Source organism: Patella vulgata, chromosome 6, assembly GCF_932274485.2.
Source record: "Patella vulgata chromosome 6, xgPatVulg1.2, whole genome shotgun sequence".
Taxonomy (NCBI): domain Eukaryota; kingdom Metazoa; phylum Mollusca; class Gastropoda; family Patellidae; genus Patella; species Patella vulgata.
Genome location: NC_065884.2, coordinates 49,400,469 through 49,463,578, shown reverse-complemented (window position 1 = coordinate 49,463,578; position 63,110 = coordinate 49,400,469). Strand labels below are relative to the sequence as shown.

Genomic DNA, 63,110 nt, shown 5'->3' with positions numbered 1-63,110 from the left:
TTCACATACATTTTCAGCATTACACACTTTTTGTTGATTAGAACAATCAGCGTTGGAATTGCATCCTGTAAAATATAATCGCATATCAATATTACACAAATCTATAATAGACGAAGAGATAAATATTACTCTAATCGAGGGTTGATATGTGAAATAACCCAAGGCCGGAGTTAGGGTAGATATCAGATATCACCCTCTGATGACGTCACTACAGGTTGATACGTTTCATAACATGTATGGGAGATCAAAGGAAATAACATCCCAAGGTGTGTAAAATAGTTTATCAACGAACCTCGGGTCGTACTACCATTGAGAGCAACCTGGCACAGTCATCATTCACTAATGACAGGTGTCTGGGTTTTTATCTAAGGTCAGATGGAATTTTAATTACCATCAACTGCCAGTGACTACCGACAACTGTTATCTGAGAATCTTAATCTCTGGATTACAAAAAATATTTGAAATGGATTTTTTTAACGGGTCATGAACTTTTAATGTATTTTACAATGCGGTAAAATATCTATAACTAATTTGTGACCAATTTCGAGTTTATCAGTCAATTTAGTAAATCTTGAAAGGCTACAGATTCAAACAGTAATAATAATTTAATTATGAATAATCTAAAATAGAGATTAATTGGGAATATGATCTTATAATCAGCAAGGAGTGGGAGAATTTATTTATTTATCTAAACTTGTAGTTGATAAAGCGATAATACAAGATAGTTCTGTTGCAAATCAACGTTTGGGAGAAACAGAACAATACTTTATGCAAACCCAACGGAATAAACGGCAGGTATATACTGTAGTGTATACCCTACCCATAAGCAGAAATATCGGCACAGAAATTATTAAATATAAGTTAGGGCCATCTGATTTCTATTGTTTCCGCTATAATGGGATATAGACGAAGAGAGTTTCAATTGAATTTGAATTCAATGTTTACATTAGATTTATTTCAAATTTGGAATATAGCATTGGGGTCACAGCAGGGTGAACTCTATCGATGCTGAATGAACGAATCCTATATTCCATGACCTATCATCCCCTCCTTTCCCGAGGTTACAGTTCTTAACAGATTGGTGGTGATTTAAAGACCTGGGTATTAGTGTAACACTTACCTACACATACATTAAGATCGCCAGTACGGCATACTGGTTTATCAGTAATACCAGAACAATCATTATCGGTAGTGCACGCTGAAAAATATAATTCAAAAACATTATATTTAAATAGCAGGCCAGTCCTGTCTTCATAAAATGGAGTAATTTCTTAGGAACATTATTAACCCAATGTATAAGATCGTTGTATATCTGTCGACTGCATCCACGGTTGACCTAATCTGTAATAAACCTGTGCATATAAAGAAAGTTTCTCCCTCAAACCTATAACGCATCCAAATATATTTTAAGATAGATAAATAGAATCGATAGAGGGGTATTCAGCAGTGGGAGTAAACCGGGAGTCCAGGAGAAAACCATGGAAGTTGGGCAGACGACTTTACTCCTTGTCACGTACAAACTTGGGATCGACTTGGCGCAATGACATACCTTATATTTATACATGTCGTATGAAGCCACATACAGTAAACAAAATTCAACTATGAACTCTCTTTGAAAAGAGTTGTCGGGTAACGATCGGCCATTTTGATTACTCCCCTTTGTTTTAATCACGCAACATCAAATAATCACCGCTAATCTATTTGTTAGGGTTAATTAATATGACGAATAAAGACAAGATAAAGGCTTTATTATCGGCAATTAACAATCAGTTGAAACCGTTAATCCCAGACAATTGTTTAGTATTACTCATGACACGTTCGGGATTATCAGCAAGTTGATTGATATATAGTATACCGCTATGGTTAATCAAGGATAAATACGATTAGAATTTTAAGGATTTTTTTTCGCCAATTCTAAAAAAGAATCGCCAGTACCCCAATTACATTAGTTGAATAGGGAGTTCGGTTTTTAGCTTTCATTAAGTTTTATCATTATCTATACACTTACCTATTGCACACGATGCCCTAGCTGGGTCATATACTTCAGTGCTTTGACATGCTGAAAAATGAACGTGGATATCATTATTTTACAATATTTTACAACAAAAGAACAACAATTAACTATCATATATCTACGATCACGATTTTAAGAAAAGATAATAATTATAGAAAAGGGCATCATTTCAAATGGAGTCTATTATGTTAGTAGGTACAGGGGTTATACGAAAGCAAACATATTTCAATGACCAGGAAAATCTCTCGATCAGGAATGTATTGGTTCTTACAAACATTTCTCAAATACAACTTTTAAATTGTAATCCTTACATTAGTCAGTAACCAAAATAATGTTTCTTTGTAGATTAATCGTGGGTATTATTCTGGAGTTCAAGGTTGTAGACAATTTTCAAAACTGATAACGTTCACTTGACAAAAGAAACTTACCAATTGGCATCCATTAACTGTGTGTATAGTAAAATGTCGTTTTTGAGATATTTTATAGAAAACAATCAAAACGATTCGTATTGAAATTTAGCATGCCTTATTGATATTTGTTTATATTTCAAAATACAAATTAAAGAAGATTGACATCCTTACAATCATACAGTAATAGGGTAATAAACTGTTTTATTACTGTTGACGGTTGAATGGAACTCCAAATCCACATTTAATATGGTATTAGGCTTGAAGAGTTATAGTAGACATACACAACATAAACGACAGACAAAGGCAAATAGGCTTAAAACAAAAAAATAAACGCCTTCTTTGCTATTATGATTCAGACTGAATTCCTTGACCAGTCCTAATTAACAAAAAGTATAAAATGCTCATAACTCTAAACGGCAATATAACTTAAGACTTTAGGTTCTATTAGTAAAATCCCCATTTTAAAATTTCACAATTAATGTGAACGTATATTGATGTCAACTCTGCACACGTATTCAAGGAACTGCATTAATCTCAAGTAACTCAACTTTAAGGAAATGTCTCTAAAACATGAAATGTCTTGCACACTGAGGGCTTCTGTCTAAATGAAACTTTGTACATATAATTTTGGGGAGTATGAAGAACGCGTGTCAATATTTGTTGCATCCACAGAGGTGAATTCACAGAGCAAAGTTAACAACCAAAACTGAAGTTCATTTATACAGCCATTTCCGAAACCCCATAGTGGACGTATCCGCCCAGGGGGGGGGGGGGGCTCTAATGCGCGATTAAAGAATATTTCTATCATAGCACAAAACCTGACCTAGGGTAACCTGGATATTTATTTTTAATGAATTACGGCTTAAGTCTCACCTTCACATACATTTTCAGCATTACACACCCCTGCACACGTATTCAAGAAACTGCATTAATCTCAAGTAACTCAACTTTAAGGAAATGTCTCTAAAACGGGAAATGCTGGGATAGAAACGGGATCTTTCTGGTTTGTAAGTCGGTGACTTGCACACTGAGCAACCAGGGCTTTTGTCTAAATGAAACTTTGTACATATGGTTTTGGGGAGTATGAAGAACGCGTGTCAATAATTGTTGCATCCACAGAGGTGAATTCACAGAGCAAAGTTAACATCCAAAACTGTAGTTCATTTATAGAGCCATTTCCGAAACGCCATAGCAAACGTATCCGCCCAAGCGGCCGCTAAAGCATGATTAAATAATATTCTATCATAGCACAAAACCTGACTTGAATTACGGCTAATCAGTAAGTGGTAAATAAATTCTAAACCCTAGCCCTTTACATGACTAGCTTAAGTCTCACCTTCACATACATTTTCAGCATTACACACTTTTTGTTGATTAGAACAATCAGCGTTGGAATTGCATCCTGTAAAATATAATCGCATATCAATATTACACAAATCTATAATAGACGAAGAGATAAATATTACTCTAATCGAGGGTTGATATGTGAAATAACCCAAGGCCGGAGTTAGGGTAGATATCAGATATCACCCTCTGATGACGTCACTACAGGTTGATACGTTTCATAACATGTATGGGAGATCAAAGGAAATAACATCCCAAGGTGTGTAAAATAGTTTATCAACGAACCTCGGGTCGTACTACCATTGAGAGCAACCTGGCACAGTCATCATTCACTAATGACAGGTGTCTGGGTTTTTATCTAAGGTCAGATGGAATTTTAATTACCATCAACTGCCAGTGACTACCGACAACTGTTATCTGAGAATCTTAATCTCTGGATTACAAAAAATATTTGAAATGGATTTTTTTAACGGGTCATGAACTTTTAATGTATTTTACAATGCGGTAAAATATCTATAACTAATTTGTGACCAATTTCGAGTTTATCAGTCAATTTAGTAAATCTTGAAAGGCTACAGATTCAAACAGTAATAATAATTTAATTATGAATAATCTAAAATAGAGATTAATTGGGAATATGATCTTATAATCAGCAAGGAGTGGGAGAATTTATTTATTTATCTAAACTTGTAGTTGATAAAGCGATAATACAAGATAGTTCTGTTGCAAATCAACGTTTGGGAGAAACAGAACAATACTTTATGCAAACCCAACGGAATAAACGGCAGGTATATACTGTAGTGTATACCCTACCCATAAGCAGAAATATCGGCACAGAAATTATTAAATATAAGTTAGGGCCATCTGATTTCTATTGTTTCCGCTATAATGGGATATAGACGAAGAGAGTTTCAATTGAATTTGAATTCAATGTTTACATTAGATTTATTTCAAATTTGGAATATAGCATTGGGGTCACAGCAGGGTGAACTCTATCGATGCTGAATGAACGAATCCTATATTCCATGACCTATCATCCCCTCCTTTCCCTAGGTTACAGTTCTTAACAGATTGGTGGTGATTTAAAGACCTGGGTATTAGTGTAACACTTACCTACACATACATTAAGATCGCCAGTACGGCATACTGGTTTATCAGTAATACCAGAACAATCATTATCGGTAGTGCACGCTGAAAAATATAATTCAAAAACATTATATTTAAATAGCAGGCCAGTCCTGTCTTCATAAAATGGAGTAATTTCTTAGGAACATTATTAACCCAATGTATAAGATCGTTGTATATCTGTCGACTGCATCCACGGTTGACCTAATCTGTAATAAACCTGTGCATATAAAGAAAGTTTCTCCCTCAAACCTATAACGCATCCAAATATATTTTAAGATAGATAAATAGAATCGATAGAGGGGTATTCAGCAGTGGGAGTAAACCGGGAGTCCAGGAGAAAACCATGGAAGTTGGGCAGACGACTTTACTCCTTGTCACGTACAAACTTGGGATCGACTTGGCGCAATGACATACCTTATATTTATACATGTCGTATGAAGCCACATACAGTAAACAAAATTCAACTATGAACTCTCTTTGAAAAGAGTTGTCGGGTAACGATCGGCCATTTTGATTACTCCCCTTTGTTTTAATCACGCAACATCAAATAATCACCGCTAATCTATTTGTTAGGGTTAATTAATATGACGAATAAAGACAAGATAAAGGCTTTATTATCGGCAATTAACAATCAGTTGAAACCGTTAATCCCAGACAATTGTTTAGTATTACTCATGACACGTTCGGGATTATCAGCAAGTTGATTGATATATAGTATACCGCTATGGTTAATCAAGGATAAATACGATTAGAATTTTAAGGATTTTTTTTCGCCAATTCTAAAAAAGAATCGCCAGTACCCCAATTACATTAGTTGAATAGGGAGTTCGGTTTTTAGCTTTCATTAAGTTTTATCATTATCTATACACTTACCTATTGCACACGATGCCCTAGCTGGGTCATATACTTCAGTGCTTTGACATGCTGAAAAATGAACGTGGATATCATTATTTTACAATATTTTACAACAAAAGAACAACAATTAACTATCATATATCTACGATCACGATTTTAAGAAAAGATAATAATTATAGAAAAGGGCATCATTTCAAATGGAGTCTATTATGTTAGTTGGTACAGGGGTTATACGAAAGCAAACATATTTCAATGACCAGGAAAATCTCTCGATCAGGAATGTATTGGTTCTTACAAACATTTCTCAAATACAACTTTTAAATTGTAATCCTTACATTAGTCAGTAACCAAAATAATGTTTCTTTGTAGATTAATCGTGGGTATTATTCTGGAGTTCAAGGTTGTAGACAATTTTCAAAACTGATAACGTTCACTTGACAAAAGAAACTTACCAATTGGCATCCATTAACTGTGTGTATAGTAAAATGTCGTTTTTGAGATATTTTATAGAAAACAATCAAAACGATTCGTATTGAAATTTAGCATGCCTTATTGATATTTGTTTATATTTCAAAATACAAATTAAAGAAGATTGACATCCTTACAATCATACAGTAATAGGGTAATAAACTGTTTTATTACTGTTGACGGTTGAATGGAACTCCAAATCCACATTTAATATGGTATTAGGCTTGAAGAGTTATAGTAGACATACACAACATAAACGACAGACAAAGGCAAATAGGCTTAAAACAAAAAAATAAACGCCTTCTTTGCTATTATGATTCAGACTGAATTCCTTGACCAGTCCTAATTAACAAAAAGTATAAAATGCTCATAACTCTAAACGGCAATATAACTTAAGACTTTAGGTTCTATTAGTAAAATCCCCATTTTAAAATTTCACAATTAATGTGAACGTATATTGATGTCAACTCTGCACACGTATTCAAGGAACTGCATTAATCTCAAGTAACTCAACTTTAAGGAAATGTCTCTAAAACATGAAATGTCTTGCACACTGAGGGCTTCTGTCTAAATGAAACTTTGTACATATAATTTTGGGGAGTATGAAGAACGCGTGTCAATATTTGTTGCATCCACAGAGGTGAATTCACAGAGCAAAGTTAACAACCAAAACTGAAGTTCATTTATACAGCCATTTCCGAAACCCCATAGTGGACGTATCCGCCCAGGGGGGGGGGGGGGCTCTAATGCGCGATTAAAGAATATTTCTATCATAGCACAAAACCTGACCTAGGGTAACCTGGATATTTATTTTTAATGAATTACGGCTTAAGTCTCACCTTCACATACATTTTCAGCATTACACACCCCTGCACACGTATTCAAGAAACTGCATTAATCTCAAGTAACTCAACTTTAAGGAAATGTCTCTAAAACGGGAAATGCTGGGATAGAAACGGGATCTTTCTGGTTTGTAAGTCGGTGACTTGCACACTGAGCAACCAGGGCTTTTGTCTAAATGAAACTTTGTACATATGGTTTTGGGGAGTATGAAGAACGCGTGTCAATAATTGTTGCATCCACAGAGGTGAATTCACAGAGCAAAGTTAACATCCAAAACTGTAGTTCATTTATAGAGCCATTTCCGAAACGCCATAGCAAACGTATCCGCCCAAGCGGCCGCTAAAGCATGATTAAATAATATTCTATCATAGCACAAAACCTGACTTGAATTACGGCTAATCAGTAAGTGGTAAATAAATTCTAAACCCTAGCCCTTTACATGACTAGCTTAAGTCTCACCTTCACATACATTTTCAGCATTACACACTTTTTGTTGATTAGAACAATCAGCGTTGGAATTGCATCCTGTAAAATATAATCGCATATCAATATTACACAAATCTATAATAGACGAAGAGATAAATATTACTCTAATCGAGGGTTGATATGTGAAATAACCCAAGGCCGGAGTTAGGGTAGATATCAGATATCACCCTCTGATGACGTCACTACAGGTTGATACGTTTCATAACATGTATGGGAGATCAAAGGAAATAACATCCCAAGGTGTGTAAAATAGTTTATCAACGAACCTCGGGTCGTACTACCATTGAGAGCAACCTGGCACAGTCATCATTCACTAATGACAGGTGTCTGGGTTTTTATCTAAGGTCAGATGGAATTTTAATTACCATCAACTGCCAGTGACTACCGACAACTGTTATCTGAGAATCTTAATCTCTGGATTACAAAAAATATTTGAAATGGATTTTTTTAACGGGTCATGAACTTTTAATGTATTTTACAATGCGGTAAAATATCTATAACTAATTTGTGACCAATTTCGAGTTTATCAGTCAATTTAGTAAATCTTGAAAGGCTACAGATTCAAACAGTAATAATAATTTAATTATGAATAATCTAAAATAGAGATTAATTGGGAATATGATCTTATAATCAGCAAGGAGTGGGAGAATTTATTTATTTATCTAAACTTGTAGTTGATAAAGCGATAATACAAGATAGTTCTGTTGCAAATCAACGTTTGGGAGAAACAGAACAATACTTTATGCAAACCCAACGGAATAAACGGCAGGTATATACTGTAGTATATACCCTACCCATAAGCAGAAATATTGGCACAGAAATTATTAAATATACCATTTATGGCCATATATGGCCATCTGATTCTATTGTTTTCCGCTATAATGGGATATAGACGAAGAGAGTTTCAATTGAATTTGAATTCAATGTTTACATTAGATTTATTTCAAATTTGGAATATAGCATTGGGGTCACGGCAGGGTGAGCTCTATCGATGCTGAATGAACGAATCCTATAGATATTCAGTATTCCATGACCTATCATCCCCTCCTTTCCCAAGGTGACAGTTTTTAACAGATTGGTGGTGATTTAAAGACCAGGGTATTATTGTAACACTTACCTACACATACTTTAGCTTCGCTAGTACTGCATACTGGTGTAGCAGTATGATCAGTACAGTCACTATCGACAGTGCACTCTGAAAAATATCATTCAAAAACGCAATAGCATGTTTTATATTCTACTAATTTCTCCTTATTAAAGCGCATCCAAATATATTTTAAGATAGATAAATAGAATCGATAGAGGGGTATGCAGCAGTGGGAGGAAATCGGGGATCCAGGAGAAAACCATGGAAATTGGGCAGGTAGGTTTCTGGGGTTTTACGTCCACTTCCACCTAGGGTGATATCGTAGACAAGGAAATTGGGCAGGCGACTTTGCTCCTTGTCACGTACAAACTTGGGATCGACTTGACGCAATGACATACCTTATATGATAAGAAGCGGACAATTCTATTTTACTATGTGCTACGAATGATACCCAGAATAACTTACGGTCTGAAAGTCGGGGCGGCTTTGAATATATACAAGGGAATTTGGAGCAATATCTTCCAGGGTAGGTTTATTTTTCCATAAGAAAATATGAAATGAAATGAAATGAAATGGGGTTTAACGTCCTACTGTTCTGCTCCTAAACTGGGCTAATGAAGACGGGCATACGGCATACAGTGTGCTATGAGGACAATTTTTCCCGGGCAGCGGCACTACGGCCTACTCTTATATCGAATTCCAACTGCCAAGGGATCTTTTACGTGCAATGTGTACACGGGACCTTGTCTCTGATATAAGGTTTTTGTTACTGGAATTCTGGGATATTCTCATTTTACGTACCTGTAAACATAGACGGTTTATAAACAAGATAAAGTCCTCGACTTCGGTTATGCCGGGGAAGAAAGACTTCAGAAAAAACAACGTCGGGTTTTCTTTTCTTCGGGTCATTTTCTTCAGTCTTTCATTCCGCGGCATAACTCCAATCTCGTGCTTTATCGTACACTGTATTGAGATTATCTTAACACACGCTGTAGGTTATATATTATATTTTGTGTAGTGAATATGTATTAGTGATGTTATAGTACTGTTTGACATACATTTAAATCAAGCTGAAATCCACAGTCTTGCTTAAACATTATTACAAACGTTACGTGTTAAAAGAACCAAACCTTTAACTCAGTAAATTATTCAGATTATATGACATAAAAAACATGAATTAGAATTCAATATCGATCCATTTCAATCAAGATTGATGTTATTATCATACCGTAATTAAATCATTAAATGGCCATCGTATTTTAATCCGTTTACATCTACGCAATCCGATAATGTAGAGAGTTTTATTAAGGGCTTGTCATGTTAATAAATCTCTAAATAATAATTTATATAACATTTGAAGCCAAAATAAAATAAAAACTGTAATAGGCAGATTTAGCGCTTACATAATGCATCTTTAAACTACAACATAGCAAACCGCAATACCCCGATGTTTCGATAAACCAGTTTTGTAGTTTAGTGAATCGTTTATTAAAGCCTTATTTAACTTAATACCTCTATTATGTATAGTTTAATGGTCGAGAGCGAGACATAGTAATATATTGTAACAACAAGAGGCCGAGACCATTAAACGACTTAAAATACAGACACTCTGCACGTGCTTTTGCAATGAAATGCGTCACGCGAGTACAGTATTTCACTAGTATAAATAATGTACGATTCGCTATTTGCCCGTACCATTATTTGAAAGAATGGTACGCCAACATCAAAGGATGACGTCAAATCTGTATTTTAATAATTATTAACCATCAGCACCTACAACCAAAACAGAATTATACATAAAAAGAAATGACCTGTTAAATTTTTTTCAGATATACATTCCTTTATGTTATGTTTATTAGCGTATAGATAATCTTTACGTATACTTACCCACTGTGGCCACTGAAATGAAAGAAATTGAAAGGGTATAAGACTCATATATTATAAATCAAACCCGGGTGTCATTTTCTACCTAGTGAGCTGGCTGAAGAGGGACCATGGGGACTTGTGACCGAAATGTAATAACATCATAACATCCACACCATTTATTTATACTTTTAGGAATTACTCTGCCAAATGTTAATAAACTGATGTTTGAGTGATATCAATAGAACAATTTGATGATGATTTCAATATTGTTTTCTATAGCGTTCTGTTTATTGAAGTAAACATTTTATACTTACATGATGTTGGTATATAAACAGCCAAACAGACTGAAAGATAACAACACTTGTATTATTATAGAGTAATATCTTTGAATTAGATTTAGATACAGAACTGGTCACTCTAGCTATAACAGTTTATAACGTGATACTGAAAAATGAATATTTCAGTCGAATTACTTTATTCTGAACGAAGTTATGAATGTTTGAAGTTCTGACACGAATGGAATTAGAGAGTTGATTGTAGGTTTGGCATGTTAAAGACCTGAATATGCGGTTTAAGGTCTTACATTGTGCAATTTAAGTATGCAAATCAAACACAATGGAAACAAAAACAATGTCTGTTTTAGCTCAAAATGTTGAGTCGTGTGGATAAATTGCCAAAATAGAAATGATCGGGGGTTTAACGTCCTACTTTTCTGTGCCTTCAGGGCTAGTGTCTCGCAAGATGTAATGGAGTGGGGTGGGTTGTAGCAACGAATGTATTTTTATCATTGTTTGGATAAATTTCAATCCATATAGTTATCTGAATCGTTCACCTGTCCGAAGATGCCTCTCTGGCCGCTATACGAACGATTTACAACACAACAGAAAGCATATCGATATTTCTATTTTGTTCGCCGACATACAATATTGATAGTCCGTTTCAAGTACACCGTGAGTGTTCGACGGTTTGTATTCATATACGCTACACAAAATAAATGGTTCAAAATATGAATCAAAATCTATAAATATTAAATATGGCATTTCTTTCAGACAAAATAAACATATGTCAGTTTTACCTTTTTCTTTCCAATAATGTTAAGGCTTTGCTTTTCCACAAAAATTGAAAATGAAATTTTTGAAACGAAGGCATAAAATATTCATACAAAAATTTGAAAATTTACGGTCAGTATTTTTAAATTTGATATTTCCGGGAAACTATTGTAAAAATATATATAAACAGGCATTAGTACTTTGAAAATGTTCGTTAGTTGTTAAAACATAAATTTTTGTTTTGACGTAATTTGACTATACAGCTCCATCATTCTTATCAAAATCAGATTGTATTCAGAATCGCGGAAATATAACAGTTTTAAGATTATTTATAATATTATATTATTCAGGATTAAATAAATTTATTTTAATGGTGAGAGTGATAACGCCCCTTAAAAATTGATAGATGTACTTACATAATATAGCAGATGCAAATTTGGAAACCATGGTGGTGCTATTGAAGGTTTCAATGCGACTGTGATCCTGCCGGGCACTTGCGATTAGCATATACCTGTTTGATGACTTATTTCGCACCTGGTGCCCATAGCAACCAGTATCATCGACCAATGGCATCAGTTATTGCGCAAGGCCATCTAAACATTAAGAAATTATTGTTCAATAACTTTTTCACCAACAATGTTTTCCCAGGAACATTGATACCCTAGCGCTATTGATTATCCGTTACATAAACGTCCCGTGTATTAGTCTACTTACTTAAAGGAGCCGTCTCACAAATACATTTTTAATGAATTAAACGGCTTAATTGTAGAAATATTTTGTCGTTGCGACATTGTTTTCAGATTTATAGACAAGTAATAGAGAAATTAATGATGGCATTATATTGTATTAATTAATATCGTTGGTAGGTTATTAGATTCACATATATGTACTTAAATCAAGTTAGCGAATGAATGGCATATTGTTACATAAAAAAAGAGGTATAATTTGGTAAACATTAGTTGGTTCTGTGGGAATAAGAATATCGTGTATTAAATTACGATTGTATCATTTGGCTTGTTTAACCAATCTCTACACTTATTACATCATATTATTTGACCAATTAGATAACTGAAGGTCCAAAACCCAAATCTACAAAACTATCATACTTGTGAGAAATCGCTAAACAACAGCTTGATTCCAGAAGGTAAAAGATGTAGCAATTTCTATCAGCAGACTCGTCACAGCGAGTCTGGCTGGCTAGTGGTTGAGAATGACTTTACTATTGTAATCTATACTATGCTTGTATCCATGTATCGGGCTATGATATATAAAATGTAAAAACGAACTGTTGCATTGTTATTCCTGGAAAGACAAGCGTCTTAAGAAAACAGTAAGAATTAAATACACAACGTGAAGGGGAAGCAAAGACGACAGGTGAAAATACCAGACGATCACAAGGCTACTAAGATATGTATTAAGAAACGATGCATGGGTCATACGTAGGATGTGGCGACCGGAATCGATGGCCCGCTCTCCACGTTTGACAGAAAGACTCATGGTGCTACATTAATTCCTCGTTGAAGACTGCCGGAATAATTTACAGAAATTATTTCCCCTTGCAAAAAAGTCTATAAAGTTCATATTGGAACCAAATGTCGGCATTGACCCAACATAATTCTGTCAACTATACTCACTAATTCGAGATGTAAGATAATCGAGTTTACGGCGTTCATTAAACAAATAGTAGACACGACTGTCTAACAATAGTGAGTAAAGTGATTATTACGACCAGTTAATAGAAAGTAAAGCGCTTTCGACAAAACTACTTACTTCATCGCCACGTCGTTTTTCAGTTGTGGGAGCGGTCTTGCACAATGATCCCAGATGGCAGCATTCAAAATATTGCTAACCCAACGCAGTCGATATTAAAGATAAAGGGAGACGGTATATATCTTTCGTTTCGCATCTTCAATATCTACTGAGAAGCATGTTTCAGACAATTTATTTGCCCCTAAATTTTACTTGTCGTCATTATTTGAATATGAACTTAACAGACTTTTGGCATAATAATTAGCCTCAGTTTAATGTTATTTTTGGAAGAAAACTTCCATTTTACATGTGCCTGGGCATTATCCTACTCCTATCTGAATTTCTGTAGTTCGTTTTCTCAGAAATACAATCTTTCAGTTTCCATACTCCTAATAGTAAAGACCCCTACGAGCAAGCGAATTGGTGCAATAAGATAGTAACATAAGTTGTGTCGAGTTGACGTCTAACCCCTTTTCTCGCTAACGTTTTTGAACAGACATCACACTTCTAAGTTTAAAGGGTCAATCCCGATAATATTTTGGAGAATAAAACTGTTTAATTCTGTGTTAAAATCCTTTAAAATCCTCTACCTTAGGGCCGAGCAATTAACTCAACATATGAGATACGTTTTCAAACAACGTTAACCCGCCAGTCTTCATCTGGAAATGTAGACAGGTGTCCCAAGCTGTATTATGTGGTGTCTGGATAAAACCAGACTTTTATTTTATAAAGATAATGTTTAGGTGAAATTTACCTTTCGTTATCAAGTACAGCACATGGGTCATTCATTGTACAGACCTCAAAAGGACCAGGAATCGATTATCAGGTGACCCGAAATCTTAAAAGGGTTACGTGTCCGGATAAACAGTTTTGACGTTCAAGCCCAAACGACTCAATATTTTGAGCTAGAATTTTGAGACAAGGTAATTACACAATTCCTCGATATTTTGGCGCTTAAATTTCATACGTTTTCAGACTTTTATTTTTGAGACTCTGTTCAACTCTGTATAGTCCCTTTAATTTGGATACCTCAATCCACTTTTATCGACGTGTACCCTGCTCCTTTAAATCTTTACTATCATGTTTACATTTCATCAAAAAAAATACTCTAAAAAAATATATATACCATGGTTACCCATTAACAACTTCTTAAGAGCATAAGATGCTCGAAGAACACCATGGTGACCGCCACCATAGCTGTATACCGCGTGATTAAAAATAAGTCAACGTTCAAATCAAGGCAAATTGATTCCCTTGACGTCTGACTTTAACGGCTAATAACACATACTATGATAAATATATCACAGCTAGACTTAACTATTTACAAGATGACAGGTAATATGTAACTGGGTTGGGGTTATCCAAGGAAAATACATTGCCGCTGGCAGAACCTTTCTGTCTGACGGAAAAACATGAGAAGAAAAAGCTCGTTTCTGGCTTATGGACCCTCTTTTACAAAAAGTGTCTTTTTTAGTCTGTAGCCCCTCTACTGGTCTCTTTTTTTTTATTTGGGTAGAACTTAAAACAGATGTTTATATTCCACATAATTATCTCGGTTCCTTTCGATATTGACGCATGTCGGACTGTAACATCCACGGTTATTACCCCTGATGGTATGAAAAATCGCTCCCCGTATTAGCTTATTCTCTGTCCACCTCTTGCAATATGTGGGTGTATCTTGCTTGGCAACCGCTTGTTAGTATAGCAAGTGGTTGCTCTACGACTTTGTACAAAACACAGAAGCAGTAGGGCTATAAAGAGATGATGTTGTTAAATGAAATTCACACGATTTTGGAAAAATAAGAGGTGGGATAATAATGTTTCTATTCAGAAATATGATTATTGTATAAACTGATAGAACCATAAATAGTACAGAGCAAAATATTTATGCTAGTAGATTTACGGGGTCATCTCCAGTTCAAACTCTAAGGTTTGCCGACATTTTACACCCCCACCTCTCTCTAATGCTCAAATGATTCAGACCCCTTAAAAATGTCTTGGTTGTGACATCTGATTTCTGATAACATCAATTTTATTCTCAAACGCTTATCTGATTAAAAGTCGTAAATATATTAAAGTTCTGTGTTTTACCCGTATTATTGTAAAGCCGATTTTAATCATACAAATTTAGTTTATGTTAGTCAGGAACATTGTTTGATTTCCTTTCCTAAAAATTGCTTAAAATCAACACTGTCTCTTAGCGACAACATGATTCATATACAAGGAAGAAATCAATCTATTCAAGCACATTATAACAGTTCACTGTAACAAAGAGTTGATTGAGTTACCAAAGTAACACATATTTTGTTATTGTGTTATATAACGTCCATATTTTTCAGATCCTTGTGTCCTACAAATCCAAACATTTCTCAGATACATTGTTTGAAAACTTAAATTTTTAATTTAATTGTTACCAAAAAAAACGTTTGTTTACATTGGCATTATCGCTTGATAAACAAGGAATAGTATTCAAGAGTGTTGCGTGTAACGACAAATATGCTGCAGGAATTTATAAATCCACGCTGAAATATATACTGAAATTAAGAAATTAAAACCAGAATATCAACGATATATAATCTCCTAGTTTGAATTCATTCGGATAAAACATAAATTATGTCCATCGAAATATCTTACCAAGCACTCAAGGGTCTTGCCGTCTGCTGAAAACTTTCATTTATTCAAGGACGCTATATTGTAGTAACAGAGATGAACTAGCCAGATTTGAATGAATTGGTTGTCGTGCTTTTTGTTTGGTTGTTTTGATCGTTAATTTACATCGGGCATTTCGTCAAGATCGAATTCGATTTCGGGAGTTTATTCTAGAAATATGCGTTACGGAGATGAGGTCGCTAGTTAATCTGTCTTTAACCTATAACATTTTAATTCTAGATTTGATAATTATAGACTAACTAGGTTTTCATGGTTCATGATTCGGGGTTTATTCTAGAAATCACGAATAACGGGAATGAACTTCACAGATTTGAATGTGTTCATTGGCCGTTTTATTTGTGTTGTACATGCTATCAGTTTATTTAATAGTTCTGAAGCAACAGTTTCATCAAGATTCAGCGTTTTATTCCAGCTGTCTATCCGGGGTAAAGTTTTTAGTTTTGGATGTATTTTTATGTTATATGGTGGGTCTACGGCCACATTTTAATCCCGACTTCTAAGGAACCCACAAACCTTGTTTATTTTATCTGTAGTATTATTCTTACACAACAGTAGGCCTGTGATATTATGCCAGATGTTTAAAATCATAATTGTATGAACAGGTAAAAATGAAATATTGGATTGGGTTGATGATCTGATAGTATGATATATTGATTAGCGATAGGACGATTAATTTTGTTTCCTGAAAGCGTAAGCGCAAATCGTCTTTCAGATTAATTTTTGGTTTTCAGTGTCGTCATTAGAACACTTGCTTTAACAGACGTAACATTTTCAGCAAAAAAACTCACAGATTTTAAGCGAGAATTTAATTATAATCAAAATGACAGATATTTAGCCATTTTAGCTACACCATTTGAGATCAATTTTGACCATTAATTAAACAAATTGAGATCCCCGGGGCTACCAAAGATGACCACCGAATTTAAGATATCATGCTTTTTAAAATCCAAATTAATTGTTTTATTTCTATATTGTTTTGTCATCTGTCGTATTTGTTATAAGATATCTGTGGGCTTTTTTACAAACCATTCCAGTTTTAAGATAGCTATATAGGGATTTTTTTGTTCTGTTAAATAGATTGTAACCTAGGTCTAGATGCTTGCGGATCTTCTTTGAAAACATCTAAACGTTACTTTAACACTTAGAAGCTATTCCAGCATGGCCCTTTTCAATAGTTATTTACTTACACCGGTATTTACAAATTTCAATACAAAAAGGAATCAATTGTTTCTTTATTGCTGTCGACACCGCGTTGGTCGTAAAAGACTTGATGAAACAAAATGGCGCTTATTGTATAACTGCGTTCCACTACAATGTAAACAAATAATTATAGATTTGGTCTGCATATCCATGGCCATTTGCCGAATTCCCGTCCATTGTCTTCGACGCTTCTTCGTTTCTCTCTTGCACTGAAACGATCGACCAAGAGGAAATGGTAAATGTTATTATAGTCGAACTCGATCAAATATTTGCATTTCTACATAGCTCAGGGCGGTGTCCTTTGTTTAACGTTCTATTCGTGTTATTGTTATTTGCCAATAACCTTGTTCACTGAAAATCTTCTCGGAAGGTAGCTAACATCAGAATAGAAACAAACTGTGTCAGTAATAATGAACTTATTAAACTTACCGCAGGCTTATTTTGCAAGTTGAATGTATATAATTAGATTTTTTCCTGGTCATTTGAAACATCCAGATTTCAGATAAAAAATAAATTCTGCTGGTCGAAAATATTATATTTTCATTTAGCTTAATAGAATGTTTATAGATTTTTTTTTAAAAAAATGAAAATGAAATGAAATGGGTTTAATATCCTACGTTTCGGTACCGAAAGTTCATCAAATTTAGGTCATTTCATTTTATTACATATCTGACATCTTGTTTCGCCCGCTTTGACGGTCTTTTTTCGTATTTGCCTTGCTGTTACGCCATCAAGGTTTTGTTTTATTTGTTATTATATTGGGTATTAAACAGGTGTGTTCCACGTTACGTTTGGTCATTTGCATTCGTGTCTATTTCTTCAAATGCCGTCAATGTGACATACGTGTGTAGTCTTTAAAAAAGGAGGAAGGTGTTGCCAACGAATCTTTTAGATGGTCATACCCGTTTCGTTATGAAACTTATATATTTACTTCAATATTAATCTAAAAAACGTATTACAATGGAGTGTCTTATTATTACCGATCTTCAAAATTTTGCTGTTTTGTCAATTATGCTATAAATACGTCCGATGTTACAATAAAGCAAAAACATTTATATTTGCTCAGTTATAGATCCAACCCTAAATCAAAACCCGTAACCTGAAATTGGAATATTGTACATGTACAAAATACCATAGTGTTTGTGGACAATCGATAGGGTTCGGTAACTAGAAAACAATCTCAGTAAGGTAGATAACAATAATCTCCAAGAAGTTCGATCTGAAGAGCATCTTAATCCAAGATTCTGGAAAAAAAAGCAGTTATTCAGACCTCATCAGAGGCACTGAAACAGTCTTAAACACAGTTGCAAATGAACTGGAGCTCAAGATGTGCCGATACGTGTTGTGTGTCACTGCTGGTACTATTAGATTATTTTTCATCTCGCAGTCAGTTTGTAGTGGTCAATTCCGATAAATCTAAAATGTTACTCTAGTATGTGGTTTTCAACAAGATTCTGTACTATGTTCACGCACCATTTTGTCACACCCGATTCTGGGCCAGCACTCCCCCGAATCCCAAATCTTACAATAAGAATGCCAGAGGATCCTAATATTGCTGTATAACCCCAGTTCTCCAAATCCAATTCCTCGGAATGGATTTAAATACTCTGTCTAACATATAAGTGCCCCACTGTTCAAGTCCCGCTTAACAAGATTAACAAAATATTTGAGCCAAACAATTTTCGTAAATTGTTGCACTCTGCTACTGTTAGGGGTCCGCGCGGGTTCATGATGACGCGGTTTGTCGCCGGCTACGCCCTGTCGGACTACGTGCCAGACAACCTTAGGTTGGTCCAATTTTGACAATGTCATCAAGATCTGCAATTTGTAAAGGACCCTACAAGTAGCCATTCAGAGGTGGACACGTTTTATAGTAAAGTTATGGTTTCCGTGGGGTGTTGTCGATATCAATTGCTGGGCTATACAACGCTATAGTTTGCATCACATTTATTGTTAAATATTCCTAAAACATAGGAAAAGCCAAAGTTCAGTACATGTCGCTGCTGCTCTATGTGATGGATTGGAGTTAAGAAGGGGTTGCAATGATGTACAAGCAGATGCAAATTTCGACATGATAAAGGCTACTGAATGGTTGAGTTGCATTCCGGGGAGGACATAGATCTTCTGATACTGCTGCTGCAAAAGGCAAACATCCGTGCAAAAAGACTTTATTTTCGTTCGACAAATAGAGCGCAAAATTTGTTTATGATACAGTTCTGGATCTAGATTATGTCCCAAATCGTGTTTCTTCGCGCGTTCAGCGGCTGTGATAGCACACCCATGGTCTAAGACACTGTCAAAAAAATGTTGTTCCAAAAGCTTATTAAATGCGATCCTGCAATAATAACAGTATGCATTATATACCGTTTATGGCATACTATTACGTCACATCTTTCTGTGGTCGCCATCTTATAGTTGGGAATGATCTTGATGTGTTAGGAGCATCTTCCTCTCGTCCCCAAAGGAACTGTGTTCAAGAACTACCAGGACAACATTTACGGTTGACAGAAAGTCAAGGCGTAATAGTACACCATAAACAGTCTATATTGCGTTATTGTTATTGCGTTGTTCGGGTAGAAAGACGGCTTGTCAGGATCTATTTCCCAAGAAGTTGATATGTTATTAACCAATTAGGCCAAAAAGTGTCTCTATTATATTACTAATACTATATCTGGTGAATAACGAAAAACAAACTCCCAGCTTATTCCCTTTCTGGTGGATAACAAACAAACTAGCTCATTGTTCATTATTTGCGAATACCGAACAACGAAACACACGTCGCGTGTAGCGACACAGCTTTCACAAAATACGAATGGTATCGGTTAAATTAATCAAACTGTGTTTTTCACCGATTTGACAGTTCATTCGTGATTATGATGCATTACACTCATCCCGCCAAGCACAGATACACAAACACTGGTATTCTAGGCACGTTTCCTGTTTCGGACATGAATTAATAATATCATTCTTTCGGACGACATAATTAGTAACAGTTTGGCCGTTTCGGTTAAAAACAGATGATTTGTGCCGGTGACAGGTAGTACTGACGCCGATAAGTAGTATACCACTGGCGCCTTCTTGAATCGCTTTAACTAATATGGGGGATCACGTGGCTAAGTGGGTAAGGCGCTGGCTAGCTACCCTGGAGGTCGGGTGTTCGATCCCTGCATTGGCCGAGAAAATTCATCCAGATTTTCCGGCGTGGTTTCCCCTTGTCAGTGATGCAGATCGGAGGGCCTGACAAGGACAGCTGTCTAGTCGTTCGAATAGGACGAAAAACCGAGGCCCCGTGTACAAATTGGCTTGCACGTAAAAGATCACTTGGCAGTTGGAATTCGATATAAGAGTAGGCAGTAGCGCCGCTGTCCGGGCAAAATTTCCCTCATGACAATTGGCGTATGCCCGTCTTCATTAGGACGTTAAACCCCATTTCATTTCATGTCATATGCTGTCACGAATTTGCTTCCTTGAAGAAAAATGTTAGATCTAACTCAAAATCTCATTCTCTTGTCTAAAGCTTCGAACATGAAATCCGCAACACTATCTTACCCTGTGTGGACCGTTTTTGGCAAAGCACACATTAAATTTCTAATAATTGTACATTTTTATCAGATCAAAAATAACACCGAAACGTCATCACCGGAAGTTATATCATTTGATATCTCTCTGCTTACCGTTGGCAGTAAATGTTAATTATGGAACTTGGTCAAGGTATTGATGTAATGGAACTTTACACCAATTTTCATCACTTGTACTTAATTAAAACCAAAGAGATTATGTCCCGAAGTATCAACCATTCAAATTGCTTATAATCAAGACTCGAGAGCTAAATGATTTTAATAGACCCCATTATTAAACAGACCCACATGTTGAAATACGGCAGCTTTTTCACCAATGGTTTGAGAAATTTTATTCTATTTTTCGATTTGATGAATAAACGAACTCAGTACACCTGTAGGAATCGCCCATGGCTGCCGTAGAGTGAGAACAGAAACCAATTGTCATAGTCTTCGTGGGTATTCTCTACCGGACAAAGGTTTTCAGGGGAACTAATCGCATTTTGAAGGGTAAATTGTCACGTCGATAACTCCCAAAACCCTAAGTTGATTTCGGTGGATTTACAGTAACAAAAACCTTCTATAGGAATTTGGATTAAGACTAATAATTATTTCCCCTTAAAATACAGATGTGACGTCACCCTTTGATGTTGGCGTACCATTATTTTAAATAATCGTACGGGCAACTTGCCAATCGTACTAGTGAAATATTGGACTGATGATATTACAGCAGAGGGATAGGGGGTGCAAAGCAATCATTGTGTCGGAAGTGAAATTTGACCCCAGTCAACATCAAATCCCCGTAGCAAAAAATCTAATCTTCTGATTCCTTTATGAATACCAGATATAAGTATACAGATTAAAAGTGTTTTTATTTGACAAAATGAACATATTATTATACAGAAGCAAACAAAACGATAGCACATGATGATACTTCATCTTTTATACACAATACTGAAATACAACTTGCGTTTTAAATTATAATGGTGTGTGATTAATAAATTTATCATTATAGCTTTCCCATAGACTTGCCACAATTAGCTACCCTTGATAACAGTCGATTTTGTTTTCGTCATATTGGATCAGTGGCCAAACGCGACATTTGATTTGTTTCAGACCGGAAGTACTACAGGAGACTGCCATGAACTCTTGGCATGGGGTTAATCTCCACCATGAAGTAATACTTGGCCAATTACAGGTTAGCGCCTATACCTTTATCTTCCGAGAGGGGACTTACATACACCCACCTGCAGGAAAGTCGTCCGCTCTAGTTATTAAACCAAATTTTAAACAATTACAGGGCTTGAGGAAACCTGTATGAATATAGTGAGTTGTGATTTAAATCGAAAACTGGTTTTTCAAAGGATTATGACCATACATGTATAAAACGGTGTCTATATATTTTCAATAATTAGCTCAGCGTGTAATTAAATGTAGAAAAGTTACCCGGCATTTACTCTCCACTAAATATCCTGGGATCGAGTCCCGATATGGTTCAAGAAAGTGAACCAAACAATCAAGATCGAACACAATTTCCAACAAACAAACCTGTTTAAAAGGACACGGACTGGCACAGACATATATATCCACATTAAATAATCCTTTATTAACAATATTGATCTGGGAGGGAAAATAAAGAGATAGCCTCAGTCAAACAACACACAATGGCTTTGTTCTAATTTTAATAGTGGACAATATCATTTGAAAGAATTGAAAGCTATCACATTACTGTCTATTTTTGATGCTCTTATTTATCCTATAATAAACAGAACCAAATTGGATTGTTATATATCCAAAATAGAAAATATATTTGCTTACATAGAACTGATCAATGACATATTGCCAGGACTACAGTCAAATTGAAGTTTGACTTACTTTCATTTCTAAGTTTTCTATTTACATACACTACAAGTGGGATCTAACAACAACTTTAAGAACTTGGTTTGACCTTTCAATGCCAATGAACCAAACTTTCGTTTGAATAAAACCTATTTTCACCAATCTACAATAACTATAATTAAGATTTCAAAGAATGCATCAGAAGTATTTAGATCTTTAGGTAATGTATGCCAGCCAAAATTAAATTCGGAATCAATAATATTTTAGTAAGACGATCATGTGGAACATTATTTAAAGTTACAATTTCATATTTTCTAAGAAAGTCAAAACATAATTATTTCTATGTCTTTTGCTCAATGGGTTGTCAACTCACTATTAAAACTTATTTACACTGGAAATAACACAATTACCTCCCTTGTTTTCTATTCTCCACCATGGAGTTGCTATTTTCAAACGTTTGAATTTGAAGATGAAAATGATATTTTTGCCATAGTGAATTATAGGATTAATAGCATTATTCTTTAACAAGGTAGCACTGTTTATAGATACTATCTATTTTAGGGCTTTATTTTAATACATTTTAAAAATATAACTTAAAAATATGAAATTGTAACTTTAAATTGCCAGCTTGCCAATTGTGCTGTTCTAACCAAACACACTGATTACACACCAAGGCATATACAGTAAATGTCAAATGATAATGTGAAGAATGAATACATTTCAAATTATTAGTTCTTGACAAGAGTGTTAACATGTTATCTCTAGCTTATCAATGAGATCACAGATAACATTAATAAATGCAAATGAATTTAAAAAGTTAGAATGGAAAAGCAATCCTATACATGTACATCTTTAAATACGAAGTTATAATTATTTCATAATTTACTATAATACTTATTATACTTTACAATGAATAAATGCCAATTTGATGACTTCTAAAAGTGCAGGCAGCAGTTTTTGAACCTTCTGGAACAAAAAGCAAAATCCTTTAACAGATATGGAAATAAATGCATGGAAACAGTTAATTTTTACCACAAATTCACACCTCAACCCAAATATAAAATTGTCCTTAGTAATATTATTATGGCAAAAAATATGGAAATGAATGTAAAAAGTAATGTCCAACACAGGTGGATTATCCCACCTTCTACTTTATTAGATATAAATGATCAACCTAAAGTTAATACTGCTTTAGTCATTTTTAATGCATTATTACAACTTGATAAAAAGAACAAATTAGGATAACCACTTATAATATTTACCACCAGATAGTAAGTATAAAATATAATCATATCAACCAGGTAATTATGAAATGGTATAATGTTAAAAGAATTATACACCAACCCGGTATATGCTATCGATGTGTGCTAGGACAGAAATTTTAGCCACCCGGGCTGTGGCATTTCTGCCTACAATTCATCGGGGTTTTTTACGTGCACGCCAAGTGAAAACAGGTTTTCGTGCCATTAGAAGAACAAGATGTTTTTCTTTGCCAATGCCAGCATCAAACTCATGATTAGTGAGTCAGCATCTTGTCCACCCCCGCCCCCAGTTAAAAAAGTCTATTTTCAAGAGTGACATAAATATTTATTTTCAAGAGTGACTTAGATATTTCTTACTTAGTCTGACAATATTGCACAACCGTATCTAATTATTGTTGCCTCTGATTGTTGGACATATAATTGAGGAAATTGCTTTTCAGTTTAAAATTTCTCAAAATGCAGTAACTTCACCGCATTTTTTTAATATTTTTTTTCTTTACTGATATTTAGTCTGTTGCAGAGGATATAATGTTTATTTTTTGGATTGAGTTTCTAAATCATAGCTAAAAAGACACACTATACAAATTGATTTTTTTTTCACTTTGATATGTACATGTATAAGGAAATTTGGGACTACTAATTTCAAAAACTTAACAACAAAAAAACACTTAAACAGCAAACTAGTAAACAAAGCTTACATACAATTAATTACATTAATATGGAATTACACTAGATATTACACAGTTCTGTTCAAAGCCCCAAATATAAACATGTATATCAAAATATATTAAGGTCACTTTATAAAGTTATAAAATGATAGTATTCAGCTTTCATGTACATTTATCTTTAGGATCACATCACGTCCACCATTGTATTGTTAAATTATAGTGCCTTAAACATTCCTCCTTTAATAATTAGAAAACCACAATAAATACAGAAGCAATTGGGATATGTATATCAATTTACATATATACAAAGACTGTAAAAATTTAACAAAATTAAAACCATTATTAGGGAACCTATTTAACATGTAATCAATGTAACCTATGTATCAAGATGATTTTTAAAACTTTATTGAACTTTTCTTTAATAGACTTCAGAGGTCATAAAAGGCATTTAATTTAAATATGAAGAATTTGCATCTCTATTAAAATATTACTCAACTTAATTTTGGCATCTGATCTTAAGTCTAACATACGAAACAAAATTTAACCATTCCCAACATCTGCTAATACTTGAGTGAATATTTCGTTTAAATTTTAGCACAAGCCTGATAGCCCACAACCCAAATTCATAAGCATACATTTTAACTTCTAACGAACTTACAGGAGATCATAGGATTACACCATTCAAAACAACAAACAAAAACAACAAAAAAATATGTTGTTACAAACAAAATATGGCATAAGTTTAAAGCTAACATTTACACATAAAAATTTCATACACAAATCAAAATAAAGGATATGATATAAATAGTAACAATTTAAAGAGACATTATTGAAGGAATTGACCTTTACAATGAGTTGTTACCATAATATACAGAATAAACATTCGTTACTTTCATTAATTAAAAAATATGGAATTACTTTAATTTATATGAAAAATCAGATGATTAAATCTATAAACAAATGTGGACAAGCTTTATGGCCTTAAATATCAATTACAGTGGACTCTGTCACATCCGATCTCTGATCACTCCGGATTGCTGTGACATCCGGTATGATTTTCATGCCCCGATTTATTTCCTTATTACTTCAGCCAAAAAATCGCTGGTAAATCCGAATTCTGTATGTTCCGGATTCCGAAATCAATCAGCCGTCCCGTCACATAATTTCCATTGATTCGACACCGTATAATCCGTACTTCAAACGGTGGGTGTGAAGCAACCAATTATTGGTGAGATTAAAACTCAATGGGTGTGAAGCCAGAAAAGATTAACAAGTAATCACCAATCAATTATCGGTGAGATTAAAACTGTGTTGATTACTTTGATCAGTAAAGCAGTGAACCTGAGTTGTTTTAAGGGAGTGGTGGACAAGATCAACCTGCCAGTCAATTGGTCGGCCAATCGCAAAGCTTGGATGACAGGTGCCGTTTACTTTGATTGGCTTTAAAAACTGGACATAGAATGACAGATTATAAATGACAATTGACTTGACCTATTCAAAATTCCTATGCATGCTCAACGACATTAAACACTTCGCACAGATTAAGGACGAAAAGATGATCGCAACAATTCATTTGTTAGAAGATGTTGCCCAGGACTCCGCCTTACGATATGCTTCCGGTAATCTTAATTAAGCAAACTACTTTAAACGATTACATGCATTGATATTTATAAATATATTGTACGCATGCATTGATATTACATGTAAACGATTTTATGAATACATTATACGCATGCATTGTTATTGTTTATTATTTAATATAATAAAATTTTTAAAGTACAGAAAAGTTTATCATTTATAAACGGAATAGTATTCTGGTGATTCGAAGCTACAATATAAAAATACTTCCGGTTTTCGAAGTTACAGTATTTCCAGTTTTGGAGAAAATTCGGTATTCCGAAACGCTGTGTGATCCGAATTATTGTAACGACCCCGCACGATGTCGGATGTGACAGAGTCCACTGTAATTAAAAGCATGTGATTAAGCCAACTATGATCAAATTGAATTCAAATATAGATCTAAATTTCATTTTCTTTCCTAGCAAATTATAGATTGTCGTGGCACGTCACATTAGGGACGAGGTAAACCTTGCCAGAATAATACTGATTATAAAACAAATCTATATTTCTTTTCAATCTTTTTCCAGATTGTTGTGGCAGGCCACATTATGTTTCATGGAGATTATAATTAATCAATCAGCATCTCTGTTTCTCATGGCCACTCAAAAGTATAAAACTAACTCACACACACACTTGCTCATCTGAATGGTGAATTCCTAATATAAAACAAAAGACATTATAGCCCAGACATATGAAATTTGAATTACAACCAAACATAAAAAATAGAACAAAAAACGATCTGTATTTACATCAGATTGATCATGTTCAAACCCCTGTATCATCAGTATATACAGGCAATGTGTATTTATTAGACAAAAGGAACAATAAAAAGGTTTTAAATAATAATATCAATCTAGTTGGCAATCTTTAACCTACCTATGGAGAGAGAGAGAGAGAAATGGGGTTTAACGTCCACTCGACACAAACTAGGTCATTTCGGGACTAACACATGGGTCAATTTTATTTCAATCATTCGCTTGCCATAGGGGTCTTTAGCAGTGGGAGGAAACCGGAGGACCCGGAGAAAACCCACGAGGTTGGACAGGCGACCCTACTCCTTGTCACGTACAACCCAGGAATCGAAACCCCGCCAGTTGACTCAATGACAGAACGTATGATACAGCGAGCTGCCTATGGAAATTCAAAATAAAACTATAAGTTACTACTTCACTAATAGGGTAAAGAATTTTTTCATCTTTTTCTATTAAGTACACAACTTATTTACTGTCATGATTTTGAGTTTCTCTAATTACCCATTTGGATTTATTATGTGGTATATTTTCCCACAAAGGTGGGATTTAACACATTTACATAAATAAACTGCCTGAGAATTCAAATTACTGCAACCATAATCGCTATCAGAAGCCTTATGGATTTATGAAGAATTTATACGATAAAAGTATTATTAAAGGAAATCTCTTTTTTTTCATATATTAAAATAAAACATTTTTTTTTACTGATTTGTGGATTCAAATGTAAACATTGATAGAGTGACTGATCTAATGCTCATTATCACATAAAAATCACATTGAAATATATATCAGCAGCATCTAAAATACCCCTATGATATCTACAACATAACACCATTCATTCTTAATGTCAAATTAAGCATAATACCCTAAACATGTTCATATAATAAAAAATATTCATAATAAAACACTGCACATGTACAACCACATTTACATGCCTTATGCTCTGCACTAGGTAAGTCAATCCTCTTGTTCATCTGCAGAGAATCAAATTCCCCCAAAAGAATTTTTTTTTACATACATTTAGGACAAAAAAAAACCAAGACATACATTATGATTAATTTGATTAAACCAAACAGTTATGTTTTACTTTCAAAATTACACCAAGATTACAATTATAATTACAATTCCTAACCGAAAAACATGATTATGTTAAAACATTCTCGTGTCTTACTGTACCTTAAAACATCAAAAGCTACTTTGAACTATTACAATGGATATGTTTGATCTGTTACAAATATATATAATTATATGTTACAGAACCTACACTTACAATATCTGGCCAAGCGTTTAGAAGCTATAAAGCTTATATAACATTTCATCTAATTTGCCAACCTATTCCAGAGCACTGTATTCAACCAAATACCAGATTCATGTAACAATTAAAATATCCTGTCATATAGTAAGGAGTATATATTTCAACTGAAATGGCACTTAACATATTATGTTTCAGCACCATAATATGTTCTATGGGAGAAATTTTGCCCAGACAGTGGCATTCTGCCTACTCTTCATCTAATTACAACTGTCAAAGGTACTTTAACATTACAGGACTTAATGTTTTTGTACCATCTGAACAACTAGATACTTTCTCCTTGCCATACCCTCCATCATGCACCACTGGCAGTGAGGAAACGACACTGAAATATCATGAGGAACTTTCTCTTCCAACACCTGAATAGAACCTGACACATCATGGTTAGCAGTAAGCCAAACACCTTACTCACCCTGTATAAACCATCCTGGCATTTTTCATTACCTTCTCTTATTTTAAAAATAGTGACATTTGGTTAATAACATATATTTATTATTGTAGTATAATCTATTTCATAAGTTCCTCAAAAGTGTAAATTTTGAATAAAATTATTATTTTTAAGTTGTTATATTTTTTTTTATTTCCTTAAAATATAAAGTTTTATTTCATCTCTAAGCAAGAAAATGTTTATATTTTCACTCATGCTATGCATTCGTGAAAATATAAGTTTTCTTGCTTCTCGATGAAATAAATATGTTATTCACTCTAAAACGACAAATATCCTCTATGTACACTCCTGTAAATACTATAACATATTTTCCTATGCTGGATTGATAACGAAGACCTTTATGAGCAACTTACATGTGATTTAGGAGAAAATATTTCAAGATCTTTTAACTGCATTAAGTAAGTACACCACAACATTTGGGGTAAACCAGGCAGTTTTCATTAAAAATGATAAAGTGATTAAATTAAAATTATTAATCATCAAAGATTTTAGAACAATATTACACTTCATAGATTACATAGAGGATATTTGTCGTAGTGAATATATAAACGTTTTCTTGCTTAGAGATGAAATAAAATATGTTATTCACGACAAAACGACAAATGTTCTATTTATTTTACGATTTTACAATCATTTTAGGTAAAAACAACATGGACTACCGCTAGCCAGTGGAATAACACTTTTATTTCACTGATAAAACGCGGTATTCCACTACTGATCATAAAATAAAAATTATTAAATTACATGTAGACTAGATGAGTGTAAGGAATATTAAAATGAGTTTGAAAACCGGGACGTTCATAAATATTCATCTCAAGCATTTGAATTGCATTTCAAATAATCTTTTGATGGTACTTTCAAAATAGATTATAAGATCGAAATTGGGTGATTTATTTATAAGTTACAATACTAATTTGGGTAAAATGAGGTAAAATATGGGTTGATAAATATCAGACTAAAGGTCTTAATCAATTTAATTGTAAATTACAAAAAAAAGGTCTTAGTCAATTTAATTGTAAATTACAAAAAAAACAGACTATCAAATATCACCCAGTGCTGAGTCACCTGTATTTTGTATTAACATTTAGAACATATTTATTGATAATTATATATTATTTCACAGCTTTTAACCATGTAATAAAGATATGGCATTAAATGTCTGCATATGATAACACAAAAATCATGTTGTACAAATAACAGATATATATCAATGCCATAGAACTTGCTTATTTAGACTGATCTGTTTACACATGGAACACACTAGAGCTGTATTTGGTATCTCAAAAACACTGTGATCACAATACAGAACATATTAAAGCATTACATCAAAATATCATAGCAAATGTTTGTTGTGCAGTAATTTCTCCTTCAATTCAAAATATCTTTCCAATCTTGACATGGCATATTCCTAAAACAACAACAAAACAATAAGCTGAATGAGGTATTCATTAATCTACACATAAAACAACTAGTGCCATTTAAATATATAGTTAGATAGGTAATGGGAGCATTACAAAAGAATAACAACTGATCAAGGTCAACAACTAAAGAACTTATTACCAGAAATGATATAAAAAAAATAACAGACTTCTAGTTTTACCAAGCGATAACATGTTATGTTAATCAGGTGGTAAATTACCTGTTTGAGTAATCTGAAAAGGCATCTGTGCCCATGTACACAACAGATAATAACGTTTTGTTAGCCTCCAGATTAGTCGTTTCAACCTTTGTATACTGGGGGTATGATGACTGAAAACAAGAGATATTTTGGGGACCGCCAAGGCAGAAATGAAAATAAAATATTTCTATAGTATTTTATGTATTACTTTTTAAATGCAATACTATAATTTGAAATTTATATAGCTATGTCAAATACTAGAAATGAGCAATATCGTATACTGTCAGAAACAGAAGTCTTCAAATTTTGAGACAGGTTTCGTTTTCCTGGAGCGATAGTTGATGCTCTACAGCATCCACCAGATTTATCAAAAGAACTTAAGATCAATAACTTTGATAGTAACTAGCGGAAAACTATAAAAGTGATCATCGGCGATAATCCTGACAGCAATTATCAGAAGTTGTTGAAAATCTTCATTAAATGTACATAAACATTGCAGGGGTAATGACAATAAATGACTGCATTTCAAGGTGAGCCTATAAAAATGATTTTAATTGCATAAATCCAATACTACTTACCCAGTAACCAAACTCAATGACAGATGTTTTGGCTTGTATTATGGCCCAGATAGCCCAATAGAAATGTGATGCCAAAGCATATGTATTAACTTCTACATATAAGGCCTGTAAATCTTTATCACAAATATCACATTCACCACTAGCTTTTAGATATTCTTTAAAGAATGAATACTGAAATAAATAAAATTACGTAGATATCCCTTTAGAAACAGACCAATAAACATAAAGGCTGAAAGAATTTTTAATACAGTAATTTACACAATAAAACTCCCAAAAAGTAGATTGGATACCATATTGGCCTTGATGTTCATGGATTGAAATGAGTTATCATTCAGATAATGACAGACAATTGCAACGAAATAAAGATTCTAAAGCAAAATCAAGAATTGATTGGTTTAAGACTAAAGTAAGTATTGCGAGAGAGAGAGAGAGAAAAATGGAGTTTAACGTCCACTCGACACAAACTAGGTCATTTCGAGACTAACATATGGTTTATTTTTATTTCAATAATTCGCTTGCACGTAGGGGTCTTTAGCAGTGGGAGGAAACCGGAGGACCCGGAGAAAACCCACGAGGTTGGACAGGCGACCCTACTCCTTGTCAGGTACAACCGGGGATTCAAAACTACTCCAGTTCAGGGCTGTCGGTAATTTTTCACAGATGATTAGCAGCACTGCTAATCAAAAAGTCCAATTTTGCCAAATTTGATTAGCAAATTTAAAAATTGATTAGCAGTTTTTCAGTTTCAAATCAACATAAAACACCTAAATAACAAGATTATTTTAATTTTAATTGATAGCAAATGATTAGATTTCATTCTTAAGATTTTTTTAGAATGTTAGCACTTCTACAGCTAGCTGTGAACATTTCTGAATGAATGTAGACTTTTGTTAGGCCTTATGTCTGAAGCCAATTCTTGGCAGTGGCTTCTTATTTCTTCGTTAGAAAACAATTTCGTCTGCTTTTTATCGTGTGTTATTATTTTTGTTCAATCGGAAGCACGCGGTATTTTACGAATAATCTCGATTAACTAGACGCACGCGATATAAACAATAATAGTTTACGGGAATTCTTACTTTGATTTCTCACTTTACAATACGTTTACACGTATTTATTTTTTATATTTTATTTACAATACGTGGGGGATACACTGAATTTATTTTTTTTCAAATTGAATACTGATATAATTACTCGAAATTGACATGTCTCGCAACGTGAGTGGTACTACTTGATTCCCTATTTCCGGTTTAATAGTCCCGATTCATAGAGTTATGTCCCTGTATTATATAGTATCATGAATTGAGTCTGGGTAGTTCGAGAAGAAAATGTCACACGGAGAATTCCGTTTTGTTTATAAAATTTATTTGATATTTTATACGCGTTGAAAGTGTTGAGAAATGTGGATAAATCTTTGTGTCAATATCCAAAATGACAGGCATATTATTGATTCGCAGTTACTGCGAATCAAAAACGTTAGATTTTAATTTTTGATTAGCAACGGACAAAATATGTATCGCAAATTGCGCTGCAATACTGGTTGTCGGCAGCCCTGCTCCAGTTGACTCAATGACAGGCTTTATGATACAGCGCACACATGCTAACCATTCGGCCATCCAACCCCCCAGTAAGTATTGCATTTCAAAAGATAGGTTGCCAGGCAACAAAACATACGCCCACAGCAGCTAAATCGTCCGAGCGGTCGACAAGGGTTGTCGCATATTTATTCCTTTGTAGCTAATTGTGGGTCTTTACAAGAAAATTCCATACAGATCAGATTATAAATTTTGTCGTTTGAGGGTTTACAAGGTTCTACAAACTGAAACAAGGGTCTCAACTCTGGAAGTAATCTACAGATATTGTTGAAATTTGACAGGCTTTTTCGTTTTACTAATTTAAATAATGCATATAAATTTCATACAGATCACATAATCACTTTTGTCATTCAAACGTTCACAATCGCCATAACTCTAGAAATTATTGACGGAAATTGCCGAAATTCAATAGACCTGTTTCACAAATTTAAATGATGCATATAAATTTCATACATACATGTATCGGATGATAACTTTCATCAATCGAGCATTAACAAGGTTTAACAAAGTGAAACAAGGGCAATAACTCTAGAAGTAATTATTGTAAATTGCTGAAATTCAATAGGCTTCTTCGTTTCACTAATTTAAATCATGCATATAAATTTCACAAAGATCGGGTGATAACTTTGGCCTTAAAGCGTTCACAAGGATCAATAAAGTGAAACAAGGGCCAAAACTTTAGACATAATAAACGGAAATTGCTGAAATTCAATAGGCTTCTTCGTTTCACTAATTTAAATCATGCATATAAATTTCACAAAGATTGGGTGGTAACTTTTGGCGTGAACAGCGTTCACAAGGTGCAGTAAAGTGAAACAAGGGCCATAACTTTAGACATAATAAACAGAAATTGCTGAAATTCAATAGGCTTCTTCATTTCACTAATTTAAATAATGCATATAAATTTCAGAACGATCGGATGATAACTTTTGGAATTAGAGCATTCACAAGGTTCAATAAAGTGAAACAAGGGCCATAACTCTAGATGTTATAAACAGAAATTGTTGAAATTCAATAGGCTTCTTCGTTTCACTAATGTAAACAGCATATATCAATTGTAAAACAATTGGATGATAACTTTTGGTGTTAAGAGCGTTCACAAGAAATTGTGGACGATGGACGGACGGGGGCGACGGCAATATACGTCCACATTTCAATGAGGGCGTATAAAAATCAACCAATGAGATTGCAGCAGGCCAATTAAATATATGAGAATTTAACTGTAGGCAAGTGTCTGTGATAATGAAGCTACATTCAAGGTTTGAAAAAGAGTCTTCGGATATAGCGTTTCAAAGAATCAACCAATAAAATTGTAATAAGTTACAGGAGTTAAATCTCTATTCTTTGGAAAATAAAATGGATGAAAATACAGGTCAAAAAGCATGTATTAATGTAATATGAGTACATAAAAAGATTTACATTCATTTTTTAAAATTTTTATTGAAATTTGTTTGTACTAGTATGTGAGCAGTCCAAATTGAATGGAAGTTGCTCGTTAAACCAGTTTACATTCAAGTACAGTTTGAAATTTCACTTACACAGTGACGTTTTAGTCTCGTTCATCAAGGTGCCTCATTACAAATGACAATCAAGAGCATGTATACATCCTTGTAGACAGATTATAAAATTGTGTTCTGTCTTAAACATTGGATATTAACAACAACATTAATATTATGAGAATGGACCAATAATTTGTGTTTGCATTGTCGAAGATATTGAATCAGAGCTTTACATACTTTAACTAAAGAAGTTTTCAAAGACTGTGATATTGAAGGTATTTTCCAGCTTAATCAAAATCCATTCAACAGAAATAAAATTATTGTGTTTCGAAGAATCAACAAACCGTATTGCAGCTGTCTAACTGAATATACATGGATTGCATTGATTTTCGAACTCCTGCAACTAATGAAGATATATTCTAAGTTTCATCAAAATCCATTCACTAGAGAAATAAAGTTAATGCATTTCAAAGAGTTTGATGGATGGACCAAACTTAATTGTCAACAGAACTATCGACAAAAACATCTACAAAACAAACCCATGAGATCAATAGCAATCGTAGCCCCCTTAATGCAGAGATGACCCGTTGCCTTATATGCATTAACTTCTTCAAAAACATATATAACATTGTGCATCTTTTCATCTACTCGTCATTTTTCAAGATCAATAAAAAAACATTTATTGTTCCAAAATGTATGTGGTGTGTTCCAAAAAAATAAAAATATTAATAGCAAAAATATTGTATTTCCTGGGAAAAATCAACTTTGTGACTAGCTAAAGCATTACAACATAATGTAGCCAGCATTGCATTATGGTTAGTTATCTATCTTGTGAAATTATTGTTGAGCCTCTGAGATATTATATGAAACACGAACCTTTTCTCTCCCAAGATATGTCTTTGCTGTATAAAAATGTTAATTAATAGTTTTCACTCCTTATTTCTGAACTAGATGTTTCAACTGATAGCTACATGATGTTTATAGGTACGTATATAGTTTTTATTTACAGAACACAGACGTGCCTAAATCTGTTTTATATTATGGATAATTCCCTTTTCCATATGGCTATTTTGGATATTGGCAAATATGATAAATCTACATTACCTGTTGCTCCCTACTGGGGTAACCTTCGGCAGTGTAACTGAAAAATGGTGTATTGGGATTCTCATATCCATATGCCCATTCACAAAAATGATTACCTATGTCAAAACCCCTGAAATATATAAAAAAAAAAATAAAGCTAGTGATGTTTACCGTCTCTGTTGATTTTCGAAGAACAATATGTCTACTTTAAGAGCCTGTCCTTACAAGCGAGAAAAAAAATTCTCATTTCCACATAAATACCTTAAAGAGGAAAACCAACCATTTTCAAAAAGGTTTCCATAAATTTTAAATATATTTTTACACATAATCACCCCTGCAATTCGCACAAAAAAATTTGCATGTGAACAATTAATTCATTATTAAAACTGCTTGTATGTTTTTGTGATTGCTGACAGTGTTGTATAGATAATTTGGATGGCTAATGGATAAACAGACAGGAACGGGATTGTAATATAAGACAAAACTAAAATTCTGATGTACACAATTGATCACACTACCACAATTTTATGAACAATCATATAAAGCAATTAAATATACCTGTAGTTGTAGCTACAATATTCCCAATCAATTACAGTTAGCTCCCTTGATGGATTCTCACTACCTTCCATATGTAATACATTACCTATTTTCAAAAAATAAAAAAAAATAAAAACAAAAAATTAAAACACCTAAAGATAATTTTCTTTTTTTAAATTTCAGATTTTTGATTAAAACAAAATACTTGGATACTGTACTGATAGTTTTGAATATAATTAACATTTATAGATCAAATAAAACCAGTAGTTCTATCTAGGAATCAAAACTAAATTTATATATGGTAGGGTTTAGTTTTATCCAAAATTTGAATACATATGCTGATATAGCCAACAAAAAAAAAAGCACACACAAAAAGAAGATATAAATTGAAACTGAAAGTTATTAATGAGGTTATTGGATAGACAAATGATACATTTTTCTATTAAATTAGTAAATTATTTGAATGTTAAACAAAATATGGACAATGTTTAAAGATCTAAAAGATAAAAAATTTACAAGATAAAATACTTGTTCATGTACAAGACACCTCTTCTAATAACAGCGTTTCCTAAAAGAAGAATATGTACATAAACATCTTCATTCAGATGTTAGCACTTCATAGATTTCAATCAACAAAGCAGAGGGTCAAGAACAGGTATTAAGGAAAGAAACCATTACAAAAAAATGATTTCATATTCAGCTGTACAGCTGTTAAGAAATTATGACATTTCCATTGTGAAATTTCAAAAACAGTACCGTAGCCTCATTGCTTAAAGAGATTAATTTCTAATAAAATTTCACCTTCCAGCAACTAATGAAGCTACACTACAAACACATTCTACATGTTCATGTTCAAAGCATGACCTATGAAACCTCTGCAGGGGATGGAAACCCTAAAAACAGTGTGTGATGTGATGTGTCCGTGGGTTTTTCTTCTGTTTTGTTGTTAGGTGTTGTGTAGTTTAAGGAATTAAAGTAATAATAATCACTGTGTATGGTATACAGATCAAACATGAAACATGTTGAATGTGGACGTACAGTAGCTCAGAACCAGCTTCGTTCCTGTTATAATCTTTTCAATGACAACACCGAGACTTAGCATAAAACTACAGTGGCGCTTTAGCACTATTTACTATTTTCAATTTTACTACATCTCCTTGACTTTGCAGTTACATAATGTTTATAATTTTATGGTAAGAGCTAAATTTGTCTCGAGTAATGAAACAATGTAAAGCAAGAAAACTTTGCGGCGTAAAATTATTGTGATAAGCATTATGGTAATATCAATGCATTATGATATTATAGTATAAGTTAGTTATACCAACAATTAAAAAACTGGGACATGAAACATACACCCACAGCAGCTTTAATTTGTTAAAAGATGTCTTTGTCTCATGAGAAAAACACAGTGTATAAATTTTGAGTCAATAGGCTCTCTTGAAATGAAATGAAATGGAGTTTAACGTCCTACTATTCTGCTCCTAACCTGGGCTAATGAAGACGGGCATACGGCATACAGTGTGCTATGAGGGAAATTTTGCCCGGACAGCGGCACTACGTCCTACTCTTATATCGAATTCCAACTGCCAAGTGATCTTTTACGTGCACGCCAATGTGTACACAGGACCTCGGTTTTTCGTCCCATCTGAACGACTAGACAGCTTTCCTTGTCAGGCCCTCCGTCCTGCATCATTGACAAGGGGAAACCACGCCGGAAAATCTGGATGAACTTTTTCGGCCAATGCAGGGATCGAACACCCGACCTCCAGGCTAGCGAGCTAGCCGGTGTCCACCAGATTTTCAAAGTGATCAAGGGCTATCCCTATGACAATTATTGTCGCATATTATCAAAAGGCAAAAAGTGTCTTCTCCTAATGACCATAAACAATGTGTGTAAATTTGAAGTCAGTCGGATGGAAACTTGAGCCTCTTGGTCATCCACAATGAATTGTTGACAATGGACAGACAATATATACAAACACATTTAAAAGGAGGCATTAAAAGCAATCAATTTGTAAGTAAAATCCACGACCACTGTTAGCTTATTTTATTAGCTAATCAAATTAACATTATAAAAAAACTGATTGAAGTAACGCAGTCAGCATATTGACAACGTGCACTTGCATTGTCCACATTCTTTTTAAAGCTCGCAGAGTTCTCTTATTTTACAAAGTGAAATTGTCACTGTATATTTTTAAACCTTATATCAATCATCTAAATTTTTACACTCAAGAATAGATCTTAAACCAAAACATTTGCAGGAATTAAGTTCAGACTTAACTGAATCTAAGAACAGATGTTCATTTGTTGATATCTTTTTATCGGTTGCCCTATGTCTTTTTTTTATTCTTTAAACTTATGTCCTAAATTATTAAACATGCAAATCAATAAACAAAAATCAATTTTGATATGGTAAATGACGAATGAAAAACAAAATATATATGAAACAAGATTGAGAACTTAGGATTTTTGATGAAAGGATGGAGGTAATATAGTAAATTACAAAAATTTCCTAGTCCTGGATGGTATGGGACATTTCGGACATCTTGATATTTAAGAAATTATATCAAAACCGGACTATATATCATGATTTTTAAATAAACAAAGATCAGGGTTTTTCAGATCCCCTAATTAATATGACCTTCGTGGGTTTTTGGTAATGTTCAGCCTACAAGCATGCCAAAAATTACATTTCAACTCCATTATCTCTTGCCAACGCTACCAGTTAAATAAGTTTTCATTGCGTCTCAGTATATGTTTTCTATATCATGGTTTGTGTATCAAAAAATCGAAATATTGTTTGGCTCTAATATTTTCTTATATCCAAACAAAATATCTCTGAAGATGGTCATAAGAACAACCCATGAATTGAAACCACGCTGCAAAATCGTGTGGAACTTTCTCGTCCAACACCAAGATCAAAACAACAGATCACTGAGTCACCATGGCTCCCATACAAACTACAGTGTACAACTTATTATAATCATTAATAACCATTCTTTTTCTGGTTGCCAAAAACCTTATTTTAAAAATGGCACAAAATAAATTGAAAACGTGAAGTGCTGTAATTTAATACTTCTAAAATCGAAAACTTAACAATGCACATTCATTTTGTGCTATCTGTGGCCTACAATTTTCAAACAAGAATTTGCTTAAATAGTTGTATCAAGTTAATCACATTAAGCGCAACTAACATTTTTAGTTTGTTTATCCAGTGCCAGATATATATATATCCCTAAAAAAACAATAGTATGAATTGAACAACTATATCATTATTAATTGTTTAATCACTGTCGAATATTTTTCGCCACAAGGACATCATCAGGACATAACATAACAATATTAACAATAACGATAACGTAACGTAATAGATATTTACAGGCTAAGCAGGCTAAAGCTTTTGTCCTTAATTAGGGGGGTTCCGTCAAAAGGTGTAGAATATTTTTGACGCTGTCGTTAATACTAATTAAATCTTCTTACAAGCACTGTAGCCTTAACCATTCATCATCCCTTTAGCTTTGCTAATTTGTATTTAAAACACATTTTGATCTTCCTCTGGTTGTGGAGGTGGGGGAATGGGAAGGGCCTCATAAGTGGAACAGCCATCTTAATCTGGAAGCGAACACAAGTATTTATTGTCAATCTGTTTCCGTAATAATTTTTACACATTATTTTCCCAGAAATCATTGAATTTATATATTACCTTCTTGCAGGTCATTATGACAGAAAACAACTGGTGACTCTACTTTAGAACAGATGTTTCTGAAGAAATATAAAACAAATGAAATATAAATTCATAATTATAACAATCAAGGAGATTCAAAAATAATTTCAACTCTTTCTGGGGCTTCTTTTATTTAGTTCAGTGGTAAGCAAATGGTAGTTATCTCCCTGTAAATCTTGTCAGATTGACTCTATATGCTTGCCACTATCAAATAATGATGTAATGTGTTTAAGTGTGTCAATTAAAACATTTTGGTATAAATAGACTATGACCCATGGTATACTATTCAAACAAGAAGTGGCGTGACAGTCAAGGACACAGAACAATCATTGATAGAACAATAAACTGTCAAAGGTCATATGTATATATATCTGGCAGATTTTATGAAATTTTCTTTTTTTGAAATTTCCTATTCTCAGAATGAGAAAAGTTATCACATTTCTAAGTCAATGGGCTTCAGTAGATATCATTTCAAAATATTGTATATATGGAGTATTTTAAAAAATATTGTTAATTAGGAGCAGTATAATCATAGATCTTTAGTCTATTATGAGGTCCATCATAAAAAAAGTCAAAGCTGTCACACTCAGTAAATGGTTTTTACACCAGTTAATTGTTATTATTCATTACATATTTGCTGACCTAGCCACATGTATGATCACTCATACATCACAATATCCAATTAGACTTGAATGTGAATCGACATAATATGTAAATGAACAGACCGATCTAGAATAATGTTGAATATATTATATGATTACTTACATCATGGTATTAAATTCCTCCTCTATATTATATGACTCTAGTTTACGAATGTAACTTTTGTGTTCAGGATGACCAGAATTGGTACATGTATTATTTTGGATTTCTTTAATCCACCTGGAAAGCAAAAAAAAAAAAAACAAGTTTTTAGTAAATTTAATAAGCACAGAGATAAATCTGCTACCTGATTATGTTGTTTGATTTGGAATCAGCAGGTAAGGCAATCGAGCTAGGTATATATATATATATATATATATATATATATATATATATATATATATATATATATATATATATATATAAAAAAAGCAAAATCTACTGTATAATATCATTAGTCCGGTGGCTGAAGGGGGGGAATCGCCACCCGAGCTGTGAATTTATGAGACCAAGTTTTTCTAGACCAGTTTTTTGCGTAGATTCCGAATCTTGGTGGTGATCAGGCGTTTGAGGGGGCGTTTTCGAGATATAGGGGGTCAAATGTCTACAATGGGGGGGGGGGGGGGTGATGTCATTATGTTGACGTAATATATTAATAAAACATAAATTTCTAAGACTGCCCATCTATGGGGGGGGGGGGGGGGTGATGTCATTATGTTGACGTAATATATTAATAAAACATAAATTTCTAAGACTGCCCATCTATAAATAAGTGTTTATGATGCTCCTGGACAACTGCTTTGATTTGTGGGGAGGTGGGGTGGGGACAGCAGGTAGGTGTGTGTGTGGAGGGGGAGGGTCATTATGTTGACATAATATATTAATAAAACATAAATTTCTAGGGCTGCCCATTTTTAAATAAGTGTTTATGATGCCCCTGGACAGCTATTTTGATTTGTGGGGAGGTGGGGTGGGGGTAGCAGGTGTGCGTGTATGGATGGGGGGGGTACATTTGGCGGGAAGTGAGTTCACGTTGATAATTTTCTTAGAGCTTGGTAAAAACATTATTTTTAATTCCACTGCACATCATCTCTAAATATGTGTACACGATTACCGTTGTATAGGGGAGGGTAAATGTATTTTGGGGGACAGAAACCACTTGGTTCAAAATTGACCTGAAATGTGTTTTCTCGAGTTTTCGTTCAGTGCCAATATCGTCATTCAAAATATTAAATTATAATGGTACTTTTTGAGAGATCTGGAAATTTACATAAAAAACACATGTTTAGATATTAGTTTATTCTTATAATATGTGCGGGATAGATATCCTCTTGATGGCTGATCAACAGCCTGTGTATATCCTTTGGATATGCTTCAGATACCCATTCATCTTGTTCCATCATTAATTTTGCAACCTGTCTCCATATTGTTGCAACATAATTATTGCGTTCAATGTGCAGCAAAAGACTACTCGGGCAAGATGGCAATAAAGAAAGAAAGTTTTGTTATTTTTCATCACAATTAAAATTTCTCCAGAAGATCTTTCTTCTAGTGTCATCTACAAACAATTTTTTCTAAACCAGCAATTACGTCATCAGAAGCATCATTTGTCTATCCCAGCTCTTTAAAAATTGTTAGAAAGTTAGGATTATCTTGAAAAAGAAAGACAGATAGTCATTACCACTGAAAGCATGTACCGTAGGCCGAGATATTCTCGACACTTTCAATACTAATCTTGATTGGATCAAAAAATATCAAGATTAGTATTGAAAGTGTCGAGAATATCCTAGAACTGACAACCTACCACAAGGACACCAAAATATCTTACCTACTCCTATTCGCAAATTAATGGAGGTGCTGAAACAAATTGTATTTTGCATTCTTGCTCGGGCGAAATAGACATCCCAATCATTCTCTTCGCAAACGATAATCCAAATATACAAATTTTGATCGATAATGAGACGGGCAAAGGTAGAAAATATCGCGAAAGACGACTTACATCACTAGATGACGCTAGAAAAAAGATTTTCTGGGTGAAAAAATAACAGACCTTTCTTTATTACCACCTTGCCGTATACGTGGTCTTTTGCTGCATGACTGGAATGAAGATTTACAATGTGAATTGGTTCCTGCATCATATCCAAAGGATATGCGAGCTGTTGGCCAGCAACCAAGAAAATATTTATCTCGCTCATACATGTATGAACCTTTCATTTTGAATCTTCTGATGAAGACTAATAAGAATAAACTAACAACTAAACATATCTCTGAGTTAATGTGTTTTTGATTTACATTTCCAGATCTCTTGAAAAGTACCATTATAATTTAATATTTTGAACGAAAACGCTAACGAGATACCACTTTAAGCTCATTTATGAACAAAATGAGTTCTGTCTACAAAAACACATGTTGCCACCCGCCATCACCCGCACCGCCCCCCCCCCCCCCCCAAGGCGGGCACTCACCCCGGCGTCTCCCCCATACAATAGGAATCTTATAAACGTATTTAGAGATGTTTCATCAAGCTCTTAGAAAATCATCATTTAAATCAACGTGAATTCATTTCCTCGCCAATTTTATCCCCACCCCACCCCTCCACACGCGCACACCTGCTACCCCCCACCCCACCTCCCCATAAATCAAAACAGTTGTCCAGGGGCATCGTAAACACTTATTTATAGATGGGCAGTCCTAGAAATTTATGTTTTATTAATATATTATGTCAACATAATGACATCACCCCCCCCCCCCCCCATTGTAGACATTTGACCCCCTATATCTCGAAAACGCCTCCTCAAACGCCTGATCACCAGCCAGATTCGGAATCTACGCAATAAACTGGTCTAGAAAAACTTGGTCTCATAAATTCACAGCTCGGGTGGCGATTCCCCCCCTTCAGCCACCGGACTACATTGGTAATTTTACAAGATTCAATGATTTAATCAAGGACAAATTTCTTTGTTTCACTAATCTGAACAATGCATGTTATTTTCAAACTGATCATTGCTCAGAAGATCACAAGATTATACAAAGTGATCAAGGACAATAACTCAGGAAGTTATTATTTATTATAAGAAATTGCTCAAGTCAATAGGCTTCTTTGTTTCACTAGCATAAACAACATATATTTTGGCAATAAATGTAATGTGTAGTGTACTCACACTAAATTGCGGACGATGATGGACAGACGAGGACAGTATACAACCACATTTCAATGTGGGAGTGCAAAAGATGATATTATTTTCAATCTAGCCTGAGCTGGTAGCAATTTTAATGTAGATTTATATACAAAACAAGCATTTTAAAATGTATTAATATTTCACAACCTTTATGAACTCTGTACCAAAGGTCACATAACCAGAATTTGGACATACTTATAGAGAAGTCAGTCAACTGAGATAAAGCACAGTTCAGTTTTTTTATATATAAATAGGTTGGTAAACAAAGTACAATTATATCATGTTAGATAAATATACATAAAAAAATAAATATTCTTAAGATTACAGTAATATTGTACACAAATGAATTACTTGTCGTAAATTGTTTTTGGAAAATATTTTGAATAAACAACTTGGCTTAATCAAACAGAGACAATTGAATCTATGAACGCTGTCATGGAACCAACTAATTAAAACTTATGTACATGTACAATGCTGTTTAAGGCCAAACCCCTTGTTTTTAGTTCTTGGGAATTTGATTAATTAACCATAAGTGGGGCTTATTGTAAACCTTACAACTGAGAGCAACTGGCATTTCGGCAACTGGGAGCAACTGAATGAGACTGAAAAAGGTTGATTTGCGTGTCTGTTACAACTCCAAAGCAACTACTTCCAGTCAGTTAAAGCCAGTTGCCCATGCTTAACTCAAGCAACTAGTGGCAACTATTTGCCGTCGACACCAGCACTCTAACAACTGGTGTCCACTTGTTTCCAGGGAAATAACATCACATGATTAGTGACATGTTATGTGACTTTATAAATAGGCAAAATAGAAGCGAACAAAGGCATCCACTTTCAAATGTAGATGATGTTGGCAATAATGTAGTAATATAATTTGGTCAAGATCAATTCAGTTGCCCTCAGTTGCTGATATGATCAACATAAGCACACTTTCAACTGGTTGAAAGCAGTTTCTCCCAATTGCAAAGTCGACATAAGCTCTGCTATAGGCCCTATATGCACATGAGTGATTCTTATCTTTTAATGGCACAAAAATTGGGAGTAAACAGTATACAAGAAGACAAAATTTTTTGGTTTTAAATTTCTTTTTTTCTCCAAGAAATAGGACATAAAAGTTTACTAGCCTGTGTTTCCAAATCAGTTTGGCCTGCTATTAAAGATTTTGTGTGCCACATTTCTTCTTTCATGTTTGTCTTTAACTTTCACACATATATGTACTTTAAATTGATAAAAGGGAAACTGAACATTCCACAGGAATATAATAAATACAACAATGACCGATTGAAGTAAGAATAGTATTGTTTTATCATTTATGTCATACACAATTGTCACAAGGTCAAAGTTTTGTCACATGTATGTGAGTCACAATAGTGAAAATGTCCATAAATTTTCCATAGAATTCAATTAGTAAAGACAACATACACAAATGGAAAATATACAGTGAGATTTTGTATATATGTATAACATGAACAAAGACAACCCTTAGTGGTATATACCAAAATCACATGTAAGGGTACCCAAAATATGAGAGTTTTGGATTTAAAATCTTAATTAAAACCAGCTACATGTATATGTACAGTATTCTATCAACTTTCCACTGGTTCTTATTTAATACAGATTACAGACAGCTGGGAACGTATTCTTGAAAACCTAATTTCATGGATTTTAATGTGCTCTCATTTCATTGACCGATACTGATAGGTGAGATCTGTTATATGACAACGAAACATATGCCGACAGCAACTAAGATGTCTATTCTGAATTTTTAAGTGTAAGATAGGAGACAAGGCAACAACAGAAGGTAAGGTGACAAAGGGAAATAACTATGGAAGAGATTATTAAAAATGGATGTAGTTTATTGAGTATTCACAAGAAAGTTTGGATGCCTGACCAACTGATCGTTGGATAGGCGCGTGGGTGTGCTCGCTATACAAAAGGCTATAAAAAGTTAGCAAGCTAATTCTTTAAAGTTTTAATAAATAACTCCTTAAATATACATGTACATGCTGGAGTAATTGCATGTATATCTTCTGGTACAGATGAAATTTAATGAACTATAACATGGGTGTACAATTTCACTTTTGGGTGTCATGACAACATTTACTAGCCCTACAGAAAAATACACCTGCCCTGAATATAAAAATAAGATGGTTTGTTTTTATTCATTTTAATGACTAAACATGAAAATAATCATCAAGAATGTTATGATCAAAGGCAACACCGGTATCACTAACAATATCATCAACAATACAGTCACTTGAAATATTATCTGTTACTGTTGTAGTGTTTTGACATGCTTCAACATCAAAATATTTTTTTGAAAATGATGCGGGGCATGATAACGGTGTACTTGCTTAGTTTTATTTTGGAGCAAAAGATATTTCTCCATTTACATGTATTGGTCAAGAAACAGACAAAAGAGAATCATCCATGTTTTTTTTTTTCTATACTGGTATGGATCTAATTTATTAAATGCCATTTTCATTGGAAGAAGGACCCACATGATAAGGAGAGTGTGATATTTTGACCAATGAAAATCGATTCTATAAAGGAATGTTGTCATTCAACAATACTCTTATTTTTGCAAAGCTATTTTCAGTACCGGAAGCACAGTCGCATGCTTAGTTGTGACTGAAATTTGTCTATTCATCTATTATTATTGTGCGGACTGGAACTAAAATGCTGTATTGTTTTATTTCAATTTGAATAAATATCTGTCAGAGAAAATCTGCTTGTCCAACAGAGTGATTAACCAGTCCGGGACGCCACGCGATAGGAATTGTGCACCACTGTTATAACAATAAGTATTCTTACCCGCAAATGGTTTCTTGTAACCACCTTGGTTCTTTACATAATGGCATATCTAAGGAATGTAACTCAGCTAGTTTTTTAGCTATTAATTTGATTATATTTGGTTTACACAAATCTGTACGTTTTAATGGTCTCGTCTGAAATATAAGAAATAAATGATTAATATACAATTTAACAATATACAAGTCAAAAGAGCAACATATTTATTTTATTATACATAAAATAAAACCTACATTTCATTGACAACGTAACCTCCACGTTGACAATTTGCTCTGCATTAAATTTTATTAGGTTATAGTTAAATGATGTATATATACACACATGTACAAGTGTACGAACACATTTCATTGTATGCGTATAAAAATAGATAAATTAAATAAAATCAACAGATTGAAATAAATGTACCGGTAATAATATCATAAAAACCCATGCCTTGATCACCTAATAAAACATTTTTCATGTCAATGAAAGAAACGATCACTTGGCAACAAAATAGGCTGTTCCCATTTGGAAATGCACTGCAAATGTGGAATTCTACTATGACTCTATATGAAAATAGGTTTTTCAACCATGCACCTTTGAATCTGAATTGATGAATCAATAATAATATTTTTATGAATATCAACAACTACAATATTAAAGGAGGCGAGTCTCTAACACAATATCAACCACAGGCAATAATTGTTTAGGAGTAGTACTTACTGGAATATATTCTTCTAATCTGCCGGTAGGATAAATACCATATAATTTTGGTCCAAGATCTTTCTCTGAGAGAATGGCAAATACGACGGAATTAAATATCACAAAAGATTTACTTGTTTTGGCAATGTGTCCATAAATACGTAACATCACACGATCTGGTTCATTACCTAAAGGTTTTAGTCCCGGGGAGAGGTAGCACAAATACAGATAATTTGAGAGTCCACCACTGAAAAGAGAAAAAGTATAACAAAGACTTAATTAACTAAAAATAATAGCATATTCAATGCCTAATTAACTGAAAATAATAGCATATTCAATGCTTAATTAACTGAAAATAATATCATATTCAATGCTTAATTAACTGAAAATAATATCATATTCAATGCTAAAATACCACCCACAACAGCTGTGTCATCCCGGCAGTCCACAAAGCTCATTATATTTTTATTCTTTTGTAGGTATTTATAATGGGAGCATTATAGATTCGGTTATAGGATATTTAATAATAATAATAATAATAGTTTATTTTTATATAGCTTTCTACACAATTCGTTTCGGAACCGCTTTACAAGAGTTAAAAATTAGGTGATAGACATAATCACAAAATCAAATAAAAATATAATGTATAAGATACCTATAAATGATAATAAAATAAAATAAAATGAGATATAAGTTAAAACGTTAAATGAAAATGATGAGAGATAAAGTGAGATATTTAAGTTAAAACATTAATTATTATAAAAGCCATCCAATTATTATAGTGTACAAAGTAAAAATTTTAGGGTAAAAGTTGCCTGCTGAATAAATGGGTTTTAAGACCACGCTTAAATGAACTTAGTTCCCTTTGCCGACGAAGATGTTGTGGGAGGTTATTCCATAGGTATGGCGCTATGGTTGAAAAGGCTCGCCCTCCGTAATTTTTATTGGTGTGTTTAGTGTCTGTTCTTACGAGAGCGTAGAGTTCGGAATTGTCAGATCTTAAGCCTGACCTTCCAGGAGTGTACAATTGAATCAGATCACGCAAATATACAGGTGCCTGATTGGATCAACACTTGTGAACTAATAATATAATTTTGAATTCGATACGCTCCCGAATTTTAAGCCAGTGATGGTCATACATGTAAATGATAGGAGTGATACTATCTCTACAGTTTACTTGTGCTACTAAACGAGCTGCCGAATTTTGAATTGATTGTAGTCTGTCTAGTTGATAGTTGGGGATTTAAGATTTGAAGGAAGATTTAAAATGGACCACTTCCGTTTTGTTATCGTTTAAGATCAGAAGGTTTGATTTCATCCATTGTCTGATCTCCCGTAGACATGTCTGCATAATGGAAGACACATCTGATGGTTTATTACAGACCATATATAACTGGGAATCGTCAGCATATAGCATACATTCAAGGCCATGACGTATAAATATTTCTTCTAGTGGGGTAGTGTACAGAGTGTGTACAGAGTAAATAAGACAGGTCCGAAAGCTGACCCTTGTGGTACGCCAAAAAATTAAATCCGCTGACTTAGAAGTGTTTGACCCGCACACCACAGTTTGACTTCGGCCTGTGAGGTATGACCTAAACCAGTTCAAGGCAGTGCCAGTTACCCCAAAACAACACTCTAGGCGTTTCAACAGTACCGTGTGATCTAACGTATCAAATTTAAGGTTTGATTTTTTAACAAACAAGGAAATCTAAAAGGAAGATCAAATGAGAACTACTGCCTTAAAACATTCATGGGCTTCTTCGTTTAATCAAAGGAAATTGTTAAAATTTATTTGGCTTCTTCATTTCACTAATTTAAATGCATATAATAAATGCAGATCACATAATGTCATTGGAGAGCATTCACAATATTTTACAAAGTGAATTACAAAGGCAATAGCTTGTGGGACCTGTGGACAATGGATGGATGAATGGGTGTGTACTTGTGTACAAATTTGTACCTGTTTTGTCTTCAGGTCTGACAGACATACTGGACAAATCATTACACACCGATACTTTGTTATTGGATCTCAATCAAAATAAATCAACACCTAGCCTATTACCAGTCTTATATTTATCTAGATTATAACTGTTATATTTTAATTTAGCACATCTTTAGCATGTAACTATTATAGTTTATCTAGAGTATAACTATCATATTTTAATATAGTATAGTATAACTATTATATGTTTATCTAGCATATCTTTAGCATATAACTATTATAGTTTATCTAGAGTATAACTATCATATTTTAATCTAGCATATACCGGTAACTACTATATTTTAACCTAGCATTTAACTACATGTATTATATTTTAATCTTGCAAATAACGATTATATATTCTAATCTATGACTTATATTATTGGTTAAATCTTCTGAACTACAATATCAGCAAAGTGTTTTAGAACTTAATATTACATTTTTTTATTGTCTAACCATGTCTGTTTAACCTAACAACAAAAATGTTAACTATCCTAACTATGATAATTATTGACAAGTTCAAGTTGAAAGATATAAAGTGGACCTAATCCATTTAATTCTTGGCCTTTGATATTAAACTATAATGAGCAACCCTTGTCCACTCTGGAATCTAATATGAAATATATTATCTGTGGTATATCAAAGTTCAAGAGTGAAGATATTATCCTGTGTGATTTAAACCCTTTCACTTGGAGAACCAGTAGACAGATAACATGGTTTCATGGACAGGGCAGTGTCTTAGTACTATCTACATGCACAATGTAGTTCTATCCCATATTAGCAAACTGAAACAGTCTGGCATTAACAGAGTCAAGACAATCACATTTTTCTTTTAAAAAAAAGGCTGATTTTATTATACAACATACAATCATACCCAACACAAGCGTTAAAGCGGAAACTGCAAATTTTTAAGTTATATTTTTAAAATTTATTAAAATAAAGCCCTAAAATAGATGGTATCCATAAACAGTCCTACCTTGTTAAAGAAAAAACCTATTAATCCTATAATTCACTATTGCCAGCTGAGAAATTGGCAAAAATATCATTTTCCTCTTCATTTACAAACGTTTGAAAAAAAGCTACTCCATGGTGGAGAATAGAAAACAGGGAGGTAATTGTGTTATTATTTCCTGTGTAAATGAGTTTTCAGTGTGAGAATGACACCTATGATCGTATAATTGTGAGTTGACAACCTATTGAGCAAAAGACATAGAAATAATTACGTTTTGACTTTCTTAGAAAATTTGCAATTTCCGCTTTAATAATCACAAATTAATCAAAGCGGAAAAACTGCAAAGATGCAGACATTCTATATACAGGAGAAAGGAGAAATGCTGGACCTAACATTTGGATAACTATCTAACCCAAAATTAAAATAATAAGAGTAGGCATGTTTGGAAAAAATTTTATTTTTCATTTTTGAGATGCTACAGGGCTGAGGTAATATAGGCAATAATAATGTAATCATTACATTTTTTACGTTATGGTCATGTAATGAGTAATGAGTGACTCATTAGTAAACAAAATGAGCATGCTGCATTGCTGCAAGGTAAAAATTAATACCTGTACAGCAAGATTTATCTCAACATCATTAACAATGCTCTGGTAGACAAGAGAGCCACAGGAGAACATCTTTTAAGATGTTCTTCTTGTTTACTGTAACCTAAACCTTTATTAACTTATTAACTGACCTGACTACAATCGCATGCCCACAACCCAATCACTTTGTTTCAGTGACAAGTAAGTAAGTAATCTTTATTGTTGAAAGTTACATAACTTATAGCAAATACTGAAATGAAATGGGGTTTAATGTCCTACTGTTCTGCTCCTAACCTGGGCTAATGAAGACGCATATAGCAAATACAATACATAAATAAATACAAAGGTGATGTAAAGGTGACAAACAGCCACACATCTGTTTTGTTTCATGTGTGATCAGTGATTGTCCAAGTGAAGTCCTACTGATGGGTACATTTTGTGTACACTTTCCATGGGTTACTATTGTCATAAAATCCAGAAAACAATATAAAATTCCATTCTATCACTTGATTTTAGACAAATACTGTACCACCGTGGGTTTTATTTTAATTAGCTACTATAAAAAAATAATATAATAGGAAGGATTTGGATGTTTATATTGTTATGTTTAATGTCCAATCAATAGTCTATTCTAGAATTTTGCTTTTATTGTATATAGATCTAGTGCACTGGAAGGGATGAATACTTCTTACGAAAAAGGAGTTTGTAACCAATATTAAAAAACAGATCAAAAAATAGTCAAAATAATCCTTGATGCTTCAATTAGTTTATACACAACATTTCTATGTTTGACAAGGATGAACACCAAAAACCAAATCTATATATCCAGTAGACATGCCTTCCTTAATATTGAGTGTTAATATTAATATTAATATATATACTGGATTAAAGATAACCATGACATGGTAAAATGGGTTCTAATCTATATATAGCCAGGAGATGCTCCACCATTTATAATAAGTGTCATGTCATGGTACAGTATGCTACAGTCACTATAACAGATAGTCTTATATTACTGCTTATTGGTTTTGTTGCACTTTTGCATTTTTAGTTATATGTATCAATCAAGGCGCATAAAATGTTGCACTTAAGCCACAATAAATTTTAATTTCTGTTCTTCGGGAACATGTATTACAATTTTTGCCTCCAATTTCATTAGGAAAAAAAACTAATTTCAGAACCAAAAGCACTTAGTTGTTCTTCTCAAAAGCTTTTAGTTGCAAATATTTTTGAAATTTTAACATTGCTCACAAGAATTGACTGGGCTTAATTTGTTTGTCCTTAGTTTTTTTAAATTTTACTTTTACACCAGTTTGATTTAAAGATGAAATAAAGGTGCAAACAGAAAATATTCTAAATGCATTCGTGTTTTTCATATTCTCAAACGTGGTTTCCCCTTGTCAGTGGTGCAGAACGGAGGGCCTGACAAGGACAGCTGTCTAGTCCTTCGGATGAGACGAAATGCACGTAAAAGATCCCTTGGCAGTTGGAATTCGATATAAGAGTAGGCGATAGTGCCGCTGCCCGGGCAAAATTTCCCTCATAGCACACTGTATGGCGTATGCCCGTCTTCATTAGCCCAGTTTAGGAGCAGAACATTAGGACGTTAAACCCCATTTCATTTCATTTCATATTCTCAAATATTTATTCCTAACATTGATCATCATGTAGTATTGATGTATACAATTAAAAAACGGAAGAAATTAATGATTTGCTTTGTGTAACGCACCCAATCAAATCATGGATTATTTTATACCACAATACTAGAGCTCGATTATAGATAAAAATAGATCATCGACACTCACACTTCGATCTTTGAACAATAGTCCAGTCTACATTATGATTAACCTAATGTCGAACACCTTTTAATATTTTGTATTATCTTGTACTTTCCCAAACAGTTATTTCACACATCATGTAAACATAATCAAGTTTTTCAAAACAAGGGAAATAATTATGCTTATGATAAAGTTCATCTGCATGCAAAATGTGAAAAGAGTCAGGCAAAGCATTTCAAAGCCCAGGCCTAACTTAAATTAATTCTTCTCCATTGCAAAGCATTTGGAAGGACTTTGAGACCAAGTTTGTTGTTCGGGTCAAAGACACTGAAATTTAGTGTCATTCAAGAGATTTGGAAAATGGTTAAACCTTTTGACATAAAGTACTTTATATTGATTAAAATTTATTAATGAGAGAGAGGGAGAGAAATGGTGTTTAACGCCCACTCAACAAAAACTACGTCATTTCGGGACTAACATATGGTTCAATTTTTTTTAAATAATTCGCTTGCAAGTAGGTGTCTTTAGCAGTGGGAGGAAACCGGAGGACCCAGAGAAAACCCACGAGGTTAGACAGGCAACCATACTCTTTGTCACGTACAGCCAGGGAATCGAAACCACACCAGTTAACTCAATGGCAGACCATATGATACAGTGTGCAAGCACTAACCATTCAGCCACCCCCCCCCCTCTCAAAATCTATTAAAACAGAATCAATTCTAATACTAATAAGCACATGTAGATAAAAGTAACAATTTGAGAATATATCCAACAAATTGTCCATGAAATAATTAGCTTGGGTTTTAGGATAGATGTACATTCTAATACATTTGTATCAGTTATTTTCACTGCATGCAAAATATAATCCTCTGTGGTATGGGGACATCTTACTCGCATTCTAGATTTTGGAGCTCTCAAGCCCTTTACACAGAAGATTTTAATGACTAAAATAAGCAATATGAGGGGAAGAATTTCTAGGACAACAGCATTTATGCCTTCTGCAACTTAAAATTCCAATGGCCAAGGGATCTTTCACATCAACTACCCATCTGGGTTCGCTTCCGGAGTTGTCCGAAAAGGATCGTCCCTCATGAAATGAAATGGGGTTTAACACCTTACTGTTTTGCTCCAATTGGGCTAATGAGATTTCCCCTCATGGTTTCACCTTGTCAGAGGTGCAGGGCAGTGGGCCTGGTAAGATCGGTCATTGTCTTAATCATTTGGATGGAACGTATATATGAGGTCCTGTGTACACATTGGCGTGCATGTAAAAGAACACATGACAGCTGGAATTCAAAATAAGAGCAGGCCGAATCACCTCTGTCTGGGCAAAATTTCCTTCATAGCACACTGCATGACGTTTGGTGGCCTTCATTAGTATGGATGAAGCAGAACAGTACGTTTATCATAAATTTATATGATCTATATTTTGTGTGTATGCTCTTTATTCAACAGCTTTGCCAATCTTAGTATATAGCTTGTCTGTTTTATCATGTCATAAATCAGATGTTCCACCATATAAACTAAACAGATTTTAATATTACACTTTGTAAAACGCTTTGGTTTCTATTTTGTTGTGCAAAATAAAAAAAAAAATCCTCAAGGACTCTAAAAACTTACACTTTTAGTGTTTTCTCATTATTGGAGCATTATCAAAGTCAGGTCTAGTTTTTCTGGCCTTGATGAAATATCATAATTATGGAAAGAACCTTGTATATCTTATTTTCATTTTATCAGGCACGATCTCATGCATTCTGCAGTCTTTACAACATGCTTTAAACATGCATTATGCAAGAGCTAAATCTGCCTATTTCAGGTCTTTCTTTAGGCCTGAAATGTTATCTAAATTATTAATTAGACATTAATTAACCTATCCAGGCCATAATCAACTCTAGATGGCAGCGCTAGACTGCGATCTTTAGTGGATTGTAAGCCGATTTACTGCATAACTTTCCTTCTCTATTAAACGATTAAATGGATAATCGAGACTATGCTGTTTATCGTACTGACTTTAGTAAAGATGACCGAGGCTTATGGGAATTTCAGACGCTTAGTTCTCGGTTCATAGTGGATCAATTTGAATGAAATTTTCACCAAATTGCCTTTACATTATCTAGTTTTTTAACTATTATAGCGAGAACTGCCAACTCATTACCGAATCTCCCATAATTTATCTTTAATTATTTCAAGTCTTATAAGTCAAGCAGGAAGGTCTATCAAACAGAAATAATGATTACTTCCCTATGTTCATGTAAAAGTAGAATTAATAAGGCCACACGAAAAAAACACTGTGACTTCATCTATCTACATTAAATCCTGGGAAAATGTTTTCAAACCCGCCAGTTTTTATTTTGGTGACTCATTGTTAAAGCGTAGATTTTGCTTGCGATTTAAATCTAAGTCTGCAACGTCAATCTACCTGCGGTGAACATTTTCATTATCTCTCTCACGGTCATATTTCTCGGAAAAAGTAAGGCATTTTGAATTTAAAAAAAAGACAATATGATCGTAAAATTGTCACCATCTTGGCGAATGATCAATTAACATTTGATTACCGAGTTTTGTTTGTGAATGTCAATAGTGTTTCTCATGGCTACGTACTTGATAGCCCAGTCTAGAGTCCATTAATTTCCTGTTGTCAAGAAATATGAACAAATGGAAATTATCAACTTTGTTTTTATTTTTATTTTTATTTTTCAAAAATAACAATGTGTCAGGCGACCCATTAAAAGATGACAGCGGTGTCTGAGAATCAGAATATTATTTTTGTGTGGCCTAAATGGCTATTTTCAGTGAGTTGACACATCCACTTGATTCCAGATTTCACACTACCTTCCTCAATGACCCCTGAAGCATATCATTAAGGACTTAACAAGAGCGAACTGGGCTAGAAAATCCTGAGGGTTCTTATCTGCCCATGGCAGGATTTGAACCTTGGACATTCTAGTAGTAGCTCCATAATGTGCTCTGATCATATCCTAAGAAATAACGACAATTAAAGGAGAAAAAGAGAGAAAGAAATGGTGATTAACATCCACCCCTGACACAAACTAAAAGTATGTTATTTCAGGACAACATGGTTCAATTTTATTTTAGTAAGTCAATTACGCTATTTATTTTTTTTAACTGTAGGAGAAAACCAGAGGACCAAGAGAAAACCCACAAGGTTGGACAGGTGACCCTATTCCTTGTCACTTACAAGCAGGGAATCGAAACAACTTGATTCAATCACAGACCTAATGTTTTAACTTGCACACATTAAACCTTTATTTTGGCTTCAAATGTTATATAAACTATTATTTAGACATTTAATAACATGACAAGGCCATAATCAGCTCTCTAGGACATTGGATGGTAGAGATTTTAAGGATTAGAGCGACCATGAAATTTAAAATATTAACGATAAAATGAATAAAAGAGATATTTAGTCTCATTTGTCCAGTAGCTACAATAATAAACAATCTACATCTTCCAACACTAAAAACCTTCGTTCAGAATAAAATTTTCAACATATTCATTTTTCATTATCTTCGAATATTATAGCAACGACCAGCTCTTTACCTTATTTTTACATAATGCATCTTTAATACCACATGCTGCCTGTCATACCAGTGGGACAGTATGTAACATAAGATAGATTTATTGAGTATCAGCATTCAGGTAAATAAAGCACTCTTCTGTTACCTGTATTACAGTATATAATTATTGATTCTACTTGTCTCTCCTGTTCATCTTTTATACTCAGTCATTGATTTATTGACAAGGTACATATTCCACACATTAATGACAAACCATATAACATAGAGGACTTTTAACACCATGTGTTGACGTATATATGTTAATTCATATAAACATATTATACCTTTTAACACCATGTGTCCACTTATACATGTATGTTAATTGATGTAAACATATTACATACATGTACATGTATATGTCTATTAAAGCGTGAAATACTTTAAAGTTCATCTGTTTAACCAATATTTAGAGGAGAAATTTGGGCTGATGAGGACTGGAGCAAACTAAAATGCCAAAACAATTTACTACCTTTGGGGATTGGAGTGGGGGGGTGGTAGACTTATTGGACAATGACATGTTATAACACTGTCCTATTTTCAAGAAATATGTAGCATGTCTACCTGTGGTCTCTGAGTATCAAATATGTAGGGAGGGTTAGTTATTTGGACAATGCCATGATAATAACACCGTTCAACTTTCAGGGAATATAGCACATCTATCTGTGTTCTCTAAGTATCATAAATGAATACAGATTCTTGGAATGGATCTTATAATTTCCTACATGTCGGATCTCCAACTATATACATGTACTTGTAGGTTCAGTATGCTGATCTTTTCAACTAATCATTATCTAATGTGTGTCTGTTGCCACCTAAGCTGATATCGCAGACAAGGATTTTTCTGACATACATCATGTATATATTTGTCTTTTTATCCAAATTACTTACTAAGAAAGTGATGACATAAACAATGAAAGCTTTAGTCTGAAGATAAACAATACATAACAATAGAGATAGAGAAATGGGGTTTAACATTCACTCGTCCCAAAGGACGAGAAAACCAGAGGACCCGGAGAAAACCCAAAGGTTGGACTGGCGACCCTACTCCCTTGTCACGTACAACTGGGCATGCACTAACCATTCGGCCACCCCCACCCACTACAAAACACAACATAACAGATCCATCACTTACTTACCAGTCTTTCATAAGTTAAATTAACTGACAGATTAATACTGTCTATTTCTAATTGCTAACCAGGAATTAAAATGGAATCTTTGATAATTCACTTATATAGATTTGAAATTGTCAGAATTCTATAGTGCTGAAAGTATTCATGCATGTATTAGTACACTTGCGACAGAATTGTTTTCCATACGTTCGACTAGATGTCCATTTTGGTCAAAGTTTTACCAAGCAAAACCAAATTATTTGCATTCACATGGAAAATATGATGGCACTTGTTTTATTCAAGCATATTTAACCCCACATAAGTCCTAATGTTAACAAAGGACCTCGGCACTGAGGTTTGCTAACGGATACATTATACATGCCTTCTCAAATATGAACACGACTTGTGTCGGCATATTTCTTATGTCTAGAAATCCTCCACATGGATAATGATATGTTGCATCTGCACACTTTGGTCCAAATAGATAATAAATGGTAGTTCAAACCTGATAAAAAAAATAAACCAAGCTATCTAACATTGGATCAAGTTTTTTTTAACTTTAGTGAACGATAAACTAGCGGAAAAGTTAAATAAAGCAACTGTTCTTTTTTCAGGTCATTGATCTGGAACATGTTTTCCAACATTTATTATTACACCAGTTCTTTGTGTCTGCCGTTCATTAGCAGCAATGATGTGTTTATTTCAAATTCACACATCAGATAATCTTGGGGAGATCAGAACTATCATGAAACTTTGATTAGAAACACTGCATAATTTATAACTTTATTTCCCTTTTTTATTATCATTGACTTTGATTAAACAATACCTCAGGAGAGAAAAAGTCTTGTGAGATTGTGTGTTTTCTTAATGATTCAATTCTATAATTTACTTCTACTTGATGCTTAGAAAACATACCAGATCTGACACAATTCATATCTAAAAAGAAAATCTTTAAAATTATGACATGGATTATGTTGAAATTAATTCATAAGCCCTCGTAAACAACCACTTGCATAAATATTACATAAATAACTCTCTGGAAGGCGTCTATGATTCTAAAAATAAAATGTTTCAATATACAGTTTGTGTTTTTGTTTCCTCTCTCCTAGGTGTATGCAATTTTACTAATAAAAATGTTGTCTTTTCTAAGACACATGACATTCGGATACTAGACATGACAGTGTTTCAATCTGTTTAATTAAAATACTGGTTTGAATTCCACTTCACATGACACTACTTTGAATTCAGTAGTTAAATAAAAGGTGAAGAAAACTCAATGGAAAAGAGAAGATAGTCAATGTCTGTCTGGACTTCTTCAAAGGCAGGTCTACCGTACATATATGAAGTAAATATATACATTGTAGGCCTAATCAACTACAAATACATTCTAGGCCTAGTCAACTGCACATACATTCTAGGTGTAGTCCCCTTAAATACATTCTATGTTTAGTCAGATACAACTACATTCTAGGTCTAGTCAACTACAAATATATTCTAAGTCTTGTCAAATACATTCTTGTTCGAATCAACTACAAATACATGTACATTCTAGGCCTAGTCACCTCTAATACATTATACATGTTGGTCAAGTCAACTATAAAAACGTTCTAGGCCTAGTCACCTACAAATACATGTACATTCTAGGCCTAGTCACCTCTAATACATTATACATGTTGGTCAAGTCAACTATAAAAACATTCTAGGCCTAGTCACCTACAAATGCATTGTACATGTAGGTCACTGACCTATAAATACATTCGAATAAAACGTCCTACTGAATATAAATACGTTCTACATGTAGGTCTAGTCAAAACAAATACCCAGTCACCTACAAATACATTCTACATGTACATGTAGTAGGCCTAGTCAACTACAAATACATTCTAGGTCTAGTCAACTAGAAATACAACAAAGTCATCATAAAATAAGCTAGGTCAATATAGTCATAGCTTAATGTTATTTTTGAAATATTTTCCATGTTACAGGCACCTGTGCTACTACCTTGAATCAAACATTTTCTTTGGAAACACTCTATAGTTCAGCTAATTTTTTGGTCTTGTTCAACTTAATTAATCTGGGAATGTTAAATCTAGTACATGTATGTGTACCACTTTCCCGTTATATTATCTAAGACAATAAGAGGATTCTATTCAAAAAAATGAAAGTTTAAATAAAGCGAGGGTGTTTTATTCAAATATAGATGTTATATTCTAAGTGTACGAGTTCAATGAAAAACAAATGTTAATAGCTATGCTTCTTGCAAACAAGCCTTCAAAGATATATAATTCTGAAAGTTATACAGTGTAGTACAATTCTGTTAAAGCGGTTATCATTGCTGAGATTTTGCATATGGCAACTAACTACACCTATTACTAACTATCATTTATCTTTTAAAAAAATGTCACATACATGTACAGTCAGCGGCAATGGGGAATGTTCTTACCACATTCCAGTTTTTATTTATTGTCTGAGTGCCAATTGATCATTACAACCTGGGTAAACTGTTTACCAGTATCATACCAGCACATACCAGTATAAACTACTAACTACTGGATGAAACACTATAAAAAGTGTGAAATAAGATTATATATCTCAAATTCAACCAAAATATTATTAATAATAGATGATTATAAAATATATACTAAAATCATACTTTAAATCATAAAAGAGTATAGAAATGGACATTTAATTTATACACTAAAAAGTAAAAACACAGAAATACATTACTAGAGAAATGATTGTCAATAAAATATTAATAAATTCATAATTTTTTAAAGTATAAATTTACATTAGCGCCACCTGATGAGATCTGTGGAGGAATCACAATATTAATTTTATTCTTACAAACATGCTCTCGGACACATACAGCCACAGAAGGATTTTCAATTACAGTCAAGCTTGAACCTTGTTTCCCGTCAAAAGCAATAATCTGAAAGGCCAAACAGTATGCGTCTGGCTCCCGGACCCATTCACTTGATTTGATATTTGTTATATATGTCTTGCAATGTCTATGTAGTTTTTCTTGTCGGTATGTTTGTTTTGTCAGTTTTGTTTTGCATGAAGTGCAGTCCTCCTGTACATATACTTACTAATACAATAGTGGTCATGCTGACCGACTGATGAATCCATGACAACTCGGACCAAGACCACTCTGACCAATAATAAAGTGGTTTTTTTTAATAAATTAATAATTGTGTTTGTTTTAATATGACTACTCGGACCAATAATAAAGTGTTGTTTTCATAAATTGATAATAATTTTTATGCTGTATTTACCCGTGGTATTTTTTTCATCATGAAGCACATCAAAGAAAATCAATTAACAAAACATTGATAACTAAGTAGTGATTAATTCATAAGTAAATGTACTCGCTCCTGTTACAAGCTAATCAAATTGATGAAGCACATCAAAGAAAAACAATTAAATTTTAACTGGTGTGATTGGAGTAATGTCCAAGTGCCAATATTGTATATAAATGCTTAAAATGTATATTCCATTATCATTTGTCAAAATTTAATTAATAGTATTAATAATTTTTTTTGTTGTATAGAGACATCCTGCCCTCATTCCAGAAATTGGAAGAAAAGACTGACAATGACCAAATTAGATCAGTATTAGATTATTTCAACGAGACTATCTTCATGGTATGTGTCTGGTTTAACCATACGGACAAATAATAATATGGAAGGGTGACATAATCATATCAATCAAACAGCGAAGAAGGGCAATCTTCAGTTTCATTTACTATTGACACTTTAATACAAGGAGGCCAGTCAGTTGCTAGTACAGATGAAAATGGTTTTGGAAGGAAAGCTAAAACGACATCAGAAAAGACAGACCGGATCTATACCAGGCAAGCTATTCAACATATGGAAAGAGGCCATAAGGACCAACCAGCTTTTGAAGTTTATAGTTTATAATGACCTGCAATAGGAAGATTTAGCTCATGCATAATGTATGTATTAAGATACATGTACAGTATGGAAGATTAGATAAAGAGCTGATGTAACGGGAATATGCTGAAAATTTCCGTCAAATTGCTTCACTTTAAGGCAAGAAAACCTGAGTTGGCCTGAGTATCAAAGCTAAATATTGTCCCAAGTGGTCTTTTGGGTTGGTCCGAGTGGTCTCTGTTTTGGTCCGACTGGTCTTGGTCCAACTGGTCTTCGGTTCGAGTTGTCTCGATACCGTACTGACACGGGTGACGACAAGAAATAATACTTCAACAAAAGCGTTAGATTTTTGTGTGGATGGAAATCAATATTCAAACATTTTAATATTCTATGCTCAATATACATGTATGTGTAGCCTATAGGAACACACTATTTTGTAACAAAATTATTTGTAATTCTTGAAAGAGGAAGTATATTTCATCACTGCATTGTTATAGTAGGCTGCTGTAGTATGTGCATGTAAACACTGTATTTATTGATTGATTTATGGTGAGAGTAAACAAAACAGAAAAGTCAGACATAATAAATAATGCAGTAGCACCTATTTGTAGAATGTACTACTAGACTAGAGTCAGTCTGTGACCAAATCACGGCTGAAATGACTCAGTCCCACATACTTATTACCTACTAATGAATGACTTATAATTGAAAACAAATAAGATATTTTGCAACAGTGTATTCAAAGGACCTGTTATATATTTCTAATATTGACTGACTGTCAAATTAAATTGGATCAAACATCATCATAAATAATTAATTAGTACATGTATGTACACTAACAGCACACAAACAAAATAAACACCGCTGTTAACAAGGAATGTTAAACTCCGTAGTATACAACCTATCCTTGCTTTATGAATGAAATGTTTCTCGCGCACCACAATAGCGATAATTTGACTCGTAAACAAATATTACATAAACATAAGCTACGGTAGTCGGTATACTCACTTTATTCTTTCTAGAATAAAATCTTCTGGGCCTATTTTTGACCATATTCCTCCAATAGAATCCTGGCACCACTTAAAACCTTCTGCTCGGACATTTTTTTCATCTATCATCCCCGAGTCCATGATAATTTTTTTCTTATTAAATGAACGTATACGTAATGAGATCAAACGAGGAACTCCGAATAGCGTTGATATCAGTCGAAGAATATTGTCCCATGTGTTCGTCAGCAAGCTTAGTGGTAACATTTGTAGTTAACAGGGGTTAAAGTTCAAATATAATGGCGTTATCTTGATAAACACGTGTCCGATGAGATAATACGTTATATAGATATATATTACAAACAAGACGAAGACAGTTATTCACGAAAGCGTCGACCGTGTCCGCTCTTCGTTAGACAATTTTAAGCATGATGTTGATTCCACCTCCACGCACATTCTTCTGATGATTTCCGGCAAGGGACAGAACTCCATGAATTGCCAGACTTGGTTGGAATTGTTCATGTCATTATTGTATTGATACCATGAACCAAAAAATGTTGACATTTTTAAAAATTATTGTCAATAAATATTGCAGATTTATAATCTGTTGTTTAACAGAAATCAATCATAATTCAAGTTTTTGAGACAAAATCTTAATCGCAGGCTAGATCAAATAAATAAAGATTTTCTTCATCTTTTATACTATTTCCCTTTTATTGAACTTTTTATATTTTCAGTACTGGCCAAATTAATAGCAATTTTTTCTAAAAACGTTGCAGAATTAACTCACTAAAATTAAAGTATGAATAAAATCATACACCGTCAATATATTGAACTGAATATTCTTACACATAACCATATTGACATCTACTTCGCATTGCATGGTTGGTCGACGCAACGCCGTGTATAGACAAAGTTGCGACAACTGTGAAGCCAAGAATTTCATATGACGTCATGCAAACTTATTATCTATTTATATGACCTATTATAGATTTCAGCGAATAAGTGTCTATAGGACATAAAACATACATTTTTTAAACGAAAAGTATAGCTGAACATACTATTATTAGTATTATACAACAAGAAGCGCACATTATTGTTATATAGCCTTATTCTATAAGAAAAATCAAAATAAAAGATACACTAGATAAAAGTACTATTAAACATATTTAACTTGCATTCGCTTTTAAAGGAGCTAAATCGCTAATATTTGGGACCTAGAAATTGTCACAAATGGGTCGCACTAACAGCGACATTTGTTTCAGGCATATTTGTTTCATCGGTGACAGGTCTGGTGTCATGAGAATGCAACGACAATAACAGCCTGGTTGATTGATTTGTTGATTGGAGTTCAGATGTCTACATTAAAATCGACCACTTTCAGGTTGCCGTATTCACGGCCAGGCAAGACCGACTTGAAATGTCTAGAATTTTTTCTGGGGGAGAGAGGCCCCAACAAATCCCCCCGACGGTGCGTTTCACGACTTCGGCTCAAGACGGTGACCTTGAAGAGACGTCGAAAACCATTTAATAGACATAGTAAAAGTCACATCTTACGAGATTATCGCTGGTCTTGTCGGAAAATGCTATTTTATATTTGACAGTCATTTTGAAAGAAATGCCCGGCGCCATACTTGTGAAAAATACATTTTTTGATTTTTGTCAAATTCGGTTT

General features: G+C 33.7%; 1 protein-coding gene and 1 long non-coding RNA gene across 2 annotated transcripts in view; both read right to left on the bottom strand.

The window, feature by feature from the left end:
- The window catches only part of LOC130013091 (uncharacterized), an 11,313-nt gene extending 2,611 nt beyond the window's left edge, over positions 1-8,702 (bottom strand). The window contains exons 1-8 of the long non-coding RNA XR_008788431.1: positions 8,666-8,702; positions 7,522-7,587; positions 5,770-5,820; positions 4,882-4,959; positions 3,761-3,826; positions 2,009-2,059; positions 1,121-1,198; positions 1-65 (exon numbers count right to left, since the gene is read on the bottom strand). The exon at positions 1-65 is cut by the window's left edge and continues 1 nt beyond it. This is a non-coding gene — a long non-coding RNA (uncharacterized LOC130013091). The remainder of the gene's footprint in view (positions 66-1,120; positions 1,199-2,008; positions 2,060-3,760; positions 3,827-4,881; positions 4,960-5,769; positions 5,821-7,521; positions 7,588-8,665) is intronic.
- A 12,877-nt stretch (positions 8,703-21,579) lies between these two features.
- On the bottom strand, positions 21,580-61,923 carry LOC126825611 (choline/ethanolamine kinase). The gene is made up of 9 exons (XM_050555311.2): positions 61,458-61,923; positions 46,590-46,815; positions 45,891-46,024; positions 40,024-40,137; positions 39,238-39,296; positions 35,556-35,640; positions 35,019-35,127; positions 30,824-30,994; positions 21,580-30,035 (listed from the first exon to the last, which is right to left on the bottom strand). The coding sequence occupies exons 1-9, from the start codon at positions 61,700-61,702 to the stop codon at positions 29,961-29,963; spliced, it is 1,218 nt and encodes a 405-aa protein (XP_050411268.1). The 5' UTR covers positions 61,703-61,923; the 3' UTR covers positions 21,580-29,960.
- Between the last annotated feature and the right edge of the window lie 1,187 nt (positions 61,924-63,110).

Excerpts from the sequence above, each read along its gene's own strand:
- LOC126825611 (XM_050555311.2), bottom strand. The coding sequence starts at position 61,702 with ATGTTACCACTAAGCTTGCTGACGAACACATGGGACAATATTCTTCGA. Across the intron at positions 46,025-46,589 it reads GATTAGAAGAATATATTCCA|ACGAGACCATTAAAACGTAC; the intron begins GTAAGTACTACT and ends CTTATATTTCAG. Across the intron at positions 40,138-45,890 it reads TTACAAGAAACCATTTGCGG|GTGGATTAAAGAAATCCAAA; the intron begins GTAAGAATACTT and ends TTTGCTTTCCAG.